At 41.7% G+C, this 72,089-nt stretch overlaps 2 protein-coding genes across 3 annotated transcripts; both read left to right on the top strand.

The window, feature by feature from the left end:
• Window positions 1-20,469: 20,469 nt before the first annotated feature.
• On the top strand, window positions 20,470-58,543 carry capn15 (calpain 15). Of its 2 annotated transcripts, none has more exons than XM_053341552.1 (12): window positions 20,470-20,710; window positions 36,555-38,202; window positions 44,093-44,301; window positions 46,222-46,405; window positions 47,314-47,537; window positions 48,098-48,223; window positions 49,385-49,537; window positions 51,684-51,845; window positions 51,945-52,180; window positions 52,271-52,440; window positions 54,505-54,683; window positions 57,385-58,543. In XM_053341552.1, the coding sequence occupies exons 2-12, from the start codon at window positions 36,577-36,579 to the stop codon at window positions 57,560-57,562; spliced, it is 3,447 nt and encodes a 1,148-aa protein (XP_053197527.1). In that variant the 5' UTR covers window positions 20,470-20,710; window positions 36,555-36,576; the 3' UTR covers window positions 57,563-58,543. The 2 variants fall into 2 exon arrangements, with proteins under 2 accessions (XP_053197527.1, XP_053197526.1); XM_053341551.1 differs by lacking the exon at window positions 20,470-20,710 and adding an exon at window positions 24,846-25,024.
• Window positions 58,544-63,614: 5,071 nt separating this feature from the next.
• LOC128381533 (putative protein MSS51 homolog, mitochondrial) lies at window positions 63,615-71,094 on the top strand. Its single transcript, XM_053341561.1, has 6 exons — window positions 63,615-63,772; window positions 64,025-64,174; window positions 65,353-65,477; window positions 65,781-66,344; window positions 69,979-70,072; window positions 70,826-71,094. Exons 1-6 carry the CDS (start codon window positions 63,615-63,617, stop codon window positions 71,031-71,033), a joined length of 1,299 nt encoding a protein of 432 aa, XP_053197536.1. The 3' UTR covers window positions 71,034-71,094.
• Window positions 71,095-72,089: the final 995 nt, after the last annotated feature.

Genomic DNA, 72,089 nt, shown 5'->3' with positions numbered 1-72,089 from the left:
GATTTAATTACACTTCACTCTAAAACATAGTGTAAAATCTATTAAATGTGGAATGAAAATTTAAACAGAATTTAAAACAATGCGTGTCAAGGAATTTGTACAGTAACACTGGTGCAGAGATTAAGATCTTTACATTTTATAGGCTTTGTGTGTGTGTGTGTGTGTGTGTGTGTGTGTGTGTGTGTGTACGTGTGTGTACGTGTGTGTGTGTGTGTGTTCTGCTTCTATTTGCTGCGCTGTTGCCCCACGCTGCAGTTAATGTTGTGTGACAGGTGTGGGCTGTGTGAGCTTTGCAGGTATGTGCTAAAGAGTTCAGTTTATTGATCGCCCCCTCTCCTCTCTCACAATCAAAATTCCCTTCATACTCTCCCTTTCTGCTGTGATTTGCACTATACCCCTCCCCCCCGGACTGTCCATTGATCTGAGAAGCACGATGGTCTGACTTTATTGCCCAGGAGGCATGGTAATATTTTGAGTCCAAATCGCTGGCTGGAAAAGAGCAGAGAAAGAGAGACAGAGAATACCAAGAGAAAGAGAGACAAATTAACCAAGTGTGATATTACCGTAATGTAGCCCTTAAAGCCTCTGGATTCCTCATCCATGTCTCTAATTCTTCAATAAATCTGTAGCGTTGGTTGGTTCAAATACTATTTGAATATTTCTACCAATGAAATGCTTGTGTTATAATCCTTGTATAAAAAAAGTCACACCTTTTCCAGAGAAAAACAAAAGTGCGCTTGACTGCTTTTAATCACTGTAGAAAGTGAAACAGAAAGAAATTGAGTTTTGCATCAGAGAGATAGAGCGAGGAAGAGCTCAGAGGATTGAGAGACACAGTGAAAGAGAGACTGAATCTTTCTCCACAGCGAGAAAGAGCTTAGCTCAAACTATTGACAGCTCTGGTTCCTTTTTGCCTTTAGTCTGCATTTGGCTCTAAAATGGTTTTGGCTAATGAATAAATCATACACAGCTATCTTTCCAGGGCTATTTTCATTCAACATGAAAAACACACTCACTTCAACAACATCCATTAGAGAGCACAATTGAGAAAGTTGTTTCCACTGCGGACAGTCACTAAAACTTTCAATTGTAAATGTTAAATGATTCAATCGTAATTTAAAGATAAATAAATTATTATTCATGACTTATTTATCAATCACCTAATCACACAGTGTAAGGTAGCTCATTTCACTGAGGTGTTGGGTCACCTGAGGACTGACAAAACAATTACATTTTCATTGACAAATGATGAGCTATTACAACAGACAGATGAGTCACAACACTTGTCCCAACAGAGAAGAACTTTTACAGAACAGGAACTACTCATGCAAAACATGACGGCTAACTGGCACTCAACACACAGACACTGCCAAGACTGTGAGCATGTTTCTATGCTCATGTGCACTAAAGCCTGACTGATAAACCAATAATACTGAGTCATATTAGGTTATCACAGAATATTGTGTATTGATCAGCCAATAAGTGACACAAAATTGCTGCACAAATACTCAATTTGGAATTGAGTCAGGATCAACGCTGCTTTAATGCTTTTAATTACATTCTTTTTTAATCTTTTTGTCATCTCTTTCTGTTTCTAATAAGATTGTTTAACCCTCTACTTCAATCATTTCAGAGTTTTTAACCATCCAGTGGCTGTTTGCGGGTGTGTAATGCCGGAGTGGGAAGAATGAGGTTAGCATGTCAGGGGCTAACGACTAAAAACAATTGGAAAGTGACATTGCCAGAGCCCTGGATTTCATAAGAAGTTTAAAGGGTAGAAATATACTTATACCTGCAGTTATTGACTGATTTGTGCAATATGCTTGCACTACAAATTTCAAACATAGGACCGGTTAATAGGGGACAAAAGCTGTGTCCCCGAATGGGAAAAAGTAGATTTTAAGGTCAGTGGTTAAGGTAAGGGTTGGGTTAATTTTAGATGAAGGGTTTAAGGGTTAGGCACATGGTTATTGTTAGGGTAAGCCCCCAGGAAATGAATGTAAGTATATATCATGTTCTCAACAGTGACCATTATCTGATATGAGAGTGTGTGTGTGGAAGCGTGCATATGCGTTCATTTGGGTTCACGATTTCTGTATCGTATGTATGTGTGCCTCATTATGGGCTTATAATGATTATATGACTTGTATTTGGTGTTGCAATACTCATCAAATTAAACTGCAGTGTTATGCAAATTAAGCGTGGCGAATGTTTGCACAGGTTGCATGGGGCAATAATGACTGAGTACCATAAAAAACAAATGTCTGGCCAATTACTTTCCTCTGGTGCCAAGACTGTAGATACTTTTGAGGTAAATTAGACAAATTATTTTTCCAAATGTTCTGCCTAGTTCACATATAATTAGATAAATATTCCTTAAAGCATTAATACAGCCTGATTAGACCTCTTCTTTGGACAGCATGTATGTTGACACTGCTTGATTGACAGCTCCCTGACTTGTTAGCATATTGCACCTCTTATAGTGGGACAAATTATACCTTTATCATTTTAATTAATGCATAAGGATTTTTAACATCACCGCTTCAACCTGAGCAGAGATCTAATCAGCTAGAAAGATTGAAAACACCTGTGTGGGTGTGCAAGGCAGTTAATCATCAAATTCAAGTTTATGTTAAAGGGGATGGGTCATGCACATATTATATGCTCAATATTTATATTTTGGGGCTATAGTGGAATATATTTGCATGATTTACAGTTAAAAATACTCCTTATTTATCTTACACTGCCCCTCTATGCAGCCCACTCAGTTCAGCCAACTATACATTATGTATGAAACAGTCTGTTTTAGCTCCTGTCTCTTAGTACGATTTAGGGAGCTCTATTAGCAGAAATAGAACATAACATTCATACGTATATTTTCATTAGTGTATAATTAGCTGAAAATAAGGAGACTTATGTTTTTGTTACCCTAGAATGAGCCTTTTGTATATACAGGGGGAGCAAGTCCTCTTCCATGGAGCCTGGCATATTACACCTCTGTGTTCCTTAAATACATTCACCTCATCTTTTGAAACTTTGACTTTAACAAAGACATCTCACATAACAGCACAGGAAATCACAAAAAGCATGCTACGCCTTTAAAGTCTAAAAGTATTGATATTGGTTACAGCTTCAAAAATCAGTAAGAGTCTTTATACAATGTGCACATGGAGCACGCGTATGCTCATGACTGTGAAATCAATAGCCACTTGTGACCCATCCAAGAGTGACAATAAATAATCACAAGATGCGCTGAATTGAATTATTGTCACTATACACACACACACACACACACACACACACAAACACTATAACAAATCCTTGCAATGAGTCTGCAGACACCTTGATACATCATTGCACTCTACAGTTCATTGGACACGAGAGAGACTGCCAGCCATGAAAAAAGTGAGAGACAGTTTAAGAAAGCTTCTTCCTGTAATTACTGTGGTCGCCCTCGGCTGCCTTTCCTCCTGGGATTAGTCAAACACAGCCATTCACAAGACACACATAGAATCTAAGTTACTCATCCTCATTCATGTACACCACCATATTATTTAATAAACACACCGGAAGAATCTATGATATGCTCATGGAATGACGAGCACGTGCTTTCACAACAGACCCACACACACAGGCAGCGGATGAACACTACCACATTGTTTATGAGTCATCAAGTAAAGGGCTCTGTAAAGCAGCCCCAGGATAATTTCACTCTCTCTCTCTCCCTGCAAATGTGTAAGTGTCCTCCTGACGTCGTCTCACACATTGACGTCCCTGCCATCCCTTCCTTTCTTTCTTTTTTTTTTCTCATCCTGGGTTAGTCATTTCCTCCTTTAGTCATTTTCTACTGTCTAGCACCTGTTTGATTTCACGGTAATGTTATATTACTACTTCATCTATATGCTGTATACAGCTAATTAATTTTACACTACCTGCGTCACTATGGGTAACGTCAACTGAAATCAGCTGTTTTGTAACTTGGATCACAAATTATATTGAATTGCTTGCTTTATTTTATTCAATCACTGCAATCATGTTACTTCCATGTCAGTTGTTACTGTAGATGTTATAAAGATTCAAACTAAATCAAGATATGACTAAGAAACATGTTCACTCACGTCTTTGAGGATGTTTCCTCTGATCATCAAAGGTTGGAATCAGCAAAATCACACCCTCGTTCACTCTTTCACTGTAATCAACTGTTTTACTTGACAATGAGCAGTAAGTTAAGATTTCGGACGTTTCATAATTGTCATTCATCATTTTCAATCATATTGACAGAACGTCACTGACTGTAATTTTCACATCATTGTAGGATTGTTAGCAGAATGTGATGTGCATGTCACACTACTTTTTATGTTCCCTTCTTAAATTAAATACATTATATAGTATAAATAGGTAGTGATGTTGTACACAGCGCAGAAGGAACACATTTCCTGCTATAAGATCTGTTGATGTAACCCACAGTGACATCAGTGTAAATGCCAGCTCATACAGCACATATACACATACAAAAGTTTTTTTTTCCAGCATCCTGAATTGCACTTGCAGAAAAAAGTCTCAAGAGGCAAATACTGAGACATATTTATTTGCAATTTTGTATTTCTAAAATATGACCTGTAATCTCATCCAGCTCTTCAGAGGTGGATCATCCATCCTTTTCTTTTTTAATTTCAGCATCTCTATGAATTTCTAAGAATTATTGACATGCATCCACGATCCTCTGTGTGTGTGTGTGTGTGTGTGTGTGTGTGTGTGTGTGTGTGTGTGTGTGTGTGTGTGTGTGTGTGTGTGTGTGTGTGTCCGCACAATGGTACGTTCTGTATCCAGCTCAAGGGGTGATCAGAGAGGAACAAACAACAGCTGGGTACCGCATGATTCATATCTCCTACTGGCATATTTTGCACCGGGGGAAACATCCGGGTTATAAAATCTCTGTTGGTCTCTGTTTTACATTTTCACGTGTACATACACTTGTAGGTGTGTAAGTAAATGTGCGGTAAGGAGGAACTGCTTAACTGTACGACGCAGAGACATTGTTGAGAGTATGCCCTTGAGCCATTCACGTAAGTGAGTCATAACGCTTCCTGTTGAGTTTAATTCAACACCTCTTAATGACAGATGACACATTATAAAGTAATGTTAGCCACATACCTTTCCCTTATCGTAATGTATCCTCTTTGAATTTGCATAGTAGTGGTTTTTTTTCAAATGTAACTGTTACTTTCACATAGCATCTGTACTGTCATATTAAAGCTAGAAAAGCACCGGTGTCATTAATTAATATTAGGACACCTCCATAGAACACACCCATCGTTAATGTTATTAGTTACATCTGTGCTTTTCATGCAATAACCAACCAAAGAAATTTGAACTTGAACTGAATGATAAGACTTTGTCATATATTTTTCAGCATTGGTAGAAGAAATCAAGCATCAAATTTGACAAGATATCTATACTTCAAAAGTTAATTAGGCTATTTTCTTCTCTATATTCATCTCTGGTATTTTCTGCATTGAAGTGATGCTTTTAGTATGCTAAGTTGTACGCTGTCTTGTCTATTGATCCACAAGAGCCGTTTCTGGTTGTAATGGCAAAAAAATGAACTCAGCCCAACTCCTAATTTACTAAAAACTCATATTTCACACAGAACACTGAGTGACCATTGTTCTATAAATGCATTCATACACACAGGCAATTCAAAAGAATGCCATCTCATTCCTCTCAATTAATCATCGTCAGAGAGAAGTGGAAATGACTTGCCTGGAGGACTAAATATCTTTTTCTCTCTCTGCCTCCCTCTATAACTCTCTATTTTCTTACCTGTCCAACCATATATTCCTCTCTCACTCTACATCACCCCGCCCTCCCCTTCACTTCATCATCCCGACCCCTTGACCTCTACACGTATTGATGAATCATCACTTTCAGGGGACAACTCTGTCTTAATGTTAAAAACTATATCCAAATAAAGCAGATCAGAGACAGACAATGTGTTGTTCATTAGTTCTAGGCAAAACAGTGCATATATACATATTGTCACTTCATACATACATTTCATACATTATAATCTGGGGAGTTTATACATAATAAGGTCCAGATTTTATTCCAGTCTTCTTTTTGAACGTTCCTGTTGTCAGTAATGGTTTCCCGTTGAATAAGCCCGGCCGATCAATACTTCTTAGGGGGGATTTACTGAGGTGTTAATGTATTGCTTACACACACACACACACACACACACACACACACACACACACACACACACACACACACACACACACAATATTTATGGCAGCAATGTGTTGCATAGTAGTGAGTCAAAAAGACTGTGGGTTCAAGCCACCATGTCAATGAGCATCCAGTGTGTCCTTGGGCAGCATACAATATTACACAGCTCTCACTTCTCTTTGAACATCCATTAGATTTCATACAATTACTGGACTCTGTATTTGATGCAAATTGACTCAGAGCTACATGCACAGATCATGCCAGCGTTCTCATACGTTTTGGGTATTTATACTAAATTTAATACTGCAAAAAAAAATTTCAAAGGAAGCAATTATAATTGTGTTTCCTAGATTTCAGGCGACTGCAGGTTTCCACTAATTTCACCATTCTGTGGAATTTTCACATGTGAAGTAAAGTGGCATACTTGCATGTTTAGTCCTAAATTACTTCAACACTCAGCAGCATCCTTAGTATTGCAATGTAGCCTCGGATATTATTTTAATTAAACCCATTATGACCAATTCAATACATTTCTTACATCACACACTACCACCAGAGGGCAACTATCCTTCACCCAAACACCCTCTTATTTCCCCGCTCTCTCTCCTTTCAGTCAAGTGACACTCACACAGGCACTATACATTCACCGCTGTTTTTTGTTTCTCTGTCACATAAACATCTAAGAAGATAATTTGATCTCACTTCAGTGATTTCCTCTTGCCTCTCTCTCTCTTTCTGTCACACACACACTGTTTTGATGGAGACCGACCACTGTTTCTGTTTTTGTTCATGTCTGATGTCCAGCCTACCGCCCTCCATGATCCATTATGAGGCAGATTGGCTGAATTTGAACTACGCTACGTGACTCATTCCTCATTGTCGCCATTGTCAGGGGTTGATTAGGCTGCCGCTGCTGTATGTATTTGTTTGTGCGTGTATATATGTAGGCGGACATTACATGAGTGCCCCTCCAGTGGTGGTCCCAACACCACACCACAATCAGGGTCTCTTTTGGACGAATGAATCATGTTTGTTAAGAAAAAAGCTCCAATTCATCTGACAGTAGCTTCACTAACGCACCAACAAGATATGACACCAGGGAAGCGATAACAGAAAAACACAATGACAATGAAGGGGAACAAAGATGTATTAGTCTGTGTAGTGTTTGTAGAGGGTTCTCACAGCGTAGTGAGATCATGTCTATCTGCAGACACAGACATGAGACCTTCCAGTGATACTGTTCGCACCGCCTTAGAGAATCACACACAGTCACACACCCACATGAGCGCACAAACACACAAAAACCAGTTCCCTGTGAGGCAGGAATAATCTGTCTTCTGAAGCAAAATGCATGCAGCATCTTTCCACTCAGCATGAATGCATAGTGATGAGCGCAACACAAACAAGCACCTCAAGGACTGAACTGTGTTGTAGATCTAATTAAAAAAAACAAGCCTAATGGTCTGGCGTCACTGCCACAAATGAATCCTGAACCTGTAGCCTGACAAGAAAGCAGCTACAATGTGAAGGACACTTCAGACCAGACGTGTGTGTGTGTGTGTGTGTGTGTGTGTGTATGTGTGTGTGTGTGTGCGTGTGCGTGTGTGTATGTGTGTGTGTGTGTGTGTGTATCAGGGGCATTTTATGCCAGCGCAGCAAACTCTCAGTGCCTTAACTGCGTCACCTACACCTGGATTAAGAGTAATAACTACACGTGCATACAGGCACGTGCTAGGCGAGTATAGCAAAAAATGAAGGGTGAAGGGTGATAAGTGTCATGCCACGTGCGACCACAGCGGACGCCTGTGTGCAAACTCGTCTCAATGTACAAATAATTATGAACTTTATGATGATGAATTTTGAGTTTAATAGCTGCTTTGCTTCACAATTCAAGCAGTGCATGTATTCCCAGGAGAGAACGATGAGACTGTTTAGGTTATTTCAGTCTACATGTTAACACGTGAAGGTGTCTGAAGCCTTGGCTTTAGTACAATAGTGTCACACACGTTAACGCCTGTAACGTGTGAATGCCTATAACACATAACTAGAAAAATTTGCAGATTCCATGGTTGTTGAATAAATGTTCACATTTATTAGAATTTTAATTTTGTCTCATGTTTATTATTAACCTTCTAACATTATAGATCCATTTCTTCTTGACTTCATTCATCCAGGGTAGGGTCTGTTGCACTGACGCCTGCAGGGGAAGACGCCATTTGTCCAAAATTCAGCAACAGAGCATTGTAAAGTTCAAAAGATTATATTTATTGAAAAAATTATCTGCTTTCTAAAACAACTTTTTCAATTCGTCAAAAAATCTTTTTCCTCCTACTTGCCGCGCGCAAATTATTTGTACATTGAGACAAGCGTGCACACAGCCGTTATTTAGATGTGCTATCAGGGTTTGAGTCAGGCCCTGCAACTGCAACAATGACCATCTTGGAAAACAAAATGCCCCATCAACATGACATGGCTGCTCAACACCACAACAAGGCTTTGTCAAATGATCTGAAATTGGTCTCTATTGCATTGGTCTCCGTACATAAGGCAGCACTCATACAGTCTCAGGCACAAGAAGTAATTATACACACATAAACATGAAACACAAAAAAATAATAATTAAATAGTAAATCAATTTAGTTTTTGGCAAAGGCAAGTGTAAACTAATGGGTCTTGAGCAGCTTGTTAAAAAGTTATCCACAGTGTCCACACATTTGAAGTCCAAAGGGAGAGAGTTCCAACGTTTAGGAGAAACAACCTCAAAAGCACAGTCTCCTTTAGTTTTAAGCCTAGATCAAGTAAAAGGAACAGCAAACCCTGATAAGAGGACCTTAGAGACCTGCTGCTGGCGTGTGGCTTTCTGTGTGATCTCATATGTGGCATCAGAAAACAACAGTTTCTGATATCAAAATTCAAATAACAAGAATCATGACATTTTGGATTTAGTGTCTCTTTTCCATTCTAAACAAATCCTGACTCAACGTTATTGTTACTAAAAGTAAAAAAGTTGCTATGTGCAAGTCACAGAGGAGGCAATGACAGCTGCAGCACCCATGAATCATCATCTCAAAAAAAAAAAAAAGAAAAGCAAAAAGATCCACATAAGCCTCTGTCGTGTAAAGGCCACGAGTATTAAGATCGACTTGTTTGTGCACCCCTGCGTTCTCTGAGTCTGACAGCTCAGCCCCAGATGACCAATTAGGGCCCTTCAAGTTACCTGCTTACTGTGACAGATAGTATTTACACAGCTTACGGTAAGAAAGTGACATGTTAACTCTAATACTAAAGTACTGTTTACTTACAACACAAGTAAGTCATTTTCATCTGTCTATACATCACACTTTACCCTAAAGAATCTGATTTCCAGTGAGCCTGTCTCTGACTTCCTCAAAATACTGATATACTTTGTAAAGCCCCAGATATACCGTGGCCACTACCTCCTCAAATAGCTTGGACTTCAATATCTGTACACTGATTTCTTAACAGGCTGTGAGAATAAATCTCATGCTGGAACCTCTGATCAGATTGCTGCCAGCTAAGCCTTGGCGAAGTATCCATTGGAAAAGAGGACTGGTAAATTTGTTCTGAATGGTTGTTTCAGACGAGTGACACTGATGTTTGCAGAGACAAAGAGGGAAATTAATGAGCTATTACAGTAGCTTATTATCCAATGAGGCCATGTTTAAATCTTGGTTTAGGTTGTGGTAATAAATGTCATTTTGTGACAGTCCATGAGAATCACAGAGCAGGAAGTTTGACTGAAACTAGAATATACAGTGAAGAATGGCTCAAACCATCACCATACAATAGCTTCATCAGTCACAGGAAAACCAGCACTGATTCAGCATGATGATGATCGCACTGTCCCCAAGGGAACATTAATCATGTACCGCAGGCTATCTAAAGTCCAACCACAAAACACAACAATACAGTAGCTTAAAAACTAAAAAGAACAATCAACTCTTGTCATTTCTCTAAAATGTATGTATTTACATGTAAGAAAACAATTCAAGCAATTTGAAGACAATACTTTGACTCTGAGAATCTGAAAGTGATATTTGTACTCAAAAATAAATAAACATACATATATATGTATTTATATATATACACTCAACAGTTTCATCAATAATGAAAATAATAAGTCGCAGCCCTAAATTTGTGGCATTTTAATATGCCAGTCTGGATTAGGTGAACTTCAGATGAAATGATCCTCTTTAAATGGCAGTGTGATATTTTTGATAGGAGGGAAATCGTGATGCAGATATTAGAGGTTTATGAGGTTTTATGGGCCCGCTGCAACGAAGCTGTTGCAACACCTGCGTTTAACTGTCAAGCAATGACAGGCTGTATCGTGGGATATTTAACTTTACAATCTAATATTGAGCCATATTTTCTTTAAGAACATCTAATCTCATATATAATCAAGTTCCATTTTTGTTTGTTTTTGTTTGAACAAATATCCACATTAGCTAATGAGCCTTTTGGGAGCAGGAAAATTGCTGGGGGACAGATAAACTGTTATGTGAAAACACGTTATGAGACATTAAAATGAAACAAGCATTATCGCCCACTCTCTCAAGCTTAGATATTTGAAATATGCTGTACAGAGTCACTTTGTTGCCAACAACCTCTGTTACTTTGTAAATTAACAACATCAATCATCCATCCTTTACAGGTTGGGGGTGAAATATGATGCTATTATATCCATCAACATCACAAATTCAGATGAAGAATGATTCTGTGAACTCAACCTTTTCATGAATGAAACTAAGGATTGTGTTGCCCTCTAGTGGCTGATTAACCCACCACTTTGAGCCCAGTTTATCACAAATATCAGGGCCATCCTCTCCATTATGCTTTGCCTTATCTTAGGCTGAGTAAACAGAATTGTAATTGGAATGCACCAAGTGTCAAACAATTATTGGCTTGCTTTATCTGAAAACAACAAACTCTATTACAATTGTGTTGCTTATTAGAAATAATGATGATGTGTGTATGTGTGTGTCTTGTGTGTGTACTTGGACATAAACAGAGAGGGGAAGGATATCTATGTATTTACACAGATACCACAGATTTCCTTCACATTGCACACACATACACACACAGCATGAAGGTGAATGTACATGTGCGCTATCTATGAGTACAAGTACAAGCATGTATGTGTGTGTGTGTGTGTGTGTGTGTGTGTGTGTGTGTGTGTGTGTGTGTGTGTGTGTGTGTGTGTGTATACATGCAGTGGGGTGTATTTACAGCCCCTTTCACTATTTCAATGACTCACCGGTGAGTCACAGGCCAGAGAAAAGAGTAAAGTTGCAAAACTCAGGAACCCCTCTGTCACTCTACTGTTTGGCATGGTGCAGCGGCAGGTTGGAGGCATAGCCTTACATTAAAAGAACCCTAGTCAGATTGGCATGGGAGCCAGGGGCTGCCAGATACTGAGGCGAGTGATTCAACAACCACTGATGTGTAACAGTCAATAAGAGACATGAGGGTGGCCGGCTAAAATGAATGCTTAGATGAATGGTTCCACTTGACAGGTAGGGGTGAGGTGAGTAGGAGGGAAAGCATGTAGGCACACATCCCTTCCTCGGCACAGTCACGGGTTTGAATTATACATGTTGCATCTATTCATGCCGATGAGAGATAGGTATAATGAAGTGACGAGGAGAGTGTGATTCACACAAGTGCAAACACACATATTTGAATGTGCCGTCACGGCAAAACTCAACTCATACAGTACATGCAGTCACACAGTGCCAATCCTGCTCCTGCTATCTGCACAATGTGTTGAGAAAGGAAGAGGACAAGAAGAAGATACAACTCCCGAGGCTCTTATCATACTGTGCACAGCCACAGCAGGACTGACAAAGAGGGGAAGGGATCATTTTGCAAAGGAAACTATTATGTCGTGTAAGAGGCAGAGCAGGTTATGTGCAGCACTTACAAATAGAATATCAACACATAATGAAAGTCCAGTTAGGAATTTGTTATTTGAGGCTCTAGGTAACTAGATCTACAAATAGATGGATGGATAGAGAAATAGAGAGATAGATAGATAGATAGATAGATAGATAGATAGATAGAGAGATAGATAGATAGATAGATAGATAGATAGATAGATAGATAGATAGATAGATAGATGGATGGAATTCCAGCACCTGACTTTCAGAAATCCCCCACAACCAACTTGCTTGTTTATATGAGAGAGCAGCTCTCTTGGCTGCATAACGAGTCTCCGTTCAACATGCCAATAAAGATGATTTGATTTTCAGACAGACACGTAAACACACAGACAAATAGATATACAGATGTCAGGATATATTTCCAGTGTAGCAGTGTTGAGCAGAAAAGGTCCTCCACTAGGGACTGTGGAGGCATGTGGGGTTAGATAAATCAGCCCCCCATCCCCCAACAGTGTGAGGTTGCCCTCATACACAGGTTTCAGTTATCGCTCCTCTGAGGCATCATTTCCATGCTTATTCTTGTGCTTTCTGCTGACTCACTGCTTAAAAAGCAGCCCTGAAGGTAGCAATATCGGTGTTTCCGTGCCACAAAAGTTTCTGTGTAATTGTGTGTGCTTCAGTGGATTGATACTGGAGTGTATTTATGATTATATGTGTTTTTGTATTCCCTGCACTCGCTGCTTCACTGTGCCAGTAAGATTGTATAACCCTTACTTCTCAGAAACTCCATTCATCAAATCAGATGGCAGCCTTTTGCCTACTGGGTGATGATAAATCCTGTTTTTTTCTAAAAATAGAAAATAACAGGCTTTCAAAATGCCCAGACATATTGAGCTGTAAACTTTCTAGCAAATCACCAACCTGTGCTACTAAAATAGACGGAGCAACCGGGCTTGTTTCAATTTCTGTCGAGATGTGGGATGTTCATGCTCTCCTTTAAATGTCTTCACCTCAGCTCACCCTAAAAGTCAACTACAAACTTCTAAGCCTCTAAGTGTTAAATCAGAGTCTCATAATTCAAAATGACTTGGCTCTAGGTATGAATATATGAATGAGCTGTGTGGAGGGGCCATATATCGCTACAAGACACTTCCCCTGAAACACACAACTCCAGGAAGCCCCAAAATAGAGACGGGAGGAAGTTCATTTAGTCAACACAATAAAACAAGTTAACAAACTGTCTAAAACCAGACTGTCAGGAAAGTAAAGGCAAAACTGCTCTTACTCCAGGAGTTGCTCCATTCCAGCACCCTGGGGCTCCAGCAGCTCCCCAGGTTTGGGTTGTTACAGCAGTCCTTCACTTACAGTGTGACTTTTACCTGGAAAGACACACACACACACACACACACACACACACACACACACACACACACACACACACACACACACACACACACACACACACACACACACACACGTTAGCCTGGCAAAGCTTTAACCAAATGTACATTGAGAGAGGAAAATTATGAACAGGCAGGCAGAGTATGCTATCCTTCATTCATCAAAATCATCAGTTATCTTTTAAGGCATACAGGAAATGTACAGGACCATGGCCTGTTTTCTCTCTGTCCTCTACATCTGTCATCCCCTCTCTGTCTCTTTAAGGACCTCTGTAGGCCTCTCAGATGGTGAGGTGTTGAGTTTCAAAGTTGTTCTCATACTGAGTGATTTATGATGGAAACAGAGGTAGTCTGGCTTTCTTTGCTGTCTTGGTCTTTCCTGTATGTATTCACAACTATTTTCCAGTATCACATCTCTCTACTTTGACATCTAAGGACTTTGAAGAAGCGCTAAAGCAAATATATGTGGTCAGGATTGTCAAGCTGTCTCCTTCTTTTTCAATGTATCCAGGCAATGGATCTTACTGAACTGTTCATGTCATCAAGTACACACATGAATGGCTGTTGCACTGATTTAATTATTTAATGTAACTCATCTTCCGACACACACGCAGCTTCACACACAACAGAACGAGCATGAAAGCCGCCTCCTACTTAAGAACACATTCAACACATTAGAGAGCGCTTCCTCATCATCGCCCCTAAATCTTACACCGACCCATTTTTCACTCAAGAAAACACACCATCAATCTAATTAATATTATTCATGTTGATGTGAGGTAATTATGCAGAGCTACCGCACCTGGATAAACTGTATGGGTGGTGACGCCTCTCTCACCCCACGCCTGCATGTTAATTAAGCAGAACATCTGGCGAGAAGAGAGACATGCTGTCTAGTCGCATTGAGAGGACGCTCCCTTGATGCAAAGTGCTGAATGTTTTTGGAAGGTCAGCTTCAGTTAAATTTGGGATGCGCGTATCCACCGTTGCCAAGATCTGCTCCACTCTAAAATCTGATAAGCAGCCAATCTTTCACTGATTTGATGGAAAAATTCTGGCGAAGCAGAGTGGATGTTGACACCGAGAGCTGCATTGTGCTGTAAGGTCAAGAAATGTAAACTCAATCACCTTAACTGTACATGCACCTACATTTAGCTTCATTACTGTACTATACAAAGACCCTGACTCATATGACAGAAGGGGACAGCTGGTTTGTGTTGATGAAGTCAAAATAACAAACACAACTTGTGCTTAAACAATTAATCTATAAACTGCGGGAAACTATGGGAAAATTCATCTGATTACTTTCCTACTTTAAAGATGAGTTTAAAATTTTTGGGAGACATGCTTATTTGCTTTCTGGCAGACAGTTAGATGATCAAACTTAGCAGCCAGTTAGCCTAGCTAAGCACAAAGACTGGAAACATGTATTCACTTCATTAGAACTGTCAATTGTTTGACTGATAGAGCAGCAGAAAATCAACTTTTTAGATCATTTATGACAGTAAACTCAATGTCTTTGGGTTGTGGACTTTTGGACGGGATAACAGAAGATATTTGAACACATCAACTTGGACTTTGGTCAACGACAATGTTTTTTTGGCTAATTTGACAGGATGTATGATGTGGAAAAGCAATAATTTATTAACTGAAATAAACTCAAAAATATGTGTCCTGGATATTTCTGCTTGCAAAATACAGAGAGAAAAGGATTAATCCTTGTCTGGGAAAGCAGCTGATACAGTTTTTGTAACTGTGTCCTAGAATTATGGGCTTAAATCAGGGTCATATGTATTGTAGCTGAGTATCACCACATCTGAATATGTGAAAACATTTTGTATGAATATAATCAAAAGTATGAATGTGTAAAACATCTGAACAAACCTAACCTTTGAGTCTGTAAGGACAGCTGTGCATGACGTTTTGTCAACAAATGAAAAGTATTTGCACAAATAAACGCATAAAGAAGATTTGCACAAAGGTTTGCAGTTCCTCATCTATCGGTTTGTGGTTAAAAAGCTCAAACTCAAACTCAGCTGTGTGAATCTCAAGTTTACAGCTACAAATCAAACCTACGAGTAAAAAATACTTTTGTCTCATAATTTGAAACTTCCTCATTAATAGCCAATGGGGACACTTTGACATGGCTGGGGGCGTATCCACTGAAGGAGCTGAAAGCACAATTCTAATTTTATTCCATACAAAATGGCAAAGTTTGCACAACAGACTGACAAACAAAGGGACTTATACCAGCTGCTCTCAGCTAGAAAGGCCAACAATACATCAAACAGCAGGAACAAAAGACAACTGCACAATGGAGAAAAGTGTTATTAACTCACTAGTGTCTCAGCTTTATGAATATGCTGTGGTATCTCCTGTCATTAGCCTTAGAGGTAGACACATTTTGGTCATCGAACCAAACCTTATTTTTTATGAATGTCATGAATGTCTTTTAAACATTACTTGTGAAAAAAATTTACAAGAAGAAAATGTGACACATTCTTTATGTCTCATTTCTCTTCTCATGTTCAAACTATCTGTATCCACCTCCTCTCCCTCCTCACCCAAGTCATCCACATTCACAGCTTTGCTTTCAGCTAGTCATGCATACTAATCTGCACTGTAACTTGGAGCAGTGGCCAGCCACTGCCTGTCTGTCCCATCAAACATGCATAAGAAACAGATGTATCTTTGATGTAGGCTTGTTCATGTTACCCCATGTGTATGTGTGTGCGTATGTTTATGTGTCTCTCTGTCAGTGTGCTCACAGGCCCTGCGGGGGGAAGCCAGACTGGGGAGACGCGGCTGCATGCCCCAACATACGAGGAGAGAGGGAGGGCTGATACAGATCCCTGGCAGGACAAATCAATGCTGCAAAATGTTGCTATACAGTTTCTTGAAAACAATTATATCACCATATGTTCATTTTGGGTTTTTTTTTTTTTTTGCTCTGAATAAAAAGATTACTATAACAAATGTACTTGTACTTACATCTTAATTCTGGAAGTGTTCTGCTCTCTGTCATTAGTCAGTTTGGAGATATTACTCATCTGCAAAATTAGAGATAATTTGATTTATAATACATACACAGTAGATTACAATTAAACAGGAAGCCTCCTGGCATTGGAGTGGTTTGAGTGTAGTGTTTTGGCCACCCAGCTTTTTACGAGAGTGCATGCTGATGTCAGGATATTTTGCTGGCACTGCATTCTGTGACAAGTATGGCATTGTTCCATGAGACTGTCATCTGTAAGCACCTGGAGTTGTGAAAACTTCACTTGCACAAGATTTTAAACAAGTGTAATAATGAGTCATCATAAGTAGGGAGAGCTTATCTTGCTTGTCATTAGCCGTACACATGCCAGTAGCTGCCTGATGCACTATGTCTGGGTGTGTGTACATCCTGCGCATGGTAACATCTGCAGTAGTGAATGACATCAACAAAGCCCCCACCGCCCCACTACCCATGTGCCACCTCTCCTGTCCTGTCCCCACATGAGTTCATGACTGTGTAGAGTGACCCTGACCCCCTCTTCCTGCCATCTACAAACACATGGCCACACAAGCCCTATGAAACATACAGTGACACACTTTTTTTTTTGTCGCTCATGCCATTGTCACCCCCCCCTCCCTCTACACCTCTCACTCACCCACACACATCTTTTTCCTTTTCCCCTAAGACAATTGTGTTGCTCACTCTCCATTGTGGAAGCCAGTCATTTCCACATGTGTGCTGGCCATAAAAAAGCAAAGAGCCGACTAAAAGCATCCCTTTCCTGACTAGCAGGGTCACAATTTGTCTCATATAAACACAGGACACACCTTAGCCCAACAGTTTGCACATATCCTTCTGACCCCCTTACCTCATAATGCTCTTCTTGCTCTTTTTTCCAATAGCACAGAATACCATTGACCAAAACATGCTAGTAAAGCCTTTCTTTTTTAAATAGATTAACAAAATAATATGGCACTCTTTGTGGTTATGTTATAGACTTTCTGTGAAACTTTAGAAGAGTTTTTGAGGAGAGGGGGGGACTCTGAAGCAAAGCTGAAGCTGGGTGTCTTTTGTGTCTACCAACGTGCCTCGCACTGGGTTTCCCTAGCATTGTCATGACAACAGTGTGTACGCACCGACACTGGCCTTTGAAAACAATACACCAAAAGTTGACTCAAGTGAGCCAGCTAGCAACTTTCTCTTCTGTAGCTAACTTTAGTCGCACATAAAAACCCACAGCGTAGAAAAGTCACGACGGTAAATATCTTGTTCTCTCCAGCGAAGAACAAGTGCACAAGTGTTTAATAGAGACAAAAAAGAAGTGTGCAAAGATGCATTCTCATACCTTCTGAACGAGGGGAAGACTTCTTTTTCCTTTAAAAAGAATTCCCGGGCCAAGTTGGGACAAGCCACAGTCAAACTAGCTAACTTTTGACGGGCTTTTCTGAAGATTTAGCTAGTTTGTTACACCGCTACTAGCATTATCCAAACATGCATAGGCGCTTGTGAACGCTAGCACCGTACGACATGTGAGAAACGACGTCCAGCGGTGTCCTTTCTCCGCCCATACTCATTCTCCCAACTCCTCTGCCCGCTTCTATCAGAGGATGCTTTGCTCCGCCTCACTCCAGCCTGGAGATAAATCACTATAATAACAGACAGTTGGTGTCTCCTAAATGGTGACAGGCTGACTGTTCCCAAGGCTATCACAGAGAAATTACATATAATTAATTTAACTTCCACTCAGGTTATTCAATTCGTACTGATTCACCGACACTCTTCTTAAGTGTCTTGAATTCCCATACAAAGATTTTTTCCCCCACCTCTTTCATTTCAATTTCTATAATGGTACAAACAAAATCCAAAGTCAATTCTGCTGACTGAATACGCACGATTATCTTAATAAGACGTTAATAGGTTTTTAGACTTTGCTATACTATCTCATTATTGGAGTACCCGACCCGGTTGATATTGGCCTAATCCTTTGAACTTCCCCGGTTCAAACAACCCGGGTGACACCGGCATTAACGGAGATAATCCAGACTCACTGTTTCACATGCTACTCTTTATCCTTATGAAATTTTCACTGGTTGGGTTTAAAGTAGTACAGTAGACAACTGAATTTGTTCAACCAAACATGCTGGCTAAATTATTTATAATATAATAATCTATAGCAGCAAATAATGATGTTCTAATGAAGGACTTAAAACATAACATATTATAAGTGACTTGAAAATATGAACCTACTCTATAGACACACTACTTGGATTAATGGAAATAGAAAAAAAATACCAAATACAAAATATAAGGATATTCAAGTAGTCTTTCGCAGGTGTTTATCATAATCTCACTGTTTGTTACAAAGACAAAGCCTGTAATATTAGAGTCACAATTTTGATTTCCATTATATTAATGGTATACAGACCAGTAATAATTCCCTCAAGCATTTGATATGACCTACATACATAGCCTACATGGTGAGGTGAAAAGCAAAATACACTGTTTCTTTATTTGTTCCCCCTGTCTCATTCTGTAAGAGCTTCAAAGCAGACAGACAGACAGACAGACAGACAATGATAAAAAACCACCAGAGGAATGCAGTGTCTAATTACAGTAAGTATTACTCAGAGCAACATCTGTGATAGTAAAGTAGGTCAGTAGAGGTAATAAAAGTAATAGTGGCACCAGTAGTTGTAGTACTGGTGTTAACTATAATATTGACATTGGTAGCAACCTGTGATTAGTGGTTTAACAGCCATAGTATAATTTAATAACTACTATCAAACTAGTTTTTACCCCCTGTTGAGTCAATGTAGTTTAGGCTGGAGTTCAGGTGGTTTAAAGCATTCATACACACAACAATAAATCAAAGAAAAATTAATTGAAGTAGTGCACAGCAGTCAGCACCAGTAACACTTGTAGTGGTGGTGATAGTTGCAATAGCAGCAGCAGAATGATATATGATATGATATGATATGATATGATATGACACGATATGTGATGTGATATTAGCCTATATGATATGACGTCTTACATTAAAATAACAACAACCAGGGACACTCAACTGAACAAAGCTTAAATACGGAAATCCACATCACATAATTACAGTTGAAATAATCAGTAGCAATATAATTATACTAGCAGCTATGGCAGTATTTCGATTAATATACAAACCTTATTAATTAATATACAAACCTTATTTAGGTGAACTAGAGTAAATATGAGTGTCAATGCACCTAGATATTTTTCTTTGTATGCTCTTAGTGACTAACGTGATGACACTGACCTCCTACAGAAATCCAGTGAGGCTGAGGATAAATGTAGTTTTGTAACTAAAACAATTTCGCTATCACCGTTTTTTGGAGTGCTGATAAAATGTGTTGAGCACTTTTGATAAAATCGTAATGTTACACAGATTTTTGATTAAGCTTATGGGGGACATAAACATTGTCTGTATGTGAAACAACCTGTTTTATTGCATTTAGATGATGATGCCGGTTAAGTGTCTGATTTGAACCGGCAGATCAGACACTTGATGACATGTAGCACCACTAGATGGCACCAGAGAGCCATTATTTGACTCTCGTCTGTAGAACGGGAAATTAATATGATATTTCATATTTCGTATTTAAATTCAGCCATGATAAGAATTTTTAAGATATGGTTTAAGAAAATGAATGAAAAATACTAAATCAGACACGTTTTGTTTTGTTGTTTTTATTCATTTTTTCTCACCGGTAACGACACTCGTTCCCGGATATCCTAGTTGCATAGATCTACGTTGTTCATGGGAAATTGAGTTTCCAACCCCGTATTCTTCAATTGGCTCTACGTACGCCAACCTGCGCACACGCTGACCAGATTATTTGGTGTGCGCATTTTACGTACGTGTGCTCTGTATTTGCTCCTTGGAGATTCCCCTTCCTTCCTGGGCGGTTTGAGGGAAACCTACACGGCCGCATCAGTTTCGGTAATACCTGGTGGAGTGAAAATAAACTGTACATATACATGTTTGTCACACATGTCTGGAACATGTCCTAGCAGCGGAGAGGGTGAAGCTAAAGCCTGGAAAGGTTACGGTGGCTAAAGTACAACACGGGAAGAACTTATCGTCTCGATGGCTGTGAAAAGTTAACGCGCAGACGACTGAAAAACAGGAATAATTCCCCTTCAGCCGACTTGAGGTAAGAATAGCCAATTCGTGCGAGGACTTCTCTGAGTACACAGCTGTATGGCAGCGTCGATACCGTCGACCCAACAATGTCTTTGTTTACAGGGTGCCTAACGTCCTCTGCTCCCGTTGTCTCAATTGGGGTTGTTCAATGTTAGTGTAAATTAGTGACAGGGCTCACAGGCTTATGGTTTGTCCACAAATAGATTGATTATGTGAGAGTGCCGCGTATATTTAACCATGGTAACACATCACCTCTAAGGAGTTCATCTTATTCCCGCCGCCTCACTGTACAGATCAGGATAACACACTAACAGCGTGGGCATTTTGATATGACTATGCTCCAGGGAGATCAGAGGGGAAGGTCAGCTGATTAAACTCGCATCTGGAAACAGTAGACACACTCAGGCTTGCTCATGGGCTCTTTGGCATGGTGGATTGGTTGCTGACTTGAGGCCTGAACACAGCTAATCCAATTGAAGAAGAGGCTAAGTGTCACACTAAAACCCACATCAATGTGTTTACATTATTTCATTGAGACTGCTTGTGAGTGCATTTACAGCAGGGTCCTATTTGTGCCCTGCTTCCAGCATGTCCACTAAAGGGGGGGAAAAAACTTTGTGACAGTCAGGACATTTTGGAAGGGATAGAAATGACAACTTACAACATACCATGAAATCAGCTCACATCCTTCCTTCCCCTGTCTTCCCCTGTTATGACCCTGGAGAATAGACATGAAATCCAATCTCTCTCTCTCCTCTCTCTCTTGCACTGACTGTCAGCTGCCGTCTCACTGGGTGCTGACTTGCAGAGGGACAGGTGGCCCTTGGACAGGTGCAACCCTAACAAAGGGCTGCAGTCCTCTGACTTTGTCTGGATTATGTCCAAGTTGTTTTTTTTTTCTTTTAAGTTACACAACAGTAGTCTTATTACTATCTTATGGCTACAATATGTGCAAACTGCTTTAGTAATTCAGTTGTATCTGCATTCATGTTTGTAGTTGTGTACACTTTCTAAGTAAATCTAGGGTAAACTGAAAACACCTGAATGTGACTGTGAAACCTGCACTTGTTTTGGATTTTGAATTGAGCCTAAGAAGTAATACTTTTAAGTTGATAACCTGGTTGTTAACAGCAATCTCAATGACGCAAGCCTTCTTCAAAGCTGTCGCCCCGCACACTGGTTATTTGGGTTGGACTTAAGTCTACATTGGCAAGCGTGTTACATATTAGTGCAGGTTATACTTTTCTCTGCAACTGAAGCCAAGTTTACCCAGCGATAAACCAGTTTCAGTCTCAACAAAGGAACAGGAACAGAAGCTATGCGTGAAGAACACACCCTTACAGCCGCTGTGAACCTGGTTAAGCAGAGTTCCACACAAATGACTACCCACACAGTCAGTCTGCTTGAACTTGCAGTGGTAATTCATGGCTAATGGTTAACTCACTGCTTTATACAACAAAGGATGCACAGAAAAATATGTGGTATGAGTCATTTCATATGAGGTTAGGCTTGTGCTTTATGCGCTGCCTTGCTGGTGAACGCTGAATTTGGAGAGAGAATAAGAGATCAGGAATGAGGTCAGCGAAGTGATATGAAGTGGAAGAGAGAGGAGAGGGGAAAGTTTGAAGGCTTATCTCAGTAATGTGCAGGGACAGTTGAGCGATGATGGGTGTCGCACAGTCACCACTGTCTTGTAGTTAACCCTCCACTTCCTCCTCTGGAAAATGGCCATTAAGACTGGGTTAGCATCCCTTCTCAAGGATGCAACAGAAACATATCAGTTTGTAGTCATTTGTGCAAGAGTGACATGAGGTGTGTTTAGTTTGTATAGTCAGGATGAATATGCATCATCCTGCCCATGCTGTCTCTGACATGCATCCCTATTCATTACTCCATTCACATTAATGAGTAAGACCTCTGGCTCGGGCTTTATTGAGGTTTATTTAAATCTCTTGAATGCAGCCTTCCAGCTTTTCTCTGTTAGCCAGGCCAGTGCGCATGCGCTCTGCTGACACTCCAGTAATCCGCTGTTAAGAGAGGAGATTGCATCCTCGTCCACTGCGCTCAGTCTATCAGTGAGGGAGAATTAAATGCCGTGGGGGAAATATATACAACAGGAGAATAATAAAATATAATGGGACCATTATATAGAGGCATTAAGGGATGGAGCAGTTATACACTGTGAGCGGTTTAACACCCAAGACGACAACGGGACTGGATCGAGGATGTCTTGTAATGTGAGGCAACCGGGCTCAGTATCTACAGCCCAAACGCTGGAAATATGAGATGAACGCAGGCTGGATTGGACCCGGCGGAAGATGGTGAAATTTGCGACTGAGTGCCCCTTTTCTGGATGAAACCTCTTCGGCTGTTTTCACGTCTCCTGAGCCCATATGTCGCCTCCTGCACGGTACTCTCCCTGGCCTCTCTACCGCTGTGTGGGAACGGACACAGACCACCTTTTATTTATACAAGTAATGCTTTGCAGTGCTGTTAACAAGATGCACTGAAAGCTCATGTGCGACTGTTATCAGCGTTTAACGATCATGTAACATTCAGTGAACCTGGAAACCTATACTGTAGTTTTTAGCACTTGCGATCACTGTTTTTTTATCTCCATAATAATCTGCTGATATTAAATGTATTCCATATATTTTAAAGATTTAACCAACCGAGGAATATCGCTTCTACTTAAGACTTCTCTGCCTCAGGGTTTACAGGCTATGGAAACTCGTCGAGATGCATGCAAATGTAGTTTCTCCACCTTCAGAGCTTTGCTGGAATGATACTTGTTCCCTTCAGCTGCGTTTCCTGTAGAGACTTGCAATGACAAGCTGGCATGTCCACATTAATTCAAGCGCAAATTGATCAACTAGACTGACCAACCTCGGCGGTGGGATCAGACCCAAATTAAGCTGCGTCTCACAGACAGCGGAAACTAGGATCATCTCCCGTCCTTGTGTTGGCACAGCCCCGCAGCCCGAAACGGAACATACCTCCCGGGTATTTTGTCGGATGTTACACAGAACTTGCAGCTGAGCCGTAAACATCTTCATGTTGTGGTAACTGAAGTTAAGGCTGCTCTTGGAAAACTCTTTTTTGAAACATCTTCCCTTTTGTGTGTTGTTGTTTTTTAGGTTAATTTCTGAAGTTCATGTGAATTGTTTTTCTTTTTCTCACATGGAAATACAATATTCTGTTCACACCAGAAGTGGTCTAATCTCTGAGAAAGCCCTTCCCAAGGATTTTAAACAGGAGACTTTATCCATTGGGGGAAATACAGCTGGGGTGTTTTACTGGTAAGCCTCAACAGCAGCTGTTAGTCAGGCTGCATGTCTGAAAGATGAGACTTGGATATTAGCATACTTGTAGTTTTGCCAACACCCCTCCCAGAAAATGCAATGCATTGATGTCCTCCTATGCCTGTATTGTGAATAACTCAAAATCAGTGCCACTATTGAACGGTGTCAGCCTTCTTAAAGGACCGTGATGCTCTTGTGATGTCCTGGATGAACTTTGAACTCTTTGGTGGCTGAGATGCTGACTGACTTCAACACACACGTTTTCTTGTTGTCGCTGATCTTCTGAGCATGTGCAAAGAGGAACCAGGCATGAGACTGCACAGACTGGGGGAGATGTGTCAGAAGGAACCCAGGAGGAATTATGAGTGGCACTGTGGAAGACCTGGTGCAGATAGTTACAAGCTTAAAGTCTATGGGAATTATAAACCTTTGCTGTGACAACACTGTATTCTGAATTTACTGTAGTGGAATCAGCGCTCCACACATCAAATTACTATTTTAATTGAGAACTTCTTCCTCCATGCGCTGTGGGAAATCTGCATACTTGGCCACCTGCAGGTTACACTTATTTTTGAGTACCCTTGTCTTTTATTCCCTGTTGCTGTGTTTTTTATTTGGTTTCATTCTAGCGCACTGAGAGTTCTTCTGCAGGAAGAAATGATACCTATTTGAAGCAGAAAGTTGTCAACAGGAGGTTTACTGCAAATACCGACACATGATTTGAGTTGCTATTGTGATCAAAACAGCCCCTTTTAGTGTTTCTCAGAGTGTCTGCAAACAAACAAAACAAACCGACACCTCTGTTAGAGAACATTTAGAGACTATTATTCTATCGCCGTGGTGATGGGGAGCTCGGCCTCGTCTCTCACTGCAGAGACTGAGTCGGACCATGGCTTCCGCAGCACCCCCTACCCATCGTCACCCCCTGTGGGCTGGCTTAGGAACAGCCACAGCAGCCCGGTGTGGGGCACCACCTTCATCACACGTCAGCAGCAGCACCCGCTGCCTCACCGAGAGCGCAGGTAAGAGCCAACAGTGTCTAGCCAGCCGGCTGCCAACTCATCTCTCAGCTGAGTGCACTCGGGGCACAGGGCAGGACTGGCCGCTCGGTTGGGGAAGCCACAGTAGGAATGAGATGTGGGGTTGTATTACACAGCAATGCTGTCATGTAGAGCTGTGAGTGTAGAGTACAACTTTCACAGGAGAATTATTTGGAAGATCTTGTGCTGATGCTCTTTGGCTTCAGTGTCTGTGTGAAGTGCACGTTACGCTGTAAAATGACACTTCATCAGCATTGTTTATTTTGAGAAACTTACTACTTTCTCATACACAGCAGACTCTCTCACAGGTAGTGAAGCTCACTGAGGATTCAATAACCTCAAAGCTATGGATCCAATCCACTGTTTCATCAAAGCTTATCTAATCAAAGTCCGCATTTTGATGTTTTTCTATGATGCACCCGAAATCTGGCTAAGCCGGATTTGTAAACCAAAATCCCACCCCCTTGGTTCCTCCAAGCCCAGCTGTACAGTATGTGCTGCTATTCAGGCAGTGCTGAGTGGATTGCCCGAAGAGATGGATCGACATGGCCACTGTGAACCCAATGAAAACCAGCCCGAGGGTAATCTCTCTGTCATGCTTTTTCATCAGGCTTGACTCAATCTTGTTAATTTAGGCAATTATTGAACACAGAGTGACATTCTCTTAGATCTCGATAATGTTGGCTTCGTGGATGTGCTCTTACACTCACATACAGTTTATTATCCACACAAAATGGCCTCGACTGTGATTAGAGGCACATTTTAGTTTGGTTGTCTGAAATAGTTGAGTGTTCAGACTACAACCACCATTAAGATTTTATCCGAGAATAGAGCTTTTATTGAGCTAGCAGCACCTATGTAATGGAGCAAGGTTTATGTCTTGCAGTGCAGACTATTTGTGGAAGAGACATACTATTGATATAGACAGTATTTCACAGTACTAACTGCATTAAAAAATGCATTCAGTTACTGTATCTACAAGAAAGAATGTCGCAATAAGCCATTGTTCCAGTCATTGCCGTCTAAATCACTGTCAACAAACTGAAAGGCCTATCAGCAGTGTGTAAGAGGCTCAGTTTGAATGTGCAGCTCATCCAGCAGTTTTTGACTGACTTTCATCCAAGAGATGATCTCCTCAACCGCCCTCACAGAAACTTGTTTAGAAGCGTTTCCAGTTTTCCTTCGGCTTTTTTTGGGTCATGTCTCGATGAAATGAGAACAGGCAGTTGGTATCGACCGCCTGTAGTGTATTGAAGTTGTTGCTGAGTCACTCAGGGCTTCATGGTCCGGTTGTTAGTTATTGATTTTCAGAGAGCCCGATCACATTTCCCCACAATGGATGTCATTATTTATTCAGCATCAGTCTCCAGTTGGGCTTTCATCTTTCTTGATTCCTGCCCACCGCTGTCAATGCTTTCCTTGCAGTTGCTCTACATTTAACAGTTAAGGCTGTCAGGGCAACCATTGCTCACGCTGCTAAGAGTTTTAAAATATAGACAGGGCCAGTTTTAGCCTCTGCTTAAACACATTTCCATCAACCTTAGCTCTATGCATGAATGAAACTGTAGTGTAGCTCATACTGTCAGTGTAGTTTTGCATCATACAGTAAACTTGTTCTTTTATTCAGCAGTCTCTTTCGCTGCGTTTGTGCATCTCTGTAGCAACAAGCCTCTGCCTCCATCACCAATTAGACTACACCCTCCGTCAGCTGAGTGCATAAACACATGCAGACACGCAGAAATATACCGACACACCATTTCAGACTACTGCTGGGAGGCAAAGAGGGTCACACACACACATTCTGACAATAGAGGTTTTAGAAACACTGTGCACTAGCACTTGGTACGTGCGCTCTTATCTACCCCCACTCCCTCTCCCTCACATACACACTCACATTCTCATGCACATATACACACTGCTGTGTGAGGCTAACAACGTTAGGCAAGCTTTGCTGAGCTGTGACAGAGCATGAAATATAGAAACAACAGAGCAGTATGAGCCTAGCTTAACTTCAACCATTCTCATACAGTTTATTCTATAATATATTGTCCTATAAAAAAGTGTTTTCCCTTATTTTTCTTTGCTTTTAAGACTCTAAAGGAAGTCTTGTCTTTGAGTAGTTTTAATAAGTTGCCATTGTTTGTGTGCACTAGATCTGTATCCGTATCTCGACTGTGAAGGTTCTCTCAAGAAATCTACTCACTCACTGAGATGTTTTGTGAGCCCTCAATGATTCACAACTTGGGAATCTGAACTTTTTATCATTCCTTTCTAGCAGTGTCACAATTTTCCAAATCCTCAATTCGATTTTATTTCGATTTTAGGGTCACGATTTGATTTGATTCGATTCGATTTTCAATCCTTTTTTTTAGCACAGATGCCTATGCCATTTTTAGACTAATCACTAAATGAGTGATATAATCTCCATCAGTTGTTTGCAATGTACTACACTAAGGCCTCACTGTCAAAATTAAATAATTTATTAGCAATATAATGTAACAATAACTGTCAGTTGTCAATTGAAAACTTACTGTAAACAAAAGAATCACCTATAGTGATCCTTTAGTAACTCCAGTGTGCACTCTTCATATTAGATGATATTCAAGTTCACAATAAAACAATAACCAAGTTAATACAGCCTAATGTCCATAGACATCACTGAACAATGAAGTGTGTTAACTGTCCTAACAGTGTCCTAACTGTATCCTAACAGTAGCATTTCTGGTGCTACAAATACCCTTCTAGTGCTAGTTATTGCTTTAGTGCAGACATCCCAACTCTCCTGGAAGTTTTGGGAGTGTCCCGCATATTGATAGCGGCTCCCTGACGTCCACAAATTATATACAATCTCCCGGAATCTGAGACATGTCTGCTTGAGCAGGTGTATGTTTGTGTGACTATCAATGCAGCGCGTGTGAGAGTGCAGCGTCCTTATAGCTCTGTGTCGCTGCTTATTAGACCAATCATACCCCCCACCGGGCAGACAACCAGTTCAAGTTTGTTTGATGTGTGTCCTCTATCAGCGGTTGCCATGGTGTCTTTTTACCGGCTGCAGGTTCAGGTTAGAGGAGGTAATGTTGACTCGCGACATTTCAACACGTATGTGTTTTTTTTTTTCCCTCTTGACTCACCTGATACATCTTCGATTCCTCCGTTGATTTCGAAGGTCGAGATCGTGAGGTCATTTCGATTGATATTTGATTTACAATTGAGATTGAGTGGGCTGCACAGAACATGCAAGGGGGGTCGTCTTGTAAGTCACCTGTTTTCATTCAATTGGTTGGTCAACAGGTTCGCATATGAGATTTTGAGGGTGTGTGACTTGGTGACTTACAGTTACCCATAACACCATTCTCTGTGTAAGTTTGCTATTGACCTGTATCTTTGGAGAAGCATAATTTCAGCTCAAGTGTGATACATTGCAAATAGCCCTGGGAGCCCTCAGCCCTTAAAGTCAGTGTCTGCTCTCTCTAGAGTCGACCCCAGTGGCTCCTACTGTCCCAGCATGATGGATGATGGCGTTTATCGCAGCTCCAGTCCACTGGCTTTGCTCCCTTTAATTGGATTAAAACCGGTCCACTTGGATTCAACTAGAAATGATTACTGGCAGTGTTTATTTCAGAATTATGTCAGCGCGTCCTCCCTCGCCATTGCCTGTCTGATGAAGACGGGGGCCATGTCAGGTCAGTCCCCAAGCCTGCAGAATAGATTTGGCACGCAGGCTTTGTCTCACAGTGTGGCTTTCTTTGGGGAAGGAGTGCACTGATGCGGGTAAAAGAAAAACTAGCCTATTGGCACTGCGACTGACATGATTCCAGATTCCCCCCACTCTTGTTGCCATGGAAATCTGTAGCATATGTTCACTAACCTAAATCCATTGGGCGTTTAGATAAGGCCTAACATGATAACCTGGCTGTTTCATACACAAAAAGAACCCCATGCTGGCAAATTACACAGGTTATATTGAGGAGTACAAAAAACCTGCTGATTATTCATGCCGGTGATGTCGGATAGAGGCCAGTGAGCAACCTCCTGGCAAGTGGTTTTTAATAGTCTGCCTTTAAGGGATACATTTGTGTTGTGGTAACAGTGAGTGAAACTCTACTTCGTGGCGCCTGTTTGAGAAGTTCCCGTCTTGCTGAAAGCAGCGCTATGTCAGCAGTGCTGCTACCCTCCAGGTTTGCTTGCCCGCAGCAACTCTGGATCAACACTGTATCCCTGCCATCTCTTCCCCTTCTTCCTCCCCAGATCCTGGCACTTCCTGCCAGCTTCCTGCCTGCACTCGCTTTGCTCCGTGCCACTAATGTCTGCTGAAACCCAGTCAGACAGTTTCCTCTGTTTAAAGATTCAAATGTCTGAAGCTGTCTCCACCGCTGACAGATTCACTCGTCAAAAATGAGAACTGGTCTTGAAATATTCACTGAGGGCAGAGCTAGAGGTCAGAATCTACTGTTATTTCTCTTTCATGACCAGTATTTTTATGTATATTTTTTGCGTCTTCCGTCTCTCCAAGTTTTTTTGTTCATATCTTATTTTTATAATGGTTCTGGGTTATGAGGTTAAAAGATCATGAGGTTTGATCTTCTGGGTCAGGCTTACGTAAAAATGGCAACAATAGCAATGAGCTGTCATAAAAAGCAGAGAGCATGGCATTTCCCTGACACTTAACATTTAAACAACGCCATCCTTGTTTCTACAGCATCACACCCTAAGCTCTTTCTCATAAGAAGGGAATGTTTGTTGAGTTTTTTGTTTTTTTAAATGCTCTTAGTATATAGACTCAGTGGTGTTTATTAGTGGAATGTATTGGCCTCAGGGAACAGATTCAAAAGACCTTTTGTTCATTTTCAGTTCAGTTTTTTTCAGTCTTTGTTCCACGACCAACACGTAACATTTTCTAAACCTATTCGGTCTTCATACTCTATGCTGAAAGGTCCTTCTCTTCATTAAAAAGTGTCCTGCTCAAAGTCATCTCATCAAAGCTTTCCCAATTATCTTGTTGTGTTTTCCCCTGTGACTAAAGCTTCATTGTCACCATTCCCCCGTCTCACGTCACCAGACGCCGTGTGTCTGAGTGGAAAGTCTTTAATCTGTCACTTAAATCTGGAATCTAAAAACTCTCCTCTGATAAGTAGCAGTCAGTGTTTCAGAGTTGAGTAATGACTCATATTCATGCCACAACACATCACCTGGCAGGTAAGGAGGCTCTTAAAGTTAATCCTAGAGACCTTAATTCATCAGCCCCTCTGATGGACAAGAAGCAATGCTTGCTAGGGGTGAAAAGCTTCCTCTGATCAAGAAAAATCCCACGAAACAAATTAATAAATAATAATAATGATAAACAAAACTCTTTTTTTTGCACATAAAAACTGCTGCAACTAGGCTGCATTCATTACTAAAGGGGGTAAAATTAATTCTCGGTTGCTTTTCTCAAGTGCAGTAAAGAATTTGTGAAAGTGCTGATCTAATCCCCTGTCAGTAGAGTTTTCTGGGTGTGTTCAGATGCAGCAGAATGCTTCAACATTCATTATCCTTTTTATACAGCTTGTCTTATCCAAGGGCATATTGGCCTCTGATAAGTCTCATTTTTTAATAACAAGCTGTGCTCTGTTCAACAACAATCACTGCTCAGCTGGCATCATCATTCTGTGCGACAAGATTGTTAAGAGTGGAAGAAAAACACAAAAAGGCACAAGCAGTAATGCCAGTGCTTTGAAACCTCAAGGTAATGCCCTTGCAGCTGGTAGTTGGGGAAAATCACTTCCTGTATCCCCATCGCTTGTAGGGTTGCTGCGATTAAACATTCCCATCATCAAATGCACAATAACTCCTTACCATAAAGATTTTATAAACTACTGAAGTAACTATGGCTCTCTGCCTGTGTTTACACCGAACTGTGCCTGTAAATATTTACCAAGAGGGTGACTCACTTTATTTAAGTTTGTTTGTGTTAGAAATAGTACGTCTGGAGCCTGTCTCGCAGTGTGAGTTCAACACAGTCAAGATAGCTTGAGATATCCAATCTCACACTGCCTTATAATAATCATAGACAGCTGATATCACAAAGCTGATTATGGAGAAGTTCAGATAATTTAGACAAGTGTTCACATTAAAAGAGATGATTGTTGTATGCGACAAGTAAAAAAATAAAATACATCAACAGATTCAGATGAACATGTTTAATATGAGCTGAGATGAAACCGTCCATTCGTGTGGGAAAAGTGCATTTATAAAACATAATAGTAACATCTGAGAGATACAGCACAAGTCAAATCTAAAGGGGAGCAATGGAAATGTACCGACACGTTCAACATGTAAAGTAGTCTCCACTGTAGGTGTGGTTGTGGGAAGGAAATGAATCACAACCAGTCAGTCTTCTCTAGCAAACATCCATCCACTAATTAATTTGGGCCCACGCTCATAAAACAATGTAAAGGCAACACTGAGGCTAGCAGGGATTATGGGATGAAAATTGAAACAGAATGAAGGCGGCATAGTGTGGTTCACATTATTTCTCTTATTGATTACTCTGTTGATAATTTATGAGGTTTAATTGACCCAATATGAGGGTCTTAAAATAGCTTCCACTTGCAGTCCAGGAAACCCCAGATATTAAATCGCTAATTATCTGAAAAGTAGCATAGAAGCTATAGCCAGTTGCCTAAATAAAAACTGATTAGCTGATAATCTGAACTAATTAGCCACTCATATCAGCGCTGCTTTGTGCTAACTGGCAATGTTTCTTAAATTTAAATGCAACACAGTATTGTGTGAGGACTTTAATTATTTGTTTTTCTTTTTTTGTTGTTTTTAATGGTTTCTTACAGTATTCTGTCATCTGGGTGTGTGAGAGTACAATATCCGTAAGCAGTTGTCATATAATTCCCTGTCAAGTAGATATAAAAAGGTCTACTGGCAGGCTTGGCCCTGTTCTGTATGGATTGGACTACATTATTAACTAGAAGCACAGCACACAGGCAAAGTCACTTCCTTACATGCAGCCCGCTTCTGAGTCATTGAGCTGAATGTACTTGGAAAATACTTTTAGTCACCTTTTTCCATGTGGTTGGTCTTGGCGTGTACAGTACAAGCTACACACTCCAACTGTAATTTGTAAAGGCCACACATTACACTTTGAGTCACTTCTTTTGTCTGTGTTTTTTTTTTCAGTATGTTCTCATAGCAGGGAGTTAATTTGGTATGTCGTGCTCAGATACACGTGGCATGTACACAGCAGAAGATAAGAAAATAAGCGTGGAAGTGTAATTTAATTCTGTTTATCTATCCAACAGGCAACAAGTGTATGAGTAAACACAATGTGAAAATCCAGTCATTTCATGTTGCTACTAGTGTTTACAGTCAAAGCTTGAGAGAAACGCTGTGTTGCTACATTTTTTTTCAGCTATTCGCAAAATGAAGTGTCATGAAAATGTGTGACACTGACTGACAGGCTGTTACATAATATCTCTAAAAATGCTGACTGACTCCTTTTTTATATTTCAGTTCAGTCAGATGTGCAGGGTTAGGGTTAGGATAAGGTCCATTAGTCCGTTGCATTGTACTTTTGGAGTTCTTTGTTTATTAATCACCTTTTTTCTTTTTTTTTTTTTTCTTTTTTTTAGATGAGACAGTGAAGTAGATTGAATGAAAGGTAAATGACTTAACATTGGAATCTACAGCCATGTGTTAAGAACCATGCCTACTGCTAATCTGATGACATTTCGGTTTGGGTTTTGCTGCTTGTCTCTGTGTTGAATGAATGAACTCTGCCCCTCGTGGTCAAGGAGGGTATCTCACTTTCCCCTCGGTCTCTGGGATCAACGCCAACCCTGGAAAAGGCAGCGCTAATGACTGTCGCACAAAGGCCAAATGTCCCACAGTGAGGCAGGGAGAAGCTGGCGAGACTCGGCTCACTTGATCTCGCGACAGGGTTGAGTATGTGGAGTGAATCCAAGCAGCCAGCCATAGGTGGCAGACACACTATGTGCATGGCTTTTGTAGAAATACTCCAGCCTTAGCACTTCTTACAATGTAACGTGACTCATCTCATATCAGGGATTGTATTTGTCTCTACTCTGAAGACTGATGGCTATCTTGCTTACGTTTCAGTTAATAATTAGATTTTTTTTTACACCACCAATGTTAGTGATTTGAGTTTTAGAGCTCACACTCTCAGTAATAGTCTACTGAAGTGCTCTGTGACTGTCTTTTACTCACTGAAGCGTTGGAAAATTGGTCAGGGGTCTCTTACTTAAGTGAATTTAAACCAGGACTTTATGGGCAGCAGGCTGCATTGAGGACCTCATTGCACAAAGATGGGTTTTCTAGAGGTGAGGTTTCTCTCTCTCTCTCTCACTCTCCCTCTTTCTCTCCACTGTAAGCTATTGGCTAACCGCCCAGGTCTGCGACACTGAGGAGCTGAAGTGGGCACTTTTAGAGCAGCTCCACTGAACACAGGGCCAAGGACAAAAGGTGTGTGTGTGCGTCTGTGTGTCCGTGTGTGTGTTTGCAAACACTCCTGTGGAGCGTGTACACGGAAAGCATCCTTTTAAGTCGGGTCCAGGGATCACAGGGTACAGCGGTTCATCGTCTGCTGCAGGCATGTACTGTAAAAAAGGTGTTTGCGCATGTGCACTAACAATGCATTCACAGTGCATCCTTTTAATTGAGGGCTGGGATTGAGGCCGTTGTCGTTAATCATGCCTTACTTACATATGATAGGTGCAATGCTTATAACAGATAATAATGAGATAATAAGCTAGATAATAAAACATTACTTGAGAGGCTGATTATTTTGATGTGGAGTTCCTGCGACGGCTGCCGCAGACAGAAAGATAATGAATCTGCGATCCCTGTGCTCCAGCGAGAACCAAATCAATTGCTTTGACAAACTCTTCATGTGGCTGACACCATGACTTTGCTCCCTCGCTGAAGATGAAAGAGGCCTGACAGTTATGAAAATGGCCACAGGGAAGAGCCTGTCATCAAACATGAGGTGTCGACACTTGTTGTCGTCGTCGTCGTCATCACTGTCGCGGCCTTCAGATAGGCAGGCCTTTGGAGAGCTAAGCATGGTGTGAACATGTGTCATCAATGCTAGCATGGGGCAGCCACTTAATTCGACCACATTTAACTAAACTGCAGAGGGGGTGGAGTATGTGTTGCAGGCTGAGGATGCAGCATGGGTTATTTGAGGATAGATAGAATATTTTTCTGAACTTACTTTAGATTTAGGCAAATAATTTACAAGCTGGGGAAGTTGTATCCTAAAATCATTTCTCCGTCATAGCCCCTCTGTGTAATGTTTTGAAGTCATGAAATATTTCAAAGTGATATTTCTCAGAGTTTGTGTGTCTTAACAAAAGAGTTTTCCTATTTTTTTTCTCTTATTGTTACCATTGGAAGGCTGAGTTTCCTCCTCACTCAGGGGGGCTGGTTTATGTTGGAGTGCTGCAGGAGCATGAATACAGTGCTAATGGCTCCCGACATAAAGCACTGGGACTACTACTTCCATACTTTTTCTGTCCTGGGGGGTGAGGATGCACACAAACCCAAGGCACAAATGCAGATAGACAATAAAATAAAATAAAACAAGCAACTATGCTATATCTGCAAATAAATATAGCTACATCCCTGCGTGCACACACACAAGCACACACATAGCCAGCGGCAAGGACCTACACACATGAAGACACCCGAAGAGACACATTAGTATCCCTCCCCACTGTCATTCTCCTTCCCACCTTAGGGAGGAGAGCTGACAAGAGGAGAGGACAGTGTGCTGGAAGAGAGAGGTTGGATGTAAGAGGTTCCCCTGGGTTCTGAAGATTCGCCTGGTTTGAAAAGGTTTAATGGAGTTGAACTAAGGACAATTAGCTTGCCAGGACAGAAGGTCCTGCAGTGGGGAAGAGCGGGGCCTAAGCTGGTCAGCCAGCAGTCATACTTATAAGTCTCCTCTACATTCTGTCAGTGGTATAAAAATATCACATGGACATGTTCTTCTCCATGTTCTAATGAAAACTAAAAAGATAATGAGACTATGTTTTTCATTGTAAAGGGCTGGGTAATAGGCTGTTTCCACCAGGACAGTCACAAACGGATGCTCCCTCATAAAGCTGTAATCATTGCAATCTAATCAAAAAAGCAAAAAATACCAAATGTAACCAAATTCATAATCTTTGCGGTCACTTTGAGGGCAACATCTTTGCCACTGGGATCAATGTGAAGAGCAGTGCAGTCTCTTCGCTCTTAGCACCTTACCCTCCACTACCCTGCAATTCCCACATTACCTTCCCTGTGTTGCTGTTCACACATGAGCAGCTTGAGTGACAGTGACATTTATGGGTTTGTCAAGACAGCGACCGTGTCCATCCCTCACCCCCCCCCCTCCTCCCTCCCCCAAGGTATCCAACTGTGCTGCCCCTCTCCACACCCCCGAATACCCCCTAATACACCAGCTATCAATAAGTGAAATTGATTGAACTGCTGGCACACAAAATGAACTGTATGTACAAGTCAATCCAAAAACAACACATCGCTTTAGGTTATATTCGTTTGTTGTTCAGCTAAGTACCCTGACTGGATGGATGGATCGCTGCCTGTCCCTCTGAGTCAAAATGGTCAAGAATTGATTTGTTTCCCTTGTTCCCATTCACATCTCCCCTCTCTGTACTTTCCGCACTGTTGGTGTTGATAGTTTGGGTTAATACAATTCCTTTAAATCCAGACCTGTGAACAACTTTAAAATACGCTAACGTCATGTGTGCTGCCAGAATTAATAGTCTCCTGCATTCAGAATTCATTTGGGCACGGGATTGACGTGACCTTAAGTTGCACCCGTCTAGCCCGCATTAACATTCACCAAGTAACAGAGGAGAGAGGTGTTAATATGAAGTGGAAGAGACCCCGTGCGTTTTTTTCTGTTTTAATAAGTGTCAGTCAGGAGGGCTCTAAAAGCGCTTCTCTCAGTATTCTTGGGGAATAGCAGTCTCCTCTGCCATCTTACCCCCCTTTGGCTCCTCCTCTGTATGTGCTGTCTTCCTGGCTCTAATCATGTGGCCATTGTATATGGATTTACTGCCCTCAGTGCCCCCAGGAGGGAGATTTGATTTTTCCCCTGCACCAGCTAATCTTTCCCTCTCACACTCTATTTTTCTTTTCTCATTCTGTCTGTCTCTCCTCCTCTTGCAGATGTTTTTGCAGTTCCCTCTTCCTTTTTAGATTATCATCCTTGACTAGAAGCATGTATTCATTCCCTGGCTGCTTTACTTTTTTTTGTTTCACACTTTCCAGCCCCATCTTGCTTCTGTCTTATCCTTTCCTCCAATTTGTTTCACCACTTTGATTAAACACGACTCAGAATATTACCGACTAAAATAGCTCAAATGATTGAACAGTGGCATACTTAACAGGTAGCTATTATTGCTAGGCTTTTACTGCTGTATATTAGAATGCATAATGAACACATTTGTTTCTTGAGTTTTGTTTTGACTGTCTGTTTCCCGTTTTACAGCCACTCTCACTCTCCTGGTTCCATGGCAGCAGCAGTGCGAGGCAGTGAGTGGTCATGTGGACGCTGCACCTTCTTAAATGCCGGCGCGGCACCTCGCTGTTCCATCTGTGAGGCACCTCGACAGAAACCTGACCTTAACCAGATCCTGCGGCTAAGCAGCACTGAGGAGCACCGCTGGGCCTGCCCCCGTTGTACCCTTAACAACCCCCAGGGGTCCGGAGCCTGTTCCGTCTGTGGCTTCGGACCCTCTCCTGCCACTCACACACCCCCTACCACTACCATTGCCGCAACTGCCAACGGCCTCCCGCCTGCTCCCACCGAACCTCCAACACCTACTGTCACCCCCACAGTGCTACTAGAACCTCATGGACAGCATGTAGTTAAAGAGGAAGTGCTACGACGGTCAGAGAGCAATGGAGAGGTGTGTGGGCTGGAGGGGCAGCACTCAGGCTGGGCTTGCCCTCGCTGCACACTTCACAACACACCAGTGGCACTGTCATGCTCAGCGTGTGGTGGACCTAGGAAACTGTCATTGCCTAAAATCCCCCCTGAGGCGCTGGTGGTGCCAGAGGTGCGCACACCTGTGCTGGGGTTTCCTGTGCACACAGCAGGGGCTCCCCCACTACTCATAGACCTAACGGATGACTCTCCCCCAGCACCTCCATGTGATCCTCAAGAACCCCCCCACGTGTCCTCACAGTCCCTCTCGTCACCTTTTTCTTCTTTTTCCTCCCTTCAAAACAACCCTGTACCTCGCAGCAGGAGAGAGGTGCCCCCTCCAGGGCGCCCGCCAAACCCAGGCACCAACACTCCCAGTCCCACTTCCCCTTCAACTGCCAGTGTGCCACCCCAGCCTGGCCCACAGCGACCAGCCAAGCCTAAACATGCCCAACCCCAGGAACCCTCATACCCGAGTAAGCGCCTCAGTATCTTGGAGGAAGAAGACTCTCACGCCCCCCACCTCCCTGTTAATTCCTCAGCAACCCCCAACTGGAAGTGCCCTAGCTGCTCCTTGCCCAACCCAGGTTGCTCTTCCAAGTGTGAGGCCTGCCGATCTTCGCGGGCTGGTACTGACCTTATTGACCTGGTGGGCTGTGAGACGGTACGCTTCACCCCAGCCAGCCCCTCTAGTCCAGACTTTAGCACGTGGGCCTGCTCCAAGTGCACCCTGCGCAACCCCACGGGTGCACCCAAGTGCTCAGCCTGTGGTTCCTCTAAGCTGCATGGCTTTCAGGAGCAGCAAGTGCCCCTGCCCCGCTGCTGTACCCACTGTGGCCTCCCACAGGGGCCTGGCACGACATGCTCCTGTACACCTTCCTCTTCTTCATCCTCCTCGGGTCATAAAACACGCAAACAGGCCAGAGGTTTCTCCTCCTCCTCCTCTGCTATTGCTTCTTCGAGTTCCTCCTCCGCCTCATCTAGCCTTCAGGAGAGGATAGGACAGTGGAGCTGCCCAGCATGTACGCTGCTCAACGACCTCAAGGCCAAGAACTGTGCAGCGTGCCACACACCCCAGCAGTACCTCACCCTTCGCAAGGTGGTTAAGCCTCTGAAGAGGAGAGAAAGCATGCATGTAGAGGCCCGACGACGAAATGACGAGGGTGAGGCCAAGGAGCTTTGGGAGAACATTGTCAGCTTTTGCAGAGAGGTAAGAGAACAATTAGTTGTAGCTTTAATGACTCATTATGGTTCAAAAGTTACAGGATTATCAGGAAGCAGTCACTCTGTATGGCATCAGTAGATTATAAGGGCTTGGGGTCATCTATGGTGAGATCTTTTATGCAACTTGGAATTATATCACTTTATAACACCTTGTTGCTTGTGTTGTATTTCATCATCTTTAAAGGATGACGTAAAGACTCGTTTTCATTCACAGGCAACTGACATTGTTCAAGTTGTGTTTTCCTTTGACTTCTTTCACAAGTCAGTGTCCGCTGACTTTAACATGCAATGCATCATGGGGTGCACATTGACTTTCACTGCACAGTTCCCTTATTGTAATTCCTCTTTTTGTTATGGCTCTGGCATTGTTCCCGTTCCCTCAATCTCTCTAATTTCAGAGAAATGCTAATAGGCTTTGTCATTGCCTCTGTTTGCACTTGCTTCGTTAGCTGAGTTTTAAACGACCAGCGGGTGAATCTTGGCTACCTAAATGAGCTGCAGATAGAGTCTCTCTCTCTCTCTCTCTCTCTTTCTCTCTCTCTCTCCTTATATTCAGCTACAGCCTGCCCTCAGTCACAGAGCAGTAACTTCACAAAATTCAGAAACTCTTTGTTTCAAGACCTTAACTCCAGTACTGGGAGGCTTTAATGAGTCCAGTTTTATTGTTTGTTTGGAATAGACTGTGGCTAGATGTTTTCTTATTATTTTTGTTGATAGCTCAGTTTGAGCAAGCTTCTCCATTTTCTAGCCCCAGTTCTTATTTTGAGAGATATTAGACTACTTAATGAAATAAATGTTATGTATGTTATGATAGCAGTCCTGTCTGTGTGTGATAAAAAATATTTTGATCATTCTAAGTGTAATTTCTCTTTTAAAAGGAGTGTTCCCGAGTCAATTAAAAGATGAGAAATGTGTAACTTATTAAACAGACAGCAGCTCCCTTCTCATCAACATATACCCTGAAACATTCATTTCATTAAGCTACTTAAATGCTTGATGGCAAAAGGTTAATCGTTAAGGGGTTTTTTTTCTTAACAGAGTTTATGCTTTTGTAATTATGGGCTTGTCTGTTGTCATAACAACCTAATGTAATGACGCATTTTTAGCCGCTTCAGTGCATTAGCTTTAACTATTCAGACATCATCAAGACTTTAAGGTCAAGCTTGTCATTGATGAGTCGTGATCGGTCTGATTTACAGCAATATTTCGTCTTCTACAGTAACTATAGTTAACATGTGACTTTCTTTATGTAGCCTGTTTCTTTCTCACCACTTTGCTGAACCTTTTCATATATATTATATTGTCAAAAAGGGTTAATATGAACCAACCTCTACCACTTATGCTAACAAAACCAACCTGATTGGACCAATGAAACCCAAGGAAGCATGTTCTACCTTGTAACTGTTAAGAGCTTTTCATATTTAGGTCATTTTGGTTGCAGGCAATTTATTCAGGTGAGCCCAGCTACCTACAACACCACGGCACCTATCATGCCATGTTTACAATAGCATGAAGTGAGCTTTAGGATGCATTATTAATGGCTTCTTTGAAAGTCACAGGGCTCACTGCTGGGAGCGTGGGAGGGAAGTTGGCTCAGTAGGAAGAGGAAGGATATCGAAGATCCCTCATCCCCACCTTCGCCTCCTCTTTTCCTACTTTCAGATCGACATTTAAGCTGTCTTTCTTTTATCATCGTTCCTTTTCTCCTACAAATATTTTAGGCCTCCCTCTCGCAAGCTCTGCCCCTCTGTGCTCTTCAAAGTACTTTCCCCTCTTCACCTCCTTTTTATCCCATCTCCCTCCATCAAATCTATCTTCACGCTCATCCTGTGGTTTTTTTTCTCAAAATATGCTTCTCCCTTGCCACCCACCACATACCCCCCCTCCACCATACCCCCCCCCCCCCCCCCCCCCCCAACCCCCATCCCACCCTCTCCACACGACTGCACTCAATTCTCCTGTGTAGCAGTCAATGTGCGGCTGGCTAGATGGCTGTGTGTGTGTGTGTGTGTGTGTGTGTGTGTGTGTGTGTGTGTGTGTGTGTGTGTGTGTGTGTGTGTGTGTGTGTGTGTGTGTGTGTGTGCTAAGGTGAACATGGGGCTGGCCTATTTTTAGCAGCAGAGCTAGAAGAGCAGAGCAGAAATGATTTGCTTCCCTATAGTGAAAGTAATCACTAACAGCATCAACTGCAGCAGCACAGTTTTTAGGGGTCAGAGAGAGAGATGAACGGGTGGTGATATTTGTCAGCAAGTGATGCTAGTCTTAATTAATCTCTGCCACAGTATTAACACTTGGCAAGCACCAAAAACAACGGCGGTGAAAATTGATAAAAACATTTGGTTTACCCGGTTTCAAGGCGTGTGGGTCATCTAACCACATGAAATCTGTGAAAGTTTTAGACTGTTTCTATTTGTCAGGTAGTCTTTCTAGACTCTAGGATCATAACAGATGGTGTCACTAATGAAATATACTGTTGACATTCGTTCAGATTGCAGCAGTCAACAAACAGCAAAACTGAAGCTGGAGTTATAAATGCTACAACAAAAAAAATCTCTTCTCACCTGAGCACAATTTGTGTCTCTTGCCTCTTTGCTTTTCTACTTCCCTTGATTGGTTTCGAGAGTGAGAGGTGTGTGCGTGATGCCAGTGCCCCGGAGCGTGTCCACTCACTCACTGTGCCAAACGAGTAAATGCTACTAACAGCCATCGGCGCCGCTTGTGAACTGTAAAACCCAGCATGGCTGGAACGGGTTCCTCTGTTCCTATTCCATGTCACCCTGTAGGAAGAAACAGAAAGATGCTGCATGGCAACAGAATGACTCTGATCCGTTTTATTTTCCCTCTTTGCACCACTCTTTAAACCACTTGCTAGTCATTTTTTTCCCACACATTAGACTTTATCAGGGGTTTTATCTGGTTGTTGCATGTTGGATTGTTAGTTCTGACGGCCTGCAGTGACAGGTTTTCATTGCCTGTGTGACAGTATGGTACGTGCCAGGCTGTACTGGGGTGCGTTTGTTTTAGGTTTAATAAGTGTTGTACTGTGAAATCCAGCTCTGTGTTTCCTTGTCAGCACATTTGTGGAGATAAATAGGGTCTGTGTAACATGTAAATATCTAGCTACAAGATTTACTACCTTAAAAAAAAAGGCCTTGTGTGTCTGCCAGTTATGTATATTATGGGAGATGGTGGGAAAGCAGCAGGTTTTCTTAGCTTAGCACTGAACTGCAGTCTAGGGCATGTGTGCTTGCCAATGATCAGAATCAGAGACAGCAGCAGCAGGTTGAATGGATGAGGACAGTCAGCTGGGCTTATGCTGGTTGACATAACAACACCACAGTCTGATCAACAGGAAAATGTTGTACTTCTTATACTCCAATTTAAATATTGGTCCACTGTGGGTGCTAATGTTATATCTTTTTACATTGCAAGGAATTGTTGAGACTTCATGTTTCATTATATGTTATATACACACTCTGCCTTTAGGTTGAATTGACTTTCTCATTTTGATTCCAGTCACCTGTCATCTGCTTAGATTGGAGCAGCATGTGCCTGAGTTTCATATGACTGTATGGTTTAAAATGCTCTTGAGAAGAAAAAAGGTATTATGCTAATAGGAACACCCTGTGCACTCCAGATGTGAATAAGCTAATTGCAGCATGTACAGCAGCACAATATTTTCCTTATGCACACAGCAGCAGACCACCTGACTGCTTAACATCTCTTGCAAATGATTCAGAACAAAAATAAAAAATGTTAAATGAATTTCTGAGTGCTCACTGGGATGTACTGTACCATGTGTTCAAATCATTAGGCACTCCTGATTTATTTAATCAACTAAAGATCATTTTAACCTGCAGGTGAAAGAGAGTGAAGGGGAACCCTGTCTAGAAATAAGCCCGTACCTCCCAAATAGAAAGATAAGCCTTCAAATACTTATTTGATTCCTTAAAGGAAGAATATGAAACCTGAAATCACTGTTCAACTCTGTGTGTGTGTGTATATGTGTTTTTCTATCTTCATGCAAACCCAAGACTGAGAGCCCACCATGGTGTGGGGTCCAAAAACTTTGTGTGGACCAAAAATACTGATCCCATAAGTTAGCCATCAACCCCACAGGTGACACAAATAAGAATATATGTGTGAGCTGCTTACAAAAGTAGAGTGATAGAGTTGTCTCCTCCCATCACCTCTTCTGCAGACTCAAAGCTCACGCATGTTTTTAGGTCAGGCAGAATCTATCTCAGTTGATCCAGTTTGTTTGGCTGCCTCCATGGCAGCAGCACACTGTGGTTGTGTGCCATTGTTTGATACCTGGTAACCTGGGGTGTCGAAATAAGCGCCAACCTGATCTCTCAGAAATACATGAAATGACTATGACTTCCTTACACTGCATTACGTGGTAGTGTGTTAAAATTATGTGCCAGCACTACAATCAGGTTAATTGAAATTTCAAAGGAAAAGGAAAACACACTGACTGCAGTATAACAGCCACAGAAGCTAGTATTTTGATTTGACATGTTTCCTTAATCTCTGATATCATGGTCATTTTATGAGGTAGCACAGTAAATACATTACATATTGGCCCTTTTAATACATCCATGGTATGAACACCTGCTTCATAATAGAGATGTTATAGTGACTACCTTGCAGCCAGAGCTGAGCTCTAGCAAGAGCAATTTGGACTTAATTAGTCTGACTCTTTAACCCCAGGTCTTAATCCTTGATCACTGATCAGGTCTTGTCTCGCTTATTTCTCTCAAGTCTCTACAGAGATAGATTAGTTTGAAGTCCAGGGCTGAAGTTTTCCCCTCCACCGCTGTGGTAAATCCACATCGGCCTCTAAGTCCATACAATAAAAGCCGGCACAAGGGTCGTACATAAGCCAGTGAACTACAGAATCAGTAAGCTACATGGAGACCTCGGCTGGCTGCGCTGGCGAGGCAGGGTTGAAGCGATTCTGTCTTGTAGCTAATGCTGCATCGAGGCAACAGAATTGGATTGTGGGTTATGGCCTTTAATCAATTCACTTCACAGCGAGCCAGCTGCAGGGTGCCCACATCACATCCCTTTGCCTGCCCCGCAACGAGACCGGCCAAGTCCACTCGTGACACCACATATAGGAAACCGGATAGGGATGCGTGTGTGTCTGTTTGCCCTCTCAGGTTTGTAAAGGAGTTTTAGATGAGCAGATAGTGTGTCAGATTGGGTGTCTTGATCTGTTAATGTATCTTTGTAGTCTCAGGCTCAGTGTACAGTAAAGAGGCAGCTGCATTTCAGGGGCCACTGTGTCATTCTAAACGCTTGATGCTCTGCGGGGAACATGTCAGGAAAGTCTTCCGCCTCAAATGCTTGGAAGTGATTTGCATATTTGTCCTGTATCCTGGTTGGTGTATGGCGCCACATTTGGTCTCCTGCTGCCACACTAACAGTGGAAATATTTCCTGCTGCCACATGAATAAATTTGGGAGGCAGCAGTTTGTCCTTGTCCATCGAGAATCCAGAGCGCATCGGGTGGCCTGTAGTGGCCTGTATTAATCATAACCCACCTACGATATATGCCGTATCTGAAATGCTGGTTAGAGGTTAAAATTTACTCCTGAAAGCTTCAAGTGTCCTTCGAGCTTGCCTTGGCTGTTTGACCACAATTTAAATGTATTGTTCTCATCATCTTTGGGTACGATTTGAAAAATGACTGTTGAATGTTTATGTTTTCAGATCATTGTCGTCTTGTTTTTTATTAACAGTCATGAATTTTGAGGCTGTTTTTTAACCCATTTCGAAGTCATGATGACAATATTTCCACAGTAGCCTAACTATCTCACCTCTCTTTCTCACTCTCCACCCTCCGCTGTCTCCCTCTGGTCTCCGTTCAGAACACTGTGAACTTCGTGGATGACAGTTTCCCCCCGGGACCTCGCTCTGTGGGCTTCCCAGAGGGTGACAGCGTCCAGCAGCGAATCAAAAAGTGGCTCCGCCCCCACGAGATCAACTGCAGCAACTTCAAAGACCGGGGCGTCAAGTGGTCCGTCTTCCGCACGCCGCGTCCCTCTGACATCCTGCAAGGCCTGCTGGGAAACTGCTGGTGAGCCATCAGAGCTGAACACAAGGACACTAATCAGTTATTTGGAACAATGCGAGAGGCAAATGATAATTTACATAAAGTACTTTTGTGTGGAAAAACAAGCAGATTTTACCCTGATTGCTCTGATTGCTGCTATGAGACAAGGCAGACAAAAACTAGCTAAAGATCCCCAAAGTGAAAAGAGATGTTGAAATCTGTTCAGTCTATGTTAAAGGTCAGAGGAAGAGAGACAACAGAAAACACTTGAGCTCTGTGAGTCTACTTGAGACCAACACTGCAGCCTGAAAGTAGTCCAAAGACAGAGAGAAGGAGACAGTGACAGAGAGGCAGTGAAACAGTAAGTAAAGAGTGAAAAATCGAGAAACTGAAAGATTGGTAGGCTTGAGGGTGAAAAAAAGAGAAAAGACAGACATCAAATGAAAGAGCAGGGTGGAGTTGGATAGATGTACAGATACACCTGACAGGAAGATTATTCACAGAAATGCGGGTTAGGACACATGCTTTATCTCTCTGCCCTTGTTCTGTGTGTCCTTTGGGTGGTGGGGGGGGGGGGGGGGGTGTGTATGTGTGTGTGTTGTCATTCACTATCTTCTTCACTACACACACACCCACAAAAAAAAAAGTCACTCACATAGTTGTCCCAACACAAGTTTCACTTCATCACCAGCACACACAGCTTATCAAAAATAACCCTCCCCAGAGTCGATTCCTCTCACTCTCGACAGGATGTAACCTAAATTCTCCCTTTTTGACTGCATCTCTCTCACTCTCTCTGTCTCTCTCATACACACACACACACACACACACACACACACACACACACACACACACACACACACACACGCTTGTCCTAATAAACCAGCAAACAACCCAGCTCCTGCCAGCGAACCAATGGCAGCACAAGAAGTGCCAGTCACCCTCATCCTTGAGCGTGGCTGCAACACAAGCCGATATCAGAGTCACATTATGACACGGCTAATTGGATTTTCATTTGATTCTTTTCGCCGATTGGTTTTTCATCAGCGGCCCTGAACAAGCTGATCGGCTTCACTCGGCTGCCAATCAGAACAGATGGAATATTACTTTGATAATACACATTAGCAACCCCAAACAAAAAGTCTTTAAACAGCTGCCACTCTGACACACTGAAACTGAACAGAAAGGGATGTTTATTCAATCTGTAGTATGTTGCAAAAGTAAAGTAGCTTGTGAGTTTGGTCATTTTTGACTGTGTTGTTTATAGGGAGGGGGGCTAATATTTAGGCTTATTATCTTTAAATGTCTACCGTTTTAAGCCAGTTTATCGCTAGTATACAACATCTTCCAACATTTTTAGATGAACCAGTGTTCACTCTTGAAATATGGTCCTTTTTAAGTTGTATCCACGTGTTCCCAGCCTCTCTTGTGTGAGGAATTTCCGATGAATCCGGATTTCTGATTACTTAATTTCTCTTGCAAGCTAATTAGGGGAGGGGAGTCGGTTGTCTTTGCTGCGGGGTGAATTAACAGTAATGAGGAGTTAACCAGAAGGCATAAAAGCTTGACTCATGAAATATGATTGATTTTCAATGAGAGCAAATTATGTAAAGAGAAAAAAACTTTCATAACTGCTCGAGGTACCTTGCGGAGGATGTTTTAATTCCACATTTATAGTTTGATGGCTGCTTGTCAGTCCGCTCTTTTATTATTCTCTCTGATTGAATCCCTCAGTTGGCGTTCTTTATACCTGCCTGTCTTTTTGACGGAGTGGGTGTCCATTCAGCCGTCCACCTGTCCATCATGATCAGCTGATCCTTCGTTTCACAGCTTAATTCATATCGTCTGCGCGTTCAGTCTCAGTCACATCCTTTCGTTCACACGTCCTGTCCACGCCGATGTGACTTTTCATTTTCTGATTCATTGAGTTTTATCTCTCTCCAGGTTCCTGAGTGCGTTGGCAGTGCTGGCGGAGCGTCCAGAGCTGGTGGAGAGGGTGATGATCACCAGGACAATCTGCCAAGAGGGAGCCTACCAGGTCCGGTTATGTAAAGACGGGACGTGGACCACGGTGCTGGTGGACGACATGCTGCCCTGTGACGACTACGGCTACCTCCTCTTCTCCCAGGTCAGAAAGAGGCGGAGGATTCAGGGGAGGAATTCTGGGGGGGGGGCGGGTTGAAAGCTAGAAAAAGGAAGGCTGCACAGATCTGAACACTGTATGGTTGTATGGACACTGCACAATGCATAACATGAATTTAAATAGAAATATACTTCTGCTCATATATTTTCAGTTCATAGAGGTTACAGAAGATAGAGAATAGACACAGATACTGAGCGTTCCCCCTCTGACATGCTTTTTATAGTCTCATTCGCACCATATTGTGACCCTTGAAGGCAGCCATACATGAAGCAACTGAGCACATAAACTCACTCTCTGTAACACTAAGCATCAATCTAAGTTCTTCTGTGCTTGTTCAGCAGTTGCAGCAAAATCAATGTACTATTATTCTATTAATGTAAGTTCAAGTTCATTCATTATCGTGCTTGTCTCAAAGGACCTTACAGCGGAGGAATGTACCTGGCAGTCTAATTCATCTACAGTCAATTAAAGGTCAAATTAAGTATTGTATTATGCAACAAAAAGGAGTGCAGAGAAACAAAAGAAACCATAGAAACAAACTGGAAAGACTAAATACCTTACCTACAGAACATTGTTGTGACCTGGCATCATCCACCTTAAGAAAGAAAATGGTGCATTGTATGGCAGGCCAGATCAAAGTGTCCTACTTCTCCATCAGGGCTGTGAATGTAAGAAATGCTGGAAATATTATAATGTGGATGATGGTGATGATAAGATAAAGAACATAGATTTTTCATTTATCATGCTATCATGTTCAAAAACCTTTCAACATTCCAGCCAGACGCTTGTGAGCCAACAACATCAAATCAAGCAAAACACATTCCGTTACAAGCATACCTCTTTCAGCCTAGGTTGACACAGTTATTTCCTTTTTTTGTTTCCCATCACTCCAGGCCCAGAGGAAGCAGCTTTGGGTGGCGCTGATTGAAAAGGCCCTGGCCAAACTCCATGGCTCCTACTTTGCCCTGCAGGCAGGGCGCGCCATCGAGGGCCTGGCCACGCTGACGGGGGCACCCTGCGACTCCCTGATGCTGCAGGTCAGCTCCACCAACCCCCGAGAGGAACCCATCGATACAGACCTCATCTGGGCCAAGATGCTCAGCTCCAAGGAAGCCGGGTGAGAAAAGGAACATTGTCTTTGATGACTTTGAAATACATAGATAATAGTTTGGTATATTCTCACTCTATGAAGTGAATAGATGGCATAATAAATTGTAAACGTCTCACTGGAAAAAGACATGGTGATGAATGCCAATTTTCAGCATATGTCAGTGACAAAAGAGGTCTTGTAATCTGCACTTTGATAGGTGAGCTTTCAAAGCAACATGAGACAGCTAGCAGAGCTCCAAAGGAGCCAAATAATCTGTGTCCAAACTGCAGGTCCATCTGTCAGAAAACCTGCAGTACTATTTAATATATCAAGAGGGAACATCCTGGAACATCATGACAAATATTCAATAAGTAAAGAAATAATAAACTATGTAAAGCAGCGAAGGCCGCTAGTTGAATCAATTCCAAAAGATTTGTGTAAGGACACATAAGGTATGTTTTCCAATGATGTTGTAGTGAACGACTTTGAGTTTTGCTTTGGAAATGTAAAGTGCATTATAAATAATAATAATATTTATCATTATTATTATTATTATAATAATTCTGTGTGCTGTGCCTCTCTGTTAGGTTTCTGATGGGTGCGTCTTGCGGAGGAGGCAACATGAAGGTAGACGATGTTGTCTATGAGTCTCTGGGTCTGCGGCCTCGCCACGCCTATTCCATCCTGGACGTACGAGACGTCCAGGGTTACAGGTTTGTGAACATGAGCTAAAATGAGGACTTGACTGTGTTTGACTGACTTACATCTCATCCCGATCTGCTCCCTTTTTACATCTATTCTATTAGTGTGACACCATAGTAGACTTTTAAGGGAAATGTGAAATTGCAAAAGAAAACAAAAATAAAAAAATCAAAGTGTGTGTTTGATTGGCATTCTGGCCTCATGCGGCATTACAGTATACACTGCATTCTTCTGAACAAAACATTAGTCACCCTTTTAGTTTAAGTGCCACTCCACTTATAACATCCATATTTCAGTTTTCTCAAGGCAGAAAAAGTCTCCTTCGATTCCTCCCTTTCCCTTCAGCTACATATCCCATTCATGACTGTTGTAGCTCAAAAACAAATGCATTATACAATAGGTTTCACTGGCATTGTACAAAATATTAAATATTTTGCACCCATTAAAAAGTATTCACAACATTGCCTTGCCTCAGATTTTAGTTATATTAAATATATTATAGATTTTGATGGAAAGTTTTCCTTAGTTAAGAATTGATCAAACAGATGCTTAGCTTGTGAAGGTGTTCCTTGAAGGATTCATTGGTAAATCGGGAAGGGGCTTGATGCCAGTAGAGACCAGGTGCACACCAGTTTAGTTTGATCACTTTGATCAGAGTAACACTGCAAATCTGCACAATGTAGGCTTCTTCTGTCATACCTGTAAGAGGGAGTTGAGAGTAGCAGTAAATCCCAGATGTAATTTGCTCAAGAGCCACACACAAGCGCTTTAATTTACTGCCATAAAGCAATCAGAGTGGAAGATTGGGCCACAGCTCTTGATCTAAAATGAGTTGGAGTCCTCTTGCTAGGAGACAGAAGAGATGAAAAGCAGCTTGGAAACAGCTCTTCACCTGCATTTTTTTTTTTCTTTTTCGGGAAAGTGGGAACTCTCCAATACGAGTTTCCATTATGCCTCCTACATTTTTCACTGTAGGGAGGAGGCAGTAAAATGAAATGGGTTGTTAAAAAGGAGGCAATCATCCATAAGAGGAGCAATATGAGGCTGCAGAGACGGGTGCTGCGTTGACTGTAAGCTGTTGTCATTTTAACTGGATTCTGTTTTTGGCTCTCCCTGTCTGTCTGTCTGCCTGTCTGTCTGTCTATCTATCTATCATGCCCTTCCTGCTCCAGGCTGTTGCGGCTACGTAACCCGTGGGGTCGCTTCTCGTGGAATGGCAGCTGGTCGGATGAATGGACAGACTGGCCGCAGCACCTGCGCCATGAGCTGATGGCTCACGGCAGCAGTGAGGGGGTCTTCTGGATGGAGTACACTGATTTTATAAAGTAAGAACCACGTTTACGCACAAAAAAGTGTTGTTTATTTTAAAATCCCTTATTTGTAGATAGAAATTGCCTCTTTTTTTAAGACTACATATTCACTCACTCACACTCAATTAGCCTTTCTGCCCCCTAGTGGTCCTCAGGAGTCATGGCCACATCCACAGTCGACACTAAACCAGAATATTTAGTCAACATAATTCATCATACTATCATGCTGTGGTGTTTTTGTGCTACACTTTGGCTTCACAGTCAGTCACTGTGTTCAGAAGTGTGATGACTGATTCTCTTCTGCTTTTTAAAATTTGAACATTTGGCTGCTAAAGCTACTGTTCCACACTTCTTGTTTTTATTCCAGGCACACCACTTGTTAGAAATGTAAAATGCATGACTTCCTGTGGGGTTTTATCCCAGGGAAGATCTACACAACACCAGCTGTTTGGCACAACAAATATCAAAGCTTTTGTTAACTGAGAACAGGTGAGATCACTCTTCGAAATGTCCTCTAATTGGGCCGTGATGGACACATCATCCACTAACATGCTAAAAGTGATGGATGGCTTATTAATCTCATGCCTCTGTGGATTTTACTGATCATCTGGTATTGACACTGATCTGAATGACTCTATGTTGTTTTTCACACATTGTTTGTTTACAAGCACATGATCCACTTGTTCCCACACCACAGTGTTATTATCAAATTGTGATTTTTTTTTTTTTTTTGGGGTGGGGGGGTTGCTCTGGCTTCAAGGGATTTGGCAGGCAGAGGCTTAGACTTGTCATGCCTCACAGTGTGTTTTGTCATATTAGATTAATCCTGTCATTCAGTCACACACACAGTGTCGAGTATTGAGTGGTCTTTCTGTTGCTGTCCTTCTGTGTGTTTATATGCGTGACTGCATATCTCTCTTAGGCTGGTGACCTTGAAGTCAACAAACACTGTTGACTTTAGCAGTTTCACTAAAACCAAAACAGAAAGTAATATAAACTATAATCATGAGTTGTTGCCCAGGACATTCCCAAAACAGTACTGATACAATATTTATATTACTAGCAGCAACAATAAAAACCTCAAAAGTGCAAATCTAATCAAATTTGAAGAAAATCTGTGAAAACATTTTACTATTATTTCTATTTTGTGTGAATAATACTGTATCTTCAACATGATCTCATGGCTGCTCAGAAATACTTCTCTTAGCAACTGATGCTGTATCTTAGCGTCCGACGGATGGACAAGCTCACAAAAGTTAGTAGCTTCACCTAAAGATAAGAAGTCTGTGGGGCTGTTATTCATGTCCCTCTTGTCTAACAAAGTGAAAATTGCAGCAAGTCCAGGAGGACCAGTGTGGCTGTCCTCTTGAACAAGTCAAACCTGAAAAATATGTTTGGCCCAGATGAGGAGCCCATCCGTCTTCTGACTGTTTATTGTTTTCTCTGACAGACACATCATCTCTCAGCGTTGTACTGTATGATAAACCTACAGCCTGTGCCTGCCTACACTTGTTTTATAGTGGAAAAAGAAAAAGTGTTCAGTCTGTTGAAAAAAACTCTGATCAAACCACACTGACCAGATTAGAAAGATTAGAAAGCACTTTTCAGTGAGTCAAATGCATCAAGTGGACAAATAGGACTGATGTTGATTCTTAGTAACATTTCAGAAAGGTTATTACTATAAAAGCGTGTGATAGTACAAAACACTCATCAACAGCAGATGTGTTTGTTTCTAGCCATCAAAACTTCCTCAAAAACTTGAGCGTATCTGTCCTTTCTTCCTCTCGCTTCCTCCTGATTATCAGGAAGACAAAAGTAAGATGTAACACAGTTGTCAGAGTGAGGTTAGGGAGTGATGAAACAATGAAAACACAGGCTGGAAGTGAGGAAGAGAACGTCTCCTGGGGGCCTCGGTCTTTGAAGATGGAGGTCTGATATGTTAGCAAGTAAATGGTGTTTGTACAACAGCACCCTCAGAGGCTGTGCTAGTGTTAAAGAGTTCCCTGTGATGCATACAAATAGTCTCGGCTCATGACGGAGGGAGACCATCCAGTCAAACTTTTGGTGTCTCTGAAGAACACACAGACACACACAGATTTCACTGCTGATGCCATACACAAACTAAAGAACACTCTCCCTTCTCTCCATTGTCCTCTCACAGGTACTTTGATTCAGTGGACATCTGTAAGATCCACTCAGACTGGCAGGAGGTGAGACTACAGGGCTGCTTCCCCAGCAAAGCCAGCGGGCCAGTCACAGTCACATCCCTCACCGTGCTGGAGAGGACGGCATTAGAGTTCGCTCTCTTCCAGGAGGGAAGCAGGTACGGCTCACATTCCCTCACCACACCTGCCAGTCCCCTCCCTTTCCCTTTTCCCCTTTCTCGCTTTCATTAACCCATTAATCCCTCCTCCCCTCTCAGGCGCTCGGACACAGCTGACAGTCACCTGCTGGACCTGTGCATTATGGTGTTTCGTGCCTCCTTCGGCAGCAGCAACAAACTGACCCTGGGCCGCCTGTTGGCCCACAGCAAGCGAGCGGTGAAGAAGTTTGTCGGCTGTGATGTGATGCTAGAGCCGGGGGAGTACGCTGTCGTCTGCTGCGCCTTCAACCACTGGCAGATGAATGTCAGCGGGACAGGAGGTCCACCCACACCCGGTAGGTGGACAGTTGTCATTTTTTTATTCAGCATTCAGCCAGCCTTTCTAGTTCTTAATCGTGTCTGATATATTTCTGTCTCTTTCCCAGTTTCTAGTCCTACCAGCGGAGCAGCACGGCGGCCCAGCCAGGACTTCCCCGGCTACATTTTGGCCATCTACAGCTCCAGACAGGTGATGGTGGAGCAGGTGGAAGCGACCGCAACTACTCTGGCTGATGCTATAATCCTCCTCACGGAAAACAAAGGCGAAAGACACGAGGTGAAAAACACACACATATCTGAGAATAGGAGAACAAGCGTATTTGCTATAAAGTAACCACTGCTTCTGTGAAATATCTGTTATTATATCTTCACTCTACCGCGTTCACCTTCAGTCTTTGCCCCTCTATCTCATACCTACACACACACACACACACACACACACACACTATTTATTCATCTGCTTTGAATATAATATATTTTCTTGTGAAGCTGGAGAATGCTTGCAGTTCTGTAAGCCACTTTGAGATCGCACTTTAGATTTTCTTTGCTGTCTTAAATCATATTCTGCTTTTACTTGTGCAAGTGTGTGTATCTGAGACACACACACGCACACGGCCTCTCACAAGCAAGGAAACAAATTACTCCGACTCTCCCGAACAGCACTTTCCTGAAAGTGCTGTCACATTGGCTGGTATTTTAGAGGATGACAGCATTTTTTTACAAATGAGATCATCTTTGTTATATCATTCACCTCTTCAGCTCTCCAGGAATTTACCACCCAGTAGGTGGACCAAGCACCTGGGAGTGCATGGCAGCCACTACATGAACACTAGTGTTTTCAACAATGTGGTTCAAAAAATTTGCGAGAATGTTAATAAATGATTTTAACAGTCCTTCAAACTTCCACTTTGTATTTAGCGCCACATAGGTGTGCAGCTAGCAGATGTTTTTTAGATGCAGTTGGATTGCTGGACTATTTTACTGGGCTATTTACAAGTGACAAGTCAGGAGTTCAAGCTGTTTAACTGCACTTGTTTTCACTTTATTTCAATTACATGCTCCAAAAGAGAGAACAGTAACCACTGCTTGAGAGATGAAAAACAATTAATCTCACTGTCATACCAAATTGTTATTGTGAATGTTGAATGCAGAAAATATATAAATAGTAGCCACATAGTAATTAGAAAGCAGATTATGTTTACAACTGTAAACATAATGTAATAATAATAATAATAATAATAATAATAATAATTATGTATTTTATTTATAAGCACCTTACCGTAAGGACATCTCACAAGTCACACATAAAACAACAACAGTACATCATACATAACAAAATAACATCGAAGCCAAAAAGTAGCAGCCATAAGACATGTGTGACACATTGACACATTATAATATTAGAAGAAATACCACTTTCTTTAACTTTACCAGCCTTGGACATATAGTACCAGTCAAAAGTTTGGACACACTTTTTCATTGATGGGAATGGGGATGGTGTGTTCAAACGTATGACCAGTACTGGACATGTAGATATGTTATGGTTTGTTTATTCATTACAAACCTCAGAATTCCCCCAAATTGGAGGACGGGCAGCAAAATCCGAACAAGTATTGCAGAAGCACTACCAGCTGACTTTAATGCCTCTTAACATTCAACATCTTGCTGAAACCAACATAACATCCTGCATCACTTCAAAGTCTATCATTTTTTGTTTTGTTTCACTTCACGGTAGCTTTGTGGTAGCTGAGGCAGGAATCAATCGTTTAGAGTCAAATTTTCCATATAGCATCCAATCACGACCATAACATATCAGAACAGTGGGTGGTCCACAGAAACATCTAACACTCATTTTATCTGCACACATATCACTGTCAAGCGCTGCAGTCTTGCAGTAATCCTGTCAAACGCTTGAAATTTAAAATATTCTTTTTCATCAAATATTGTGTTTCTCAGTTGGTGGGTTGTGAGCTCGGGTTGTGAGCTCGGCTTGATCAGAACAGGAGCATCATATGAGCAGAGTCTCCAAACCGCTGAACTAAAATGTGTATTACTTTCGCAATAAATAGTTAAAACCTTGACATGAAACTCAAATGTTTAAATTTGTATGAAACAGTGAAGAGGCTTACATTTTCTGACCCTTTTCTTCCTTTTGTAAAAACTCATACATACATTGCTGTTTTTGTATCTAAAGTGCTAAATACCTAAATTTGAGTATTCAAGGTTGGATTTTGTTGTAGAAAATAATATTGACTATATTCCATATTCTTTTAAATTCATAAAGTCATGTGCAAATGTGTATTTTTCTGCTTACATATGTGTCTACTCTTTGGGCTCTCAGGGCCGTGAAGGCATGACCTGCTACTACCTGACGCACGGCTGGGCGGGGCTCATCGTGGTGGTGGAGAACCGTCATCCTAAGTACTACCTTCACGTCTCCTGTGACTGCACTGACAGCTTCAATGTGGTGTCTACACGCGGCAGCCTCAAGACCATCGACAGCGTACCGCCTTTACACCGGTACGCACACCACATACCCTCTGCCCTTAATCACACTCGACAAATGCCCACAAATCTTCAAAGTTTCACTACTTTGAGGAAAAAACCATCACACATAAATTATTATTCAAAGCGTTTTATATGCATCTTAAATTATATCTGGAGGGAATCTTTAAAGTGTTTTTAAAAAAGCTGTTTTGGCTCTGCATGAATAACCTGAATAGGTAACAAATGGAAGAGATTAAAATGCTTACAGGGCATTTGGAGCAGGTGCAGCAAACATCCAATCAGTAGTCAATTACTGTTTATCCTTCCACACATACACACATATATATAATCACAGAGATGCCAGTGGATTAGTGCTCTACTGTATATTTCTTAATACTAATAGCAGCCCTTGTTTTCTGTTTGTTTGTTTTTGTTTTTTTTGGGGGGGGGGGGGGGGGGTGTTGTCAGCGGTCACTGCACACTGCCTATTAAAGACCTAAAAGTATCGTAGGCAGTTACACACCTGCAAAATCGAGCACTGGGGAGCTCTTCACACATCATTAAATCTCTCCGAATTTAGGTTCTGTGGACATTCGCGAATGTTTCAGTTGTACAGGCACATTACAGAGCACATTAATGCAGATTTACGGCTTCTTCGCCTCAAAGTTATGTCCCACATAATGGGAAACTGTAAAAAGTCACCATGCATGAGGACTACGTCTTTTTAATGACAGCCTCTCTCCTTTTAACAAGAACATTATGGCAGTTCACTTGATAAAAACACTCAACACTGCAATATCACACTCTTATTTTCTAATGTTCTTATTCACTCACCATTATACAATCAGTTCTTAAGTGAAATCGTTTAGAAGATAGGTAATCATATTCAGGACAAGATGTACAGTCATTTTAACCAGGGTGAACTCACATACCCTTAAAACTATGAAGGAGTGAATCTTGTCCTGAAGTACTTGTCTCCCTCCAATCCTAGCTTTATCTTCTCTCATTACATTATAATCAGTTCTCAAAACGTTGCACACTTAGGGACTGTATGAAAATTATGAAGGGGTGAGGAGGAGGAAAAGGGGAGGGTCATGTTTTCTTTTCTTTGAGCTCAGATTCAGATTCAGCTTTATTTATCCCCGAGGGGCAATTCACATAAACAAACAGCAATCAACAACATTCATTCCTATACAACAATATCAGAGGAGGAGATAAATGACCAGCGGGGAAATAAAATACAATACTACACAATACTAGACTAAAACAGCTGGATAAAGAACAGCTGAATAAAGTGCTTGAGAATATTGCACAAGAGTGTTGCTCTGCATAGAGTAAACTACAAGTGCAAAGTGAAGTGCCAGGGTTTTTTGCATATAAAATATACATAAATAACATATATACATTACCGGTCAGAAGTTTTAGAACACCCCAATTTTTCCAGTTTTTTATTGAAATTCAAGCAGTTCAAGTCCAATGAATAGCTTGAACTGGTACAAAGGTAAGTGGTGAACAGCCAGAGATAAAATAAAAAAATAAAAAGGTGAGGTTACCCAAAACTGAAAATTATACAAAAACACTTAAAAATGTAGGTCTTACAGAGAAATTGCGAAGAAAGTCAAGGTGTCAGTGAGTACAGTCTCCTTCATCATCAAAAAGCACTCAGAAACTGGAGGAAACTCTGACAGGAAGAGGTCTGGCAGACCCAAAGCCACAACAGAGTCAGAAGACAAGTTTCTGAGAGTCAACAGCTTGCGTGATAGGCGGCTCACAGGACAACAGCTTCAAGCACAGCGTAATAGTGGTCATAGTAAACAAGTCTCAGTTTAAACTGTGCTTCTATAGGAAAAGAAATGAAAAAAGAAATGTACAGTATTCTGCATTCAGCTTAACGGCAGAGGGAATGAATGAATTGGAGTAACAGTTTGTTTTACTGTGTGGGGGCAAGTAGCCGCCCTGATGTCATTAGTGTAAATTCTTTGGATAGAGCATGCTCACTGTTAATGATGCTTTCTGGAGGACTGGACACTCACAGAGAGAGTTTAGATCATTCAACTTTACTCCAATAATTTTTGAACAGACTTTGACCACACTGCCAAAACAATTTCTGTCTTTCACAGACAAACTGCCAAAGCAGCACACAAAAGAAAAAGTTAGGGGGGGGGCAGAGGGAATTATATTTTATTTCATTCTTCCCTGGTTAAATGTATTGTTTAAAAAAAAAAAAGAAAAAAAAAGAAAACACAAGTTCATATTTATTTTGATTGTCCAGAATAATTTTGATTGTCCATTAGCAGCTACCTCTCCTTACTTCACTCATTGGATCAGTGTATAGTGTTTATTTACTAGCTATTTATCATTATTATTATTATTATTATTATTATTACTTATATACATTAGAAAGTGACTTTATTTGAACCATTTCCATATGTTTGTGTCTTTAGGGAAGATATTACAATTTTTTCCTGAGTCAGGAGGAGTGTCCACAGAAAATGTTCATAGGGCCTTGCTTTTTTAAAAATAAAATTAGATATAAGATCCAGCCCCCTCCTCATATCAGTGATTGTCATACTGTCCCTTATTTCACTGCATCATACACAGTGCACAGCTGAAGGATACCATGTCTGTGTTCATATTTGATCTGTCTCAACTGAAGCTAGAAAGGTCTGCAACTGAAGGCTTCTGTCAGCTGTTTTGTGTTGTTTTTATTCCAATGCTCTGTCTCCCCCTGCAGGCAGGTGCTGGTGGTGCTTTCACAGCTGGAAGGAAATGCTGGCTTCTCCATTACCCACCGCCTGGCTCACCGCAAAGCAGCCCAGGCCTCTCTGGGAGACTGGACCACCACCAAGGCTACCCACAGCCCGCAGCTCACCCCAGACATTGACGGTCTACACCGGCCCAGGCCACTATGACCACCGCCCACTATCTCGCATACACACAGACTCTGAATCCAATTAACTGTCAAACCACTGGAAAACCAGGCAGGGGGCCCAGCAGCATGTGCGGCCCTACGACATGGAGAAAGATGTGTGTTTGTGTGTGTTTTTTTTTTTTGAATGAACACACACCTGAATGTAAAGCAGGAATGGGCAGCGTTGATGTGCTCTTCTTCTAACGCTCCACAAATGCTGAAGTTTTCATCCAGCCTGCATGCACTCTGTCCCTTGCCAAGTAGATGTGCCATGTCAGGATGAAACGAGGGAGGTGGGCCACACAGCGTGACCAGGACTCACTCACGAAATTATTTTTCATGCAGGAGCCCCCTATGCCCCCCCCCCACACACACACACACTCCAGGCACCCTAAAAGGACCAGTTCAAACTATGAATTGTGGACATTTTTGGTACAAGTGCTGTATGTGGAGCAGATGTCAGCCCTGAGTTTTGTATGCTTGGAGACTACCCTGCTTTCCATTAGCTTCGGAAAAGTCAGGGTGGAGTGCTGTAACTACTGAGCCATTTGCCGACCCACGACCTATGAGCCAATCACCCGCCCCGATCAGACACTTTGCCCGCTCCCTTAGACAGCTAACAAAACGGGAGCCCTCAGTACGGTACTTAATGAGCCAAACCCAACTACCAGTTCTCCTCACAACCAACATTTTTTTTTTTTGTTATTTGAGACTCGTCAGTATCAGTGTTCTTTTATACATGACCTTTTGTTGCCGTCTCATCCATTTTTGTGCATGTTTGAGGTTGTAGAAAAAGCCATCATCCACACAGTACTGCCTGTGCCCGCTCTCCCATCATCATCGCAGTGCTGTCTAGTGCTCTCTATAGCTCAGGACCAAACCCATGATTTGTACAGTAAGCCAGATTCAAACAAAACCTCAAGCTGATTTTGTGGCAGGTGTGTGTGGTGTCCACGTAGCTAGAATTACATCTTCATGTATCTCTGTTAGCCAGGGTCATATAGAGAAGTAGTATTGTGGTGCAGGGTTTTATCTTTGAATTCTCATCCTATTGCTTTGATAGACATAAACATATAATTTTGGCTCTCTCCCCCCACCAAGAAGCAACCATTTTACCTCCTTTTTCCCCCCTTTCTCATACTTACTTTAATTCATTTTCTCTCAGTTGCAGTTTGGGGTCTGACCGCTGGAGGTGAGTCATTAGATGACAAGCCTTGTAGTTTTCCCCTCAGGCACACTGGCTCTTCTCAGCCAGTTCAACAGTCAGTTTATATCAATTTAAACTCTCTTCACGATTGTAGAGGGTGAATTAACGCTGTATCTTGCCCTCTAGGATTTCGACACCCCACAGTTTGTGTCCGATCTTTTTGGTGCTGAAGGTCAGTCAGTATTCGTGTATTTCTCACACTTCAGCAGTTTGCCAGAATGATAATTTACACTTTAGTGGGCTTAGGGAGTACTAAAGGAGGTAGTGACTGTTTCAACAGTCAGTTAGCCACTGGGGGACTCTTAAGAAGAGCCGCTGAGTTTACTTTGGGAGGTCAGGGACCACTTTTATTTGCTTGGGTGCAGTGCGAGCATCTGGGCCATCCTCCCACAAGAATACACCGCACACAGTACATTAGCAACAGCGCAGAGTCCTCGTGTTATACCAAATTACCATTTTGTCAGACTCATAACACATAACAGGAGAGAGAAGTGACCCCCTGAGATATGTTGTGACACAGAAAATTCTCTCACAGTTTTCAGTTGAGTCGTTTCGAAGGACAGGTTGCCTGCAGCTGTTTTTACATAGGTCCTCTTGTAACATCCCGTCAGCCTGTCCTCCCTGATTTCTTCAGTGTCAAAGCCATTACTCCTGTTTTCAAGAGGGAGCTTTGAGTCCTCACCATGGTAACATAGATGTTTAATCAGAGAGGGGGGAAAGACTAATGCGGTACTATAGTAACAGGATGGAGTTAATGTCTTACTATTATTGAGTGAAATGGGAAAAAAACTTGAAGAACTCACACTATAATGAATGACTGGGTGATTTTTTTTTTTCTTTTTAAAATGTTTTATACATATTGAATCTAAGCATTAAAGCTCCTTCATGAGATGACTCAGTTTAGTAGCGATCTTGAGTTAAACAGGTGCAGAAACATTCATCATCTCATGGGTATTGTCCCTTTTTGTCGGTATTGTCAGCGTTAATGGTCAAATGGCAGCACTGTGTCCCGATGCTTGCAGTCTTACTTACTCTGCACAACCACGTCTACCAGCTGTAGTAGGCTGTACTTCATGACATCTTCAGGACAATTTGTAAGTAAAACTACATGTAGTGTTTCTTTCATGAAATTGTAAATACGTTTTCCAAAGAAACATAATGTATAATGACCACTTTCAGACGTCTGTTGGCCCTGTGCGAGTGTGAATGCATGGTCACAGCCCGAGAAGCTGTGAATTTAGTGTCTAATTTATTTGTGTAAGTGATTTGCAGGCCTGTTGTCTAATGAATACTGTTCAATACTGGACTGATGAACGACAGATAGAGGAATGTGATAATTTATGGCTTTCGTTTGAGCCCAGAGGGGATTAGCTTGACAAGAAATGAACCTGCACTGAAACACCTGCAAAGACGAGGCACCTCAAAAATTCAGTGTCACAGCTGGATCACTTTACATTTACATGATTGATTTTTTTTTTTTTTCTATGTGTTTGTCATAATTGTCATTTTGGCTCTTGCTGGTGTCCTGTGTCCCGCTCTACTCTCCTGCTCAGTTGTGATGGTGACTCCTCAGTGCATCAGGGCCCCCCCCCCCCCCCCTGCTGCTGAAGATGCGACAGCCAGAGACAAAGCTGGTCACTCAATAAGCCTTTTACTTTCCTCTCCTTTGTCTGGTCCCCTCCTTGTAAACTGTACAGACTGCAAACTTAAGCCACACAAAAGATATAAAATGGGAGGTGGGAAATAAACTGACTCTTTTAAACTTGTACAAAAATAAAGAAAAAAGTATCAAAGTAGTAAAAATTTTAAAAAAGATACCTAATGCTGAAAAAAATGGAACTCTGACGAATGTGATATATATTTTATTGATCTTTTCTGGGGGGGGGAATATGAGTACATGTGTACGAACATGTATGTTTAATTTTCAATCTCAGGTTCCAATGGACCAAATAAATTTTTTTTAAATTAAAAAGTGATGTTTTGTTGTTATTACTAAATGAATGTCTGTATTTTTGCCCATCAGTTTCCATTTATTATACAGGCTTGCTCACTCACCTTTTTAGCCACGTAGACGAATGGCTGCGTCACTTTGGCTCAGACTGAAATATCAACAATTGAGTGAATCACCATGAAATTAGGTCCAGTTATTGATTGTGCCCAGAAGATTAATCTGATGATTGCTTGACTTTTCCACCGGCACTACCAGCAGGTCAAAGTTTTCATCGATCCAGTGAAATATCTCAACATATAGCCTATTTGATGGATTTGCATGTGGATGTTTTGGGCTAATATGCAAAGGTTAGTAGCTCACAGTGACAATACTGGTCCTGTTCATTTGTTTGAAACATCTTGAAATGTACACAATTGTAAACTATAAGAGCAGAAATGATTTAGATAATGTTGTTTTCTCAGTACAGCTCTTGTTCTTGATGATTAATACGAGGAAGTTGAAGCTTGTGAGCATATTTCAGAGGGAAAACATGAGGCTCTGATGAAAGGGTAATACATTTACATATCAAACATGTTTTTTCCCCTACTAACAAATACACTTGTTTACTGACCTTTTATCGATTCCAGAGATCCACTTTCTGACGTGTTTGTTATCACTGATTCCATTTTGCTCTCTATTTCCCAGCCTGTGATGTGCCTCTTCTCATCTCTCTACTTCCACTTTCCCAGCAGACTTGAGTGTGTTTTTGCTGAATAATATTTTTTATGCGGAATATATCTTTTTGGTTTAAGCGATTTTCTGGCACTTAATCCTTGTGTGTGTTTGTTTCTGTGAGTGCATATAACAGGAGGGTAAAGGCTTGGCCGGAGGGTTAGTGGAGAGCAAGTGGACAACAACAGGAAATATACTTTAAATCCATGTGACTGAATCTCTTAAGCCCAGTTCAGTCAGCCCCTCCTCACCCCTCCCTTTTTGAATCTCCACCTCTTCTCCCAGATCTCCCCACCTTCTTTCCTCCATCCCACCCTTCCTTTCTAAAAATGTACTTCTACCATGATCTGTACCTCTCTTCTTTGCCTCCCACTTTCCTCTTTGGCAACCCCCCAACCACCCCCTAGTCTGCCCAGCTCCCTTACACTCCCCACCACCCCTCCACAGACCCATCCACCCTCCCTGCCCTGTTTAGCTCAGTGGGGGTACATTTCACAGACCCCAGCAGAAACGTTGTGAAGGCGCCATGAGATGGTGACATCTTGCATAAGGAGCTGTCAATCATTTCTGAACCAAGAACCCAGGAAACTCCTCTAGAAAGCACTCGGTTTGTCTGGAACCAAAGGTATGACCGCTAAATCTGTTGTTGTTGTTGTGCTTTGACATTCTCAAGTCATCTTATTCTGGACTAGCAATGCAGGGTGGAAATGTGATAATGCTGAGGCTGCTAGTCAGTGAGAATACTTTGCATGTGAATAAGTTAGCACTGTCATGGTCAGATATGTTAAAGGGAGAAAAGCTAAACGTGCCCTCTTGTGGGAAATCTGTTCCACATCCAACCCCTCTGGTGCTCTGTAGATATGAAGAAATTAATTAGATATAGGCTTTTCAATTTTGTCTGCAGACATGATAAAGTCAAATTAGAGAGAGAGTATGAAATTGAAACGAGTACAGAGTTCCCTTAAACTGGAATAAAAATCGTCATGAGCAGTTCTCAGGTTAAGAATATAGTTTTATTGCTGCAAGCTGCATGAAGTTGAATCCAGTTTGGTTAGTTTAGATTCAGCACTACTTGAGTACTGACATGTTTAACTCAAAAACACTAGATTAAATGTAGCACTGTAAAGTCTTATGTCCATGGTTTGATGTTTGAGATACTTTATTGATCCCTATTTAAAACGTTATTGAAGTCAAATAAATGTAAAGAGAGCGTGTAACCAAGGGAAACCTATAGATTTAAAACCTAAAGAAAGAAAGAGCCAAAGAGAGCCGTGCCACCCCCAGATGATCACATTTCTCTCCCCTCTTATTTTCCCTAGTGTCAGGCCAAGTGAATAAATCATGTGACATGCAAGTAGTGGGGGGGAGCGAGGATTGTGGTGAGCTGACAGAGGATTTTTGTCAAGGGCACTGGCAGGATGACGCACCTTCAAGAAAATGTCTAATGGAGTCTTGGCTTGTCTCAGATTTGGGCGATCTTGTTGTCAGGGTTCCTGTCAGTGGGGCATTAGGCCAGTGTGTGTGAGAGAGAGAAAGAGAGAGAGAGGAGTGTGGGAGAGTGTATTTTAAAACCACAGTGACAAGCCTAGTCTGAAGTGTATAGTCTGTCTACTTTACACCATTGTAGTTATGTTGGGAAAAATACTCACAGTATGTGTTGAGATTAACACAATTTAAAACATGTAGCTGCTAAAAAAGTCATTTTCAAGTTTATAAGCTGTTTCATTGCTGCTCTGAAACATTCATATATCCTTGAAAAAGTCATAACTGAAAAACTTTTACATCTGCTATTGTTTATTGTTGAAATGGCTTTTTGTGGACAACGTGTCATCAAGTAGAGCATTTTGAATATGTCTGGAGTCTTGTAATAGCAATGAAAATCTTTGTTTGTCTTTGTGTCAGTATGGTATGTTACTTGGTCAGTTGAAAAGTACATACTGTATGTCTTTCCATCAATGTCCACACTCTCTGCCCTACTTCTTTTCAATTGTCAATCTGGCCATCCTTGTCCCTCACCCTCTAATGACCCCCCTTTCTATGTGTAATCACCTGTCCGAAGTCTAAGGCAGTACATTGTCATTTCCATTTTATAAACAGACAAAATCATAATTGAATAAAAATCATGCACAATAACCCAACATTTAATGATTGATTGCTCTCCTAGTGGGAAATAAAGGCCACGACATGGCATCCCAGATCCCAGCGCTCCCACAGTCCTACGCTCCAACAAATGAGAGCGTCTTTTCTGACCAATCTGGCTTCTTCTCCCTGGATTCCAATGTTCCTGGACTCTCTAGGGTGATTCTCAATAGCCTCAACATGAAGGACTACGGGCAATACAGGTAAAAACTACTGATACTAACTTTGTAAACTCAACGGTATTGTCCAGCTGGTACTCAGCCAAAATTCTTATTACATGACAAATAAAATCCTGACTTTGGTTAGTTCACGTGGTTAAATACTGATATAGTTGCACTGCCCTCCATTACTGCATGTGTCGGATGCTTTTACTGTTTGCTCTGTGCATTACTTCTGTGTCTCAAATTCATATCATATTCCTGAACATGTTTTGTGTTGATTCTAAAAAAAAAAAGGGCCGCCGTTGAGGGAAAGACTAAAGGAATCTCTTTCCGCAACTATAAGGACATGTTCAACAAGATGGAGGAGACCTTTAAATTCTGCACTGCCTGCAACAAACTCCCACAGCATCTCACTGAGGGACAGAGCCTCAAGCGCTGTGTCAAGTGAGTGCAAAGTCAACAAGTGAAGGGTGATGCTTGAGTATGATTGGTGAGATCACTGATGTAGTGGTCCTTGATGCTTGATTTACAATATTCTAGTATTAACATTAATTAACCCTAATCATCGTTGACAATCACAGTATTTTTGGCAACGGAAACCTGGTGAGGGCATTGTTTTGACTTACATTGTCTTTCAATAGCTGTCATGTATGAAACATTACCAGATGCCGTCATGTCAGGAGCTCAATAACAGCTCACAAAGGTGTGGACAGCTATACAAAGGTGGACAATGGCCAATTGCAAATATAGCTAAGTCCCCTGACTGTGATTCATCTCTCTGTAACTCTGGACCCCATTAACAGCAGCTTATTGCAGTTTATAAGGTCACAACATCACGGAATATATTTCAAGAAGGGGATTGACAATAGAGAGTGTGACACATACTACAATGCATATTTTGTTGTTTTTTGTTTGGCTAATTTGTCATCTGGCTCTCTGGCTTCTCACTCTCATCTCACTCTCTCTTTCTCGGACAGCTTTGTGCATTCACTAGGAATTCTCAGCTGCCACCACCTCTCTCAATAAAGTCAGCAGTAACAGCAGACATTTAGGCAGACAGAGGACAGAATTGGTGACAAATAAAACCCCTCCTTGACCTTTTAATATCTTAAACATACCACCAGCAGTCCAACAGTGCCAGCATGTGACTTTCCAACACTTTTATGATTCTCATTCTGTTTCAAATGACTCTGTTTATGACTCTTAAGGCCAAGGTATCTGTATCTGTGTTTTAAAGTTTAACTGTCAAGGGCACTTATGTGTTCTGAATGAAAGGTCAAATATGGAGATGGATTCTGAACAAATGTAAGATGCTATTGATGTCACAGTACATTTTTATCTAAAAATGAAGATGCTGTAATGTACAGCTGACGCATCCATGAACGGTTTTATTATGGTTCTCTGTTCATCACATGCAGTAACTGATTGCAATGACTTTTTTACTTGTAGAGGAAAGTTATTCTTCACAAAACTTTTGCAAATTTCTACAAAATGATTTTCAGGTCATAAAAAAGTATCTTCTTCAGATAATGTATTTTAGATGATTAAAAAAATGTATTTAACTTCCTTTCCTTTCACTGATTCCTCTTTATTGCTTTTTTCCCTCCTTCAATGTTTCACAGGTGTTTGAATGTGTACTACTGCACCAAGGACTGTCAGAGAAAGGACTGGCCTCAGCATAAAAAGGTCTGCAAGAAGCTGCGTCTGGTGGGCATCGACAGACTCGTGGAGTGGCTGTTTTTTACTGGTGAGAAATGAATAGCTCGTGCTGCTGAAATTAAAATGCCTTAATAGCTGTTTGAGGTCACAAAACAGAGAAAATCACATTACTGAAATAGCATACTAAGCTGAGCTGCAGAAATAAAATGCCTGAGAGACTAAAAGTGATAGAAAGCCACGGAGCAATACATTTTTAAAATTTTAATTAAAGTTCCTCAGCTTTTAAACGTCTCTGATTGCTTTTGAAATGCAAAACTTGCTGGACATAATCAACTCCAATCTGTGTCCTCAATTTTGGGGATCCATCATGCATGTTCTACCACCCACACAGGAAACCTGCCATTCCCTACTAAGAAGTGGTGTAAGTCAGCTGCTGAGGTGAGGAACTGGGAAGACTGGCTTTCCATGCAGGGTGACCTCAGGCCATGTCTTGATACCATCTTGTCCGGTGGCAACATGACAAATCTTTGGAAGAACGCCTGCAGGCCACGGCCAGACGACGATGACCTGCGACAGTCTTTATGGCGGATTCAAAGCGAGTTCCTCTCTAGGGTTCTCACAGTTGGCATGGCTGTGCAGCACTTCAAACTGGACCCATACGCTAAGCCTCTCACTATTCACCTAGCAGGGGCATCCCATAATGAATCCATGGGAGCCAGACTGACTGATTATGATGAGCTGAACAGCATGTTCCCTGGACACCAGGGCATAGAGGTAGTCATGGTGGGACCAGAGGTGGTGGACGGCCCCATCGTGAGGCCTCCACTCAGGGCCTTTGGGCCCAGGCAGAGGGTCTACATCAGTGCCTATAAGGGTCTCTACCACCAGTTCTGGGAGGACCTGGTGGAGAAAAAGGAAGCAGCCAAGCCAGATCTGGTGGTTGGATTTCATCCAGGTATGTACTCACAACTTCCTGCCACACATGAAGAAATTAAATGTAAAAGATGTGATTGAACATGCACTAAAAGCTTGAGATATGTGTGGTTGAAAGGAGTCTTCTCACCTCAAAATGGTGTAAATCATCCAGTGAAGATCATTATGATCAGTGTGGCTATAAATAGAAACTGCTTAGCTTAAGTGGTCAACTGTCTTGGAGAAACGGTGACTTGTCTCTCTTTATGCTTGTTTGACAGTTACCTATTTCAGGGAACAGAATGTGTGTGAGACATGTAACTCACAGGATCTGGTCTTTTCATTAGTGCTGTGCTTTTATTGGGGATTTGGGTGATTAATGGGAGCAGCTGGGAAAGAGTTTGGCTTCTGATTGCTGGACTCAGCATAATGTGGATAAGCTGCCCTTTTGAAAAGAGTGACTCTGGTCCCCTGTTGTATTCACTCTGGCGCACGTTGTAAACCCCTGTCATGTGAAATCATTGATTTAAAACACCATCTCACCATCCCCAAACCATGTTGAGGACAAATATCTGACCTTTTATCTGTTTGGTTTTTTTTCAGTTGTTTTAATACACAACTACAACTATTTTTTCACACTTCATGACAAATTATAACTGGCACTACAACCATATACCTCCTACAATAAGCTCTGCACTGAATCTGTTCTCTGACCCTTTAACCTGCAAAGCAGCAGCAAAGCCATGACCCAACCACGCCCATAACCGCTGGCTCAGTTATCACTGCGAGCTCCGCCGGAGCTAAATATACAGGTATCAGTCACCCTGCGAGTAAACTGCCTTGAGTGGCTGGCTGCATTTCATACCGCAAAGCTGGCAGAGCACTGCATTATGACACTGTTTAAGTGATAGAGGAGCAGGCAGCATGACAAAAGATTTGTGTGTGGGTATGCGTGTAAGTGTGTGTGTTTGTGAAAGTCACAGGGAGGAAGAGAAGCAGAAAGGGAAAGACTAGAAGGCAATGAAAAAAGATAAACAAAGGAAACAGGGAGACATTGACCTTAAGGAAAAAGGGGGGTGGGGGTGGGGGGGTGATCAGCTGTCAGCTCTCACAAAGGAAAATGGATGTAGGCTAAGTAATGTCATCTATACAAAGATAGAGTAAATGCAAACAGAACATCTATATAGCTTGTCGTATCTATGAATGAATGAAAGATGGATCAGAGAAATCCTTCCTAATATATTCAGACCAGGAACCAAAATAAGTCTTCACAAGCAACTTTGTCCACCATATTGCAACGTTAGTGCCAGCACCAGACAATTATTGCAGTCATTAACGGACAGAAGTATCTCTTTGTCACCTTATCTCCTGAAGGTCTAAATGCCTAAACGCTTACTCATTGTTAAATGTTTTATCATGATGAGAAGTGTAACCTCTGGGATATTCGTATCATAGTATGCATTATTCAAATCAATCTCTTTCTGCTGTTTGAGGTCCCTGGAAATTTGGGGCAGGCGGCGGATAACATGATACCATCTGTGTGCCAGTATCACGGGCCTCAGCAATCCTCTGCCTCTGTGGTATGCTCGGAGCCCCCCTACACACACATTACCAGTGTACACTCCAGTTTGAATGGTGCAGAACAGCTGAAGCTTTAAGAAATTCATGTTGCAGCGTTCATATTTCTCCCCTGCATAGTTTCCTTGTAGAAGCACTTATCTTTGATTTCCTTGACTTCTCCTTATTGAATATTAATCTGCGATTACCTCATTTTTCCTGGATAAACTAATAATCTGAGACTTTATTGAGCAGTGAAGGGAAATCCTCTATTTCCTTTTGCTGGGTTTTTTTTGTCACTCAAGGACACATAAGCAGGGTGGATTTACAGCATTTGCTGCCATGGTGGATTGAACCTCAGTCAGCTGGTTGAAGGACGAGTTATTCACTTCACTAAAAAAAAAAAAAAAAATACTACTGGATAAACCAGAGTTAGGGAAAAGTGACATCTGTCAGTTAATATGCTGCAGGATTATGTACCCAACCCTGCTTAAATATAGCCAGACTGCTGTAGTTGATTGTCAGCGTGTACTCTATGTGCAAGAATGTGGAGTGTGTGCTGGTGTGTGAGTTTGAAGTCTGGGAAAGTTCTTAAATGGGGTCTTCTCATCTGGAGTGAGATTAACTTTGTCATATTGACTGATAGGAAGGCTGAACGCAAACACTGAAAGTGACAACAACAAGAGGAAGACATGGCAAGCTGGAGAATAATCGAGTGTAATCCATTCGATCTTTACCTCACCGGGGAGATGGACCTGACTTTGTCTCTGTCGGTTTGTATGAGACTCACAGGATGAGGAACAGAGAGCTCAATAAGTGCTTTTTAGTGTCAGTGTCACTCAGCCAACTCGTTCAGAGGGAAACAGGTTTATTGCAAGTGTAGTTTATTCTAGATTTTTCTTTTTCATTAAGCTACCAATTATTTTGTTGCGATACTACATGCACAGAAAATGTTCTGTCAAATTTACAACAGTTTTGGATACTCATACAGATGAGTGCACGGTAGATTTTTGTTGTTTTGTGTGCTGTGTCTTTTTATGGGGTTTAAAGTAGGTCCAGCTGTGAAGGAAAAAGATGATGTCACTTTGTGCCAGTCATCATTTAAATCATCTGATGACAGTTGGCAGATTGTTTGGTCACTGCCAAGTATATGTGATAACACCACACACAAACAGTCCCAATGAACGTTTCCAAGTGTTAAACTGGAATGAATAATGCCCATGATAGTTTATTAAACTATCATGATTGCTCATATCATCATGAATATTTAACGCTGCCACACATGAAAATGTCTTTTTCCTTCTTGTTCCTTCAGTTGGATGTTTGAGCTTCACTGTGCAGAATGATGTAGGTGCAGAGATGGACACAAGAAGGATGTTTTCACATTCATCTGCTTGAAAGTGGAACGTTTCTCTGTTCTCACCATAAATCTCAGTTTCATAGCTATGAGGGTGTTTTTTGACACACTAGTTCGATGATGTTAAAATGTGAAACATCCAGTGCACATAAACTGAGGATGGATTTTTCAGGGTCATCAGCGACATATTTTGGAGTAGACTTTTGAACTTATCAATTGACCGTTTTTGTGGAGATACAGTAATACAGATAATAATTCAAAGTAAAGTATTTTTGGTACTCTTAAAAACCCCTGTAAACTACCTGCTACAAACCAAATATCAACTAACTGATAAACATAGACAAGCATTTAGCAGCATTAGAGCCAGATTCCCTCAGGAGTTGGTGGAGCGCAAAACAGCTAAAGACAGAGTGAACAATGGATTTGCATTCATCAGGTGGCCGGGAACATGATTCTAGATGAATGCTAATATTGCTGTGCATCTGCTGGATGTGTGAATAGGAAACTTGTTGGCTGACATGGTCAACATAGCATGTCAGAGTTGTGTTGGTAGCTAGTTTGGTTTTCAGGGGCTGTACAACTTCCTGAATGGATGACTGGTGGCCTGAGTCGTGTTTTCACAACACATCCAGGCTGACATTCTTGGGTTTTTTTACATCTAAAAAAGTATATTGTCTCTTGATATCTATATGAAGGCATTTGATGTGATTCTTTATTGCTTACTGATATTACTCATATGTGTTTTACTGTGTTTTTAACTCAGGGTTCCACGCTAACAAGGGTCTGATCGAAGGTTGGCTGCCCACCCTTCTGCTGCTCAGAGACTTTAACATACCTTCCTTCTTCACCATGTTCAGGTTAGTCACATTATTGTAAGATTGTTTCACCTGTTTATAGCTGAGATAATAAGAGTCATACTCCTCTTCCAGAGGGAGCCATCAAATTGAATTGGTACAATCTGTTTCCTGAATATCCAATATCCACATCATTTTATATAGTTGAACAGTTTGCTTTCTACCTTTTTAGCCTTGCTCTTCTCTGCTTCTATCACAAACTTGTAACATAGAAAATGTCTTACCTGTTAAATGCAGGACCCGCCCAAACAACTGCGCCTCCTCCTCCTCCTCTTGCTATGGTGTTGTTTTGAGGATCGTGCTCCCACTTATATCATATATATCTCTTCACCTCCCTGACCTATTCACCACAGTCCACAGTCTCAAAGCACTTACCGTCACCCACGACCAAAATTACTCCTTATCCACTTCACACCTGTAGCAGAAACCAGTTCCCTGTTTGTGTAAAGGCCAGGTTGAAGGAAAGATTTGTTTCCTCTGTTGCAGGTGCTCTCAATAAACTCACCCTGTAGATTGTAACCTGATGATTTAGCAAAGTTACTGATATAGTTCTCTCTCTCTTCTGTTGATGCTGTTCCCCTATAATTCCTGTCAAACTGTTCTCTTGTGGCGGATGTTAAAATAATTCTGCGAACAGGTGTTAATGCCTCACCAGGCTCTCACGAGGATAATGAAATGACACTTACTTCATTAATTGGTTCCTTCTCTCTCTCTCTCTCTCTCTCCCTCCCTCTCTCTATTTCTCTGTTCCCACAGTGAGATGGAGCTCAAGTGCTCCCTGCAGATCCTCCACGAGTTGGAGATGCACATCATGGACAGTGGACCCAATCCATTCACCTCACAGAAGCCAGAGCAGGTCCAGGCCTGCCCCAACAAAATGCCAGTCAACTGCAACTCTCAATACATCCGTTTCCAAGGACTGCTACCACAACAAGAATCTGAAGAGGCCAGTCCAGACAACTAAAAGGCCATCATGAATATTGTCAAAGCCTGGTTGGGGTGCCACAAGTCATGCTCTTTATAGATGTAGGGTATTGGGACTTCTAGAGCTCCTTTAGAGGTTTTCTGCAACCTTTCAGAGATGGACAGCGCTCCATCATGCTGCCACTGGTCACTGACGCTCACATAGGGTTCACACTCATATCACTTTTAAAAAGACACATTCATAGTTGCAACAGCGTGCCGAACACAGCTCTTTGAATATTTAAATTATTAATTAATGAGGCAGATTACAGAAATCACTCAGAGCTCCGCTTAAGGCTAATTTTGTTGGATGATTGCACCTGAGGGCAGCAGCAGGGCTCAGAGGTTTTTTGATGCCTTGAGGTGAAACTGATGTTGGATACAAAGGCTCATGGGTAAACAACCGTAATGAGACCAAAATGAGTTCACTCATCATTTGACGGTTGCCTGTAATTTGCTCTGCAGCTTGATATGTTCTCAAATCACACACTAGCTGCATCAAATCAGATCGTATGCATACTAATGTAACACATGATTTCAAATTAAACCTAAATAAATGATTGAGTCACACAACGCCTGAATGTACCTTTAGTGTTTTGTATATTTTTTTCATCAATATTCATGTAGTCATTGATTTCTAGTTATCCTCCTTAATAGAGATAATAATAATACTATGAAAGTGGTTACTGTGTATCTCAAGCATTTTGACATGTAACATGCAGGCTATGACACCTTATAACTGTCTTTTGGACACTATATTGCAGTATTGGTGTTGTGTTGTTGAGTTTTGTGTTTGTTAAGCTCAAGAACTCAAGCTACACAAGACTTGACCCAGTACAGGATATGTTTTTATATGCTCAGAAAACTCACCAAAACTGTCCAAGGGCAATAATGTGTTTTACCTGTCTCTTAACAATACAAAGGACAAGCAGCATTTAGTTTTATTCTGGGTGAACTGTCAGTAGCAGTGAAACTTTATGACACAATGCAATCAAAAGACCAGCATTAGCCACTGGCTTAAAAGTGACCATCAAATAAGTCACTTATCTGATTCTCA

Source organism: Scomber japonicus, chromosome 20 (assembly GCF_027409825.1).
Source record: "Scomber japonicus isolate fScoJap1 chromosome 20, fScoJap1.pri, whole genome shotgun sequence".
NCBI lineage: Eukaryota > Metazoa > Chordata > Actinopteri > Scombriformes > Scombridae > Scomber > Scomber japonicus.
The sequence above is the reverse complement of the archived record's forward strand: the minus strand, read 5'-3'. Positions and strand labels throughout refer to the sequence as shown.

What these genes read in the sequence shown, in the direction of transcription:
- LOC128381533 (XM_053341561.1), top strand. Translation starts at nt 63,615, where the DNA reads ATGGCATCCCAGATCCCAGCGCTCCCACAGTCCTACGCTCCAACAAAT. An exon ending in AGCCTCAAGCGCTGTGTCAA is followed by an intron (nt 64,175 to 65,352) that starts GTGAGTGCAAAG and finishes AATGTTTCACAG; the next exon opens with GTGTTTGAATGTGTACTACT. An exon ending in GGTGGTTGGATTTCATCCAG is followed by an intron (nt 66,345 to 69,978) that starts GTATGTACTCAC and finishes TTTTTAACTCAG; the next exon opens with GGTTCCACGCTAACAAGGGT.
- capn15 (XM_053341551.1), top strand. Translation starts at nt 24,846, where the DNA reads ATGGGGAGCTCGGCCTCGTCTCTCACTGCAGAGACTGAGTCGGACCAT. An exon ending in CGAGACGTCCAGGGTTACAG is followed by an intron (nt 48,224 to 49,384) that starts GTTTGTGAACAT and finishes TTCCTGCTCCAG; the next exon opens with GCTGTTGCGGCTACGTAACC. An exon ending in AGGAGGTCCACCCACACCCG is followed by an intron (nt 52,181 to 52,270) that starts GTAGGTGGACAG and finishes TCTCTTTCCCAG; the next exon opens with TTTCTAGTCCTACCAGCGGA.